We start from the raw sequence: 69,519 nt of genomic DNA, 5'->3' as shown, positions 1-69,519 counted from the left end.
GCAAGTCAAAAACTTTTAGGACAAAATTAAAATAAAATAAAACTTAAGGATATTTTTAAAATTTTTATCAAACTTTATCCAAAAATATTTTATATATTTTTGTATATTATCTAATGCAAACATAAATACATATACTAGTCTTTTTAATAAAATACAAGTCCCATTCAATGAAGGGTCCTCAAGAAATTCACATATTCTTGTTTGGTATAAAATCAGCCCTACATTTCAAAGGAAATATTTATCTAGTTAGGGGAGATAAAACTACATTTCAAACTCAAAATATATTTTAACTAGAGGCATTATGGAAAGAAGAAATTGCAGATATCAATAGGAAAAGAATAATTTTGATGCTTACTAATATACTATAGACATTATTACCCAAATCAGTTCAGTTTTTTAATCCAATGTGAACTTTTTAATACTCTGTCTTTACATGAATAAGTGGATCAGAAACACTACATTCATAATCAACATCTGTCTTTTTTTATAAGATCTCCAAGTAACAATGTATAGGCCACAAATGATAAAAATTCCTCCCAATATACTGTTGTTAATTAAAAAAATAGTAAGAAGGAGAAGAAAAAAAATATAATTCTAAAATGACACTTTTAGATGCCAAAGAACAAAAATGCATCAATAACTTGAAGCAATAGCAGCAATACATACCTTCTCAAGTAAAGAGGACTACAAGAGAAATTAGAGAAATTAGAGATAGAAAGGTAGAACATGCAGGTTGAAGAGAGCTAAAGAGGGCAATCATAATTGGCCCCAAAATCTTGTTGCACCATGTTATTAGTCCATAAGTAAGAGCAGATGCAACAATTCCCTAGGACAAAAAAAAACAAAAAACAAGATGAGAAAATATTTATCACAATTTCTTGTTGAAAACATATTAAGCATTTACTACTTACTTCTCTGCCATTAATGCATTCCTTTATTTTTATTATTATTATTATTATTATTATTATTATTATTATTATTATATGATCAATTTTTTATTTATTTGTTCAAAAAAGGGTCAATAATTCATACATAATAATTTTATTATTGAAAATACTTAAAAAGAGTACTAGAAAAAAAAGTCTCATAAATATTTATAACATATAAAATAACATATTTTAGTACTCTTTAAGTACTTTCAATAATAAGATTATTATGTATTTGGATAAAATAAATAAAAAATTTATAATAATAATAATAATAATAATAATATTATTGAGAATACTTAAAAAATCGTAAAAAAATATGTTGAGTGAATAAGTCTATAATAAAGTAGATATAATATATTTTTATTTCTTTTTCTTATAAAAATATTTCTGTAAATTATTAATGTGTTTTTATTAAAATTATAAAATTTAATAAAAATTAAAAAATTATTTATTAAATATAATTATTATTAATTGTGCTTATTGATATCGGGTCAACCATCTCCTTTCTTTCATAGTCCTTCTACGTGAATCGGAAATTCTTGTTACTTGCTTCCATGATGCCTTTTCATTTTCATCCAGACTGCGACGATAGAGTTTTACGGCAGATGAATAAGAAAGTACCATTTCTTCTGCTATTGACGAGGTAATATAAATTAATTTCGTTAAATTCCTGTTTTTCTTTATAAGGTATCAAAGGTTAGTGAAGTTCTTTAAGCATTTATTACTTACTCCTCTCTGCCATTAATGCATCCCCTTATAATTATTATTATTATTATTATTATTATTATTATTATTATACGATAATTTTTTATTTATTTTGTTTAAAAGAATAAACAATTCATACATAATAATCTTAATATTAAAAATACTTTAAAAAGTACTAAAACAAGTCTCATAAATATTTATAACATATAAAATAATATATTTTAGTATTTTTTAAGTACTCTCAATAATAAAATTATTATATATAAATTGTTAATTTTTTTAGACAAAATAAATAAAAAATTTATCATATATAATAATAATAATAAAAATAAAATTATTAAAAATAGTTAAAAAATAATAAAAAAATATGTTGAATGAATAAGTTTATAATAAAATGGATATAATATATTTATTTTTTTCTCTTATAAAAATATTTCTACAAATTATTAATGTGTTTTTACTAAAATTACAAAATTTAATAAAAAGTTATATATTAATAAATATATAAATTTATTTAATTTTTATATATTTATATTTATTATAATATTTTTAAATTAAAAATTTATTTATTAAATATAATTATTATTAGTTGTAGTTATTGACATCGGATTAAGATTGGGGTCAACCATCTCCTTCCTTTCATAGTCCTCCTACGTGAATGTGAATCGGAGGTTCTTTCTACTTGCCTCCATGATCTCCTTCCTTTCATAGTCCTCTTACGTGAATGTGAATCGGAAGTTCTTGCTACTTGCCTCCATGATACCTCTTCGGAGGAACTTGCTGTAGAGTTGAGACTATTTGGTAAGTGAAATTGCACATACTCTCCTTATTATTATTATTATTATTATTATTATTATTATTATTATTATTATTATTATTATTTATTTTGTTCAAAAAAATTAACAATTCATATTTAATAATTTTATTATTGTAAATACTTCAAAAAATACTAAAAAAAATCTCATAAGTATTTATAACATATAAAATAACATATTTTAGTACTCTTTAAGTATTCTTAATAATAAAATTATTATGTATGAATTGTTAATTTTTTTGGACAAAGTAAATAAAAAAATTTATTATATATAATAAGAATAATAATAATAATAATAATAAAATTATTAAAAATACTTAAAAAGAGTAGTTAAAGAATATGTTGAGTGAATAATTCTATAATAGAGTAGATATTATTTTTATTTCTCTGTTATAAAAATATTTCTATAAGTTATTAATGTGTTTTTATTAAAATTACAGAATTTAATAAAAATGTATATATTAATAAATATATAAATTTATTTAATTTATATTTATTATAATATTTTTAAAATTAAAAAATTATTTATTAAATATAATTATTATAAATTGTGCTTATTGAAGGGTCATGATATGAGAATGCTTCTCAACTGATTTGGGTTGTTATATGAAATAATAATAATACTAGTCCTCTGTAAATCCATGTTTGTAAGCGTGCCATTTAACCCCATGAATGATTTTTGAGGATGTACCAACTTATAAGCTGACCCCTAGAAATTGGTCCCTCCTGCAAACTTATACCTCTCTTGAAGTTAGATAACATCTGCCATATTGCAAGAGATGCTAATAAGTTTATGGAGTGTCATGGAATTTTAATTGAAGGAAATATTAGTATATGAGTATGTTCTTTTGTAAACAGCCGGTGCCATGTATAATTTTTATTTAATCATAAAATGAGGTAATTGTCATTTATATATTATTGTCCTATTATCAATTAATATTTATTGTTAAACAACCGAATTTGTGGATATTAAGGGTTGAAAGAACCTATTCAGACAGCACACATTGACAAAAGTTCAACCCTATGCATATTACTTTGCTGAAGATTGAAACCCAAAATAGTTTAGCTTAGTGTGTGTCAATGTCACAAAAAAAAAATAGCATTTGGTGTGTTCCTATACATATGCGCCACTTTCCAAATTCAAACGAAGTCATGATTTAAATGACTCAATCGGTTACAAAAGTTTCGGTCACTTTTTTAAATCCATTTAGAAATAATTTTATATTTTTCAGTTAGTAATAAAGTTTATTTCAAATTATAACCCTTAAAAAAATTATGCTGAAATAAGGTGAAAAATCAAATAATTATATGGTTGACTATAAAGTTATAAAATGCTACTATATTAATGTTAAATGATATATCTTCATCACTAATAAAGTAGTTAAGGTAAAAAAAATGTTACTTTATACAATATAAATGTATGTCTAACACTAAATTTTCATTTACAATTGTAAAAGTCAACCAAAAAAAAAATATATCAATGGCAGTTACATCACATAATGCTTTTGAATATAATATCTAACTCTTTACACTAAATAATAAATACTAGTCAAAGTATTTATCAATTTATAGTATTTTTGAAGAGTATCCCTTGGTGTTGTACTGTTGTTTGCTCCATTCTCTCTATGGGCCGTAGGTCCTCTCACATTTATAAATGAATAAATAAATTAATTATTATCTCTTAATTCTTGTTTCTTGATTTATAGAATACTTTAGATAACTAAAAAACTTAATTAATTAATTAATTATTTTTTAATACCAAAAAAGTTTATCCCTTAATTTGTTTGGTGTCTTGAAAAAGTTAATTTTTGAACGATGAAAAATTATCATCATTAATTATATTATTAATAAAAAATTAAAATCCTACTAAAACATGAAAGCCATTTATAGAAAGAAACCATGAATCTTGAGGAGTACAGTTATTATTACATACATAAAAGTACCTTTTGAGAGTACTAATAACGGTGGAAATAATTAAATTATTTTTATCTATTATATAATAGAATTTGAATATGTACTAATGTTAGCAAAAGTATTTTTTTTACATTGACTATTTAAATAATTATTAAAAAAATAATATAATTAAATAATTATATAAAATATTTTATATTATTAGAGTATTAAAATTAAACTATTATTATAACTATGTATATAAATTAAATATGTGTATTATGTATTGTTATAAAAACAAATCAGCAACACAAGTTAATTTCATTTTTTTAGTACTTATTACTTAATCCAATTTACATGGACCTACATCTAATTCAAATCTTAGTAGTTAATTGGTCATTTTATCTACTTTTTCTAATATATTAAAGCTGGATTCAGCTTAAAATGATCAGTTATTGTTACGTATTTAAATATTTTTATTATCTAAGTCTAATTAAATTTTTTTAAATTCAAAAAAATTACTTATATATAGAGTTAAAAGTGAGTCAAACCAGTTTCTAAGTCAGCTCGAGCTCGATTCGTTAATAGTTCGATAAACTGAGCTCGTGAGGCGTGAACTGATGAATTCGAACTTGAGCTTAAAATTAAACTCAAATTAAATGAGTCGAGTTTAAACTTAGATAAGCTAAGCTCGTTAGCTCATGAGCCGGCTCGATTTATTAAATTATGAAAAAGTCTAGGGGTCAGCAACTTTTTCAAATTCTGGCCAACATGTAACCAGCAAAGAAAAGTGAGCCATTAGATAAAATCTTACACCAATCTCACACTATTAAAATCATCATTGATGACTATTTGATGACTACAAATCATAAAAGTTGCTGACCCTTTAGCACTCATCTTAAATTATTAATACACATATCCTATATGCATTTAATTTATTTATTATAGGTTGAATAGATGATGAAGTAGAACATGATAAATCTAATTAAATTGTCCAGAATAAAAGAGAATAAGGAAGACACGGTTATATATATTAATATTTTTAATTATTTAAAATTTCATAGTTATTTTTTATATATAATTTTGATGTAAGATATAAATAAAAAATTTATAATTGATAGATAGATAATATATAAAATTGATATTTTTAAATATTTTTTAATATATATAAATTATAATTTATTGATATAGAATTATAGATTATATTCCTATTATTTGAGCCAGCTCGTGAGCTCGAGTCAATTCGTGAGCTTTCGATGAGCCACGCTTGAGCTTAAAAAATAGACTTGATTGTTAATGAGTCGAGCTGTGAGCCAAACTCAATTTTCGTGAGCCAAACTTAAGCTTGGTCTAACTCGAGCTCAGTTCGACTCACTTCCAACCCTACAGTTACACATATGAATATTAGTTACATACTTTATTTTTATGTAAAAAACAATACCAAAATTTCTTAATCCTAATATAAAAAATTATTAATTTTAATATCAAAATTTTTTCAAAATTTTAAATTTGATACCGTACTTTTTATTTTTTTGTTTCTTCTTATTTTTTTTCTTTTTTCTTAGTACATAATTTGTGTTTTTATTATAAAAACCACAAACTAAAAAAGAAAATAAAAAATTGTATAATTCTTTTTTTTTCTTTTTCTTATTCTTTGTGTGATATTTTTGTTTTTTTTTTTGTTTTTATTTTTCTTAGAAGATAAAACAAAAAGAATTATTAGAATGTGAAATAAAAAGAATTATAGTACGAAAAAGAAGATGGAAGGGGAAGAGAAAAAATTATTTAAAAAAATTAAAATAAAAAATAACACCAAAATTTTTAAACCGTAATATATGAATTTCTTAACTTTGACGATGAAATTTTTTAACTATGACACATAAAATAGAATGCTAAATTTTTTTTATTTCTTATTCTTTTTTTTCTTCGTGTAGTATTTTTGTGTTTCTATTTATAAATTTATGTGTTTTTCATTTAATTTTGTTTGTGTTTATAGTAAAAAAGAATAAACTAAAAAATAAAAAGTGCATAATTTATTCTTTTTATTTATTTTTTTGTTTGATTTTTTTATTTTATTTTTTATTATTTTTAGAGGATGAAATAATAAGAATGATAAGTGTGAAATAAGAAAAACTATAAAAATAGAAAGAAGAAGGATAATAAGGAGGAGGAGGAATATTAGTAATATTAGTAGTTTGAGAAAAACATAACATAAAAAATAACAATAAAATTTCTTAACTACTGATGTAACATGTTTTGTTTGTGTTAGAAACCAACAACTATTAAATTTAAATATAACAAATTTAATTTAGCCTAGTAGTTAATTCATTAATATGCTTATATAAGTGTTAGAAAGTTTGAATCTTATGTTGTACATGCAACAACAAATTAACCAGCAATAAATCCTTTTAATCTGCGACGAATTAGTTCTTATACGATGGATACCGTGGAAAAAAATTAAATATAAATATATAATGTATTAGATAATTATTTCTATGAATTTTGAATATTTGAATCCATGACACTACTTATTGAATTTTGTATGACATCCACTTCTCTTGTGTATTTACTAGAGCTTGAGCCTTGCAATATGCAAATAATTAGTTGAATCATACAAGGCTTTAAGTTAATGGTGAAAATTCAGGTACAATTAATTTTATGTGAAGTTAATAGATGAGAGTCATTAAATACCTGATAGATTTTACTAAATTATCATCTAACAACTCTCAACTATCAATTTTACATGAAATTAACTACATCTGAATTTTCACCTTAGTTAATATCACTTTGCTTAAAATATTATGAGCAATTCTTAAGAGAAAATATATTTAAGAAGAAAATATATACGTACATGATACGTGTAAAGTGTAAGAGTAAGACATTGTGTTAACTTCTACGTTCAAATTATTCTATGCAAGTTCTGGAAGAATGAGGTGAAGTTTCTTGGCCACGTGGTGAGCAAGCAGGGAATAACAGTAGATCCTGCCAGTGATGAATTAGGAGTGACCAACTTCTGTGACAGAGATTAGGAGTTTCTTAGATTTGGCGGGTTATTATTGGAGATTCATTAAGGGATTTTCACAGCTCGCCTTACCTTTGACCAAGCTAACTAGGAAAGATGTGCCTTTTATCTGGACTCCTGCGTGTGAAGAAAGTTTCCTAGTATTATTGAACAGAGGTTGACCACTGCACCTGTGCTAATACTGCCTGAGCTGAGCGAACCATTTGAGGTGTACTGCGATGCATTCTTGAAGGGTTTGGGGTGCGTGCTGATGCAGCACCGTAGGGTTGTGGCATATGCCTCACGGCAGTTAAGGCCGCATGAGATAAATTATCCAACTCACGACTTAGAACTTGCTGCCGTTGTGTTTGCTCTGAAGATCTGGAGACATTATCTCTATGTCGTTAAGTTTCAAGTTTTCTCAAACCACAAGAGCTTGAAACACCTCTTTGAGCAGAAAGAGTTGAATATGCGTTAGAGGAGGTGGATGGAACTTCTGAAAGACTATTACTTCAAATTGAATTATCATCCTGAAAAAGCAAATGTTGTGGCAGACGCTTTAAGCTGAAAATCTTTATGTGCTGCCTGGATGATGCTGCGAAAGGAAGAGCTGCTAAAAGCATTCCAAGGTTCAAAACTGGGAGTTAGAGAAGAGTCTAGGACTCTGTGTTTAAGTCAGCTGCAAGTTTTAAGTGATTTCAAGGCTGAGCTCCTAAAGGATCATTAGAATGATGAAGCATTACGGAAAGTATTGCCAAAAATTGAGCAAGGAAAGCAATGGAGATTGTCAGAGGATAAGAATAGTTTATGGAGGTTCAATGATCGTATTATTGTGCCAGATGTCGGAGATTTGTAACAAAGTATCTTGAAGGAGGCTCATAAGAGCGGATTTCCAATCCATTCGGGAAGCACCAAGATGTATCAAAATTTGAAAGCGATGTTCTGGTGGCCTTGAATGAAAAATGATGTGGTGTTGCATGTTTCCAAGTGCCTGACTTGCCAGAAGGTTAAAATTGAGCATCAAAGACCATCAGGAACACTTCAGCCTTTGGAGATTCCACAATGAAAATGGGAGAGTATTAAAATGGACTTCGTATTGGGTTTACCTAGAACTCGGACTGGTTATGATGTCATTTGGGTGATTGTGGATTGGTTGATCAAGTAAGCTCACTTCCTCCTCATCCGAATAAGTTGCACGATGGAGGAGTTAGCTCGGATATGCATTAAAGAGATTGTAAGGTTGCACGGCGTACCATATACCATTATATCCGACAGGGATTCTCGGTTCACATCAAGGTTATGGGGAGCCTTTTAGCGAGCATTTGGGACACAGTTGAGGTTAAGTACTGGATACCACCCCCAAACAGATAATCAGTCAGAGAGAACTATCCAGACCTTGGAAGATATGATAAGAGCTTGTGTTTTGGATTAGCCGGCGAGTTGGGATCAATATATGCCACTAGCAGAGTTTGCTTATAATAATAGCTACCATGCGAGTATCAGAATATCTCCGTATGAAGCTCTGTAAGGTAGGAAATGTCACTCTTTGCTATGTTGGTATGAAACTGGAGAAAGAAGCTTGTTAGGGCTTGAAATGATAGTTGAGACCACTGAGCAGATAAAGAAGATCCGAACCCGAATGCTTGTAGCTCAAAGCCTTCAGAAGAGCTATGCTGATCAAAGGCGGAAGCCTTTGGAGTTTGAGGAAGGAGAACATGTGCTTCTAAAAGTTACTCCAACCACCGAAGTGGGAAGAGCCATTAAGACGAAGAAACTGAATCCCCGTTACATTGGACCGTTTGAGATCCTGAAAAGAATTGGACCAGTGGCTTATAGGATCACTTTACCGCCAAATCTTTTGAACTTGCACGACGTGTTTTACGTGTCACAGCTTCGAAAATACACTCCTGATACAAGTCACGTTCTGGAGCCAGAATCAGTTCAAGTAAGGGAAGATCTGACACTACCGGTAACTCTGGTTAGGATTGATGACACCAGCATCAAACGTTTACGCGGGAAGGAGGTCTCTTTAGTGAAAGTAGCTTGGAATTGGGCTGGTATTGAAGAGCATACTTGGGAGCTCGAGTCAGATATGCGGAAGGACTACCCATACATCTTTTCAGGTAACTAAATATGAATTTTGAGGGCAAAATTCTTTGTTAGGTGGGTAGGATGTAAACTCCGCTAAATTAGTAAATAATTAGTCAATAAATTAAATTTTAATAAAGGAAATGAAAAATGTTAATATTATATTAAATTAGGATATAGCTCATTAAAACAAGAATTTTGACACTAATTTCAAAGAATTTGGCCCGATATTAGGCCAAACGGACCGAACCGATCGAACCGGGCACAAACCGGACCCATGGCCCCAACCAACCCATCAATTAAATGAGCTCAAACTCATCTTCTTCCCCATTCAGCAAAAAGGGGCACTGAAACAGCCAAGGGGAAGAGGAGAATCCCAAACCCTTTATCCTCGTTCAAACCTCCATATCTCCTCACTCCGAGCTCCGATCGCTGTACCGTTTGTGACTACGCGTTCACCGCGCCGAGCTCTACGAATCTGCTGGAACAATTTCATAGGTAGGCCATAATCTCACCTCAGTTTCTCTACCCCCTTTTGATTTTCGAAAACTGTGAGCCTCTATGTTGAAATTTTGTTGATTTTGGTATTTTAGGTTGGATGTAGATTGCGGAGCTTATTGGGCTTGGGTTGTTTTGTCCATAGGTGCGGTAAGGATCACTAACCCTAGTCAATTTCTTGATTTAGTATGTTAGATATTGAATTTGGGTGTATATGTGTTATATATATATATATATATATATATATATATATATATATATATATATATATATATATATATATATATATATATTAGGTTTGTGTATATGTAATTGGAGCTTGAATTGTGGATATTGGAATCTTGGTGGAGTTTGGGAGGACTTGTCTTGAAGATTTTGAACCTTGAGGGTTGCTTTGGGTGCCTTGGTGGTGTCTCGGGGTATACGCAGAAATCGTCCAATGTATGGTTTATGTTTCGCGTATTTAATATATAATGTCGTGTGAAAACTTAGGCTAGAGAACCATATAATAGGTTGAAATGATTGTGTAGGTTGGATGCTTAGCATTAATGATGTTGATTGATGATATTAGTTATGTATGTGTTGGTAATCATAATCCTTTGGTGTGTGGATTTTGTTGGAAAAATTGATGATATTGATTGTACATGCGTGTATGGTAAAATGTTAATGATTATGTTGATGGAGGTAAGAAAACTTAGGGTGTGGATTGGTAAGAAAGTTGAAGTTTGATGGGTCGTGATTTGGTAAGTGGATAGTATAGTTGTTTGGAGATGTCTATGATATGTATTGTGTTGAATATATGTATAGGAAGTGGATATTGAACTTGATTTTGATGAAAGTGAGGTTTGTGACCTTTTGAGAAACTTGGTTTTTGGTTGATCTTCGGCGAGTCATAATTTGGCTTCCGGACCCCCAAATGATTTCAAACTTATTTTATACGGAAATTGGGTTCGTGAAGTTTACACCGTTCGAACAACGGAAGAAAAATTATTTAAAACAGAAGAGTTATGCATGTCAGAAGTTTGGGATTGAAAATTGAAAATTCTGCAGCTTTTTCAACTTAGCAGAATTTTTGGAAAAACATACGCTTACGCATACGCGTGACCGAGGATTTGCATACGCTTTAGTCGCTCGCGACGCAACCAAACCTTGTGGGCTGGGATCCACGCGTACGCGTGACCCACCCGTACGCGTGGCCCCTGTTCTAGCAAAAATAAATTTCGTGTTTTTAAATCAAATTTTAAATTTCTAAACCTCTATTTTCATCCTTTTAGCATCAAACCGTAGTATGAGCTCTAGTAATAAGATGGAGATAAGAATATGAGATATCTTGGGGGTGAAGTAAAGTAGGAAAAGTGGTGAAGTAAATATGGAAATGGATATAATTGAAGTATATATGATATTATTGCATGTATGATATGATTTTAAAAAGATTACCATGATTATGAATATTGTTTGGCTTATATACTCAATTGATTTGAGATACGAGTTTTTCTGAAAAAAGTACCGTGACTTGCCACCACGTGTACCAGGTTGAGACTTGATACTCTGTTGACCCTACGACGTAAGTGTGACTGGGCACTTATAAATCCCTAGGAATGTTGACCCCTATTAAGCAATTTTATATATTTGAGAAAAGCTATGCATAGACTATTGGGGATGCGCGTTGGGGGACAGTCAAAGGGTTTCGAACTTGTCGAGTTGGCTTGATAACCGACAGATGAGTCTCATCAGCCATAGGACAGGCATACATCATGTGCATTTTGTTTGTTTCTTTGCTATACTTATTTGGGAATGCCTAATTGAATATATTGTGTTAATTATGATAACTGCTACTTGCAATACTTGTCTCCTACATGTACTTACAATTGTCTGTTTGTCTGTCTTTTCAAACTCTCTAGAGATGGAGGAACGGAGGAATGGTGGACAGGTTGAGTGTTAAGATAAAGTTTAAGTTGGGTTTAGAATTCCTTAGATACCTACCCTCTTTTATGATTTCTGTTTAGTAATTTAAACTTTATAATTTGAGTGTCGGCATTCTAAGATTGCCTCTGGCATTTCCATGACTTTATATATTATGTGCGTGATACCTTTACCATGTTGAGAACCTCTGGTTCTCACCCCATAATGTGTTGTTATTTTCAGATGCAGGTCGAGAGACTTCTCGGTAGGCATCTGGACTTCTGAAGCGGAGCGGTTTCTGAGTTCCTTTTGCCGTATAGTTTTTGTATATATACTTAGCTTTCTCTCCGAATAACTTGTTTATTTTGTTCCTCTTAAAGATTTAAAGAGAGTTAGGGTTTCATTTATATATTTTGGGTTTGTGGGATATGTATGTATGTAAATATTCTCTGGCCGGCCATGGCTTTGCAGGCTGAGTCAGGAGCTAGTTATTTTGTATCCTTGACTCTCTATTCTCACTTTCTATTTACTTGTACTTATGAACCTTAGTTTTCTTCGCACATAAGTAATCTCGTTTTTTGAGCGTTGCGCTTTTTATTTTGCGAATTTTGTTTCACTTGTTCTTCAAGCCTCCTAATTTATTATATTCTTTCTACTATTATACGCATATATTTTATTTTACTCGAAGCAAGGCTCTGATACCACTTTGTCACGGATAGCAACTGAAGCTTTAGGGTTCATTTTGCTTAGTGCACTTGAATTAGCTTAGTGTGAAAGGCGAAGGTTGAGTTACGGAGCCCTTTTTCTTTGAGGCGCTAGAGAAGTTCTATTTTATAGCTAGACAAGACAACAGGGGAAAAGGAAGGTAGGTAAGATTCTCACCATACCATATCTGTTTTACAGCTTAAAAATAAAGTTTTGTGTGGTAGAATATTACAAAAATGTGTACTAATACATGCCAACAAAATATTATCCATATCAGCTTATAATTTTGAAAGGGGATTTTTTTCTCCTTTTTAATTCTAAGGGTATTTTTCTATTTTATAAGTAGTAAAAATAATTTAAGAATGATTCATTATATAACATGTTTTGCTTTCGTTAGTGACCAACAACTTAATTTAACCAATTTGATATAGTCTAATAGTTAGTTTATTATATTAAAAATTTTTAAATTCTTTAATTTTAAGATCATCTATATTAAATTATTAAAAAAAGAGTTAAAAATATAAAAGTGTATCTAAATTTGTGATCATCATCTTAATTTATTGTTTGTGATTCTAATGTGTGATTCTTTAATATTTCTCAACCAAAATTTATCAAATCCTTATTTTAGAATGAATAGTAATTTTTTGATATAACTCATAATCCTAATATTCGATTCTTTAATTTTCTTCAACCAAATTCTGTTAAATCCTTATTTTAGACCAAATATTATTTTTTTGATAAAACAAGGATTGCATAGTAATTTTGGTGTATTGGAAAACTAAAATCCTAGAGCAATATTTATATTAGGCTATTGGTTTCCATTAAGACAATTGGAACTCATCTCAATTCCTATTTATGGCCCACCTATTATAAAAAGTAACTCCACATCAACTTTTGCATTATAAATAGTAAATAGAAATTCAAAGCGTTCTTCTCTTCTCTATTAGGAGAAACTAACTTTAATCCTGGTGTGGTCCCACTTAACTAATTAATTAAAGTTATTAAAATTAATATAGTTACTATTTTTTCAATAATATTATTTAAATTTAAAAATTTAAAAATAATTTAGTATTAAAAGACATTAATATTCAAGAAAAAAATTTATAACAACTAATTTTACAACAGTTACTTTCATAAACAATAATGACATAATAATATTGACTAATTTTAAAAGTTATATCACAAACGAATAAAACATACTACACCACAACGGCTAGTTTTATAATGTGGTTAGTATTTTAAATTTTATAAATAAAAATAAGCAACTCAACAAAAAAATATTTTGTAATGTAAAAATATTAATTTATTTTTATGTAAATAAAAAGAATTAATTATAATTTAATATAATAATATATATAATATTTAATAATAATTTAATATAATTATTTATATTAATTATGATTTAAATAATTAATATAAATTATTAATTAATAAAAATATAATTATTTAATGTATTTAATTATGATTAGTTATTTAAATAATAATTAATTATAAATATGATTTAATTATTCAATTAATTATAATTTAATATAATTATTTATTTTGAAGATAACTTGCCATATGGATATACAAGGTTCTTCTAAAGAAGAACTCTCTCTTCTCAAAATGGTGTGGGGACTTTACTCTCCTCTTCAATGCATGAATCCCGCTTTCCTTCTGACTAAGGCTGAAAGTGAGTTGAGTTGAGGCGAATTAGACAAACTCAAGTTTGGCTCACAAAAGTTGAGCTTGGTTCACGACTCGACTCATTAACAATCAAGCTTATTTCTTAAGTTCAAGTTCGGTTCATCGAAAGCTCACGAGTTGGCTTAAATAATAGAAACATAATCTATAATTCTATATCAATAAATTATAACTTATATATTTTAAAAAATATTAGAAAATCAATTTTATATATTGTTTATAAATCAATAAATTATAAATTTTTTATTTATGTTCTACATCAAAATTATATATAAAAAATAAATATAAAATTTTAAATAATTAAGATCATTAATATATATAAATATATATCACTATTTCATATATATATATATATAATCGAGCCAACTAACGAACTAATGAGCTGGACTTATCCAAACTCAAGCTCGACTTATTTAATTTATGAGCTTAATTCCAGGCTCAAATTTGGCTCACCAGCTCACGAATTTAACTTATCAAGCTATTAACGAGTCGAGCTCGAGCTGACTTGACTCACTTCCAGTCTAGCCTCTGACACTATAATAAATTGGCTTCAAATTTTCTCCTTGGAGATGTTCTCAATCCTAAAGGCCCAAGTAAAATAGAATATTTAGTTTTATTTTCATTTAAATTCAATCAAAAATATTAATGATTTATTCTATTTAGGATTTATAACAATAAATGAGATCATCTATATAAATTATATAATATAAAATAATTAATGTAATTATAAACATACCGATATGATAAAAATATGAATAAATTAAAATACGACATATGGATTATTTTTTTCTATGTCAGTAATTAATTATTTTTTCAATATATATCAAATCAATATTTTTATTAAAATACCTTATATTTTTAAAAAAATTATTAAATTTTATAAAAAGATTTAAATATTTTTTTTATGTTGAACAAAAGTCACCCTTTTGAATTAATCAAAATTTAAATTTTAACTAATTTTAATCTATAATTTCAAATTTCAAATAATTTAAAAAATAAAATAAAAAGGCATTTAATTATTTATCCACACTAAAAAATTACTTTAATCTTATTGATACTTCTCCATAAATCCATAGATTGATAGGTAAGTTTATTACTTTTTGGGTGAGAAATGTATGGATGCTTTTGTAAGCAAAATTTTGGTATTTTGATAAGTGAAATTTAATGATAAAAAAATAATTTTTTGCTAAAGTGTATTTTTATAAAAAGTAATTTATTTTTTTTAAAATAGATAAATTTTATATTAGTTAACACAAAAAATTTAAAATTGAATAAAAAAGAGTTTTTTTTTTAAAGTTATAAAAGAGAAGAATGTACATCTGTAGAAAAGTATATGGAACCAAAAGGGGACCAACAAGAAAAAAAAAAAAAACAAAACCATATTAATCTTAATTAATTCAATTTTAGGAAATTTTCAATATTTATTATTAATTGCCATGCTAAATGAAATCACCCCTTGACTAATATGTTTCAAAAATCCAAAAACCACTCCTCGAATCACGGAGCGCAAAATCAAGCCCGATTCAAACTTCTTCTTCCCTTTGGTCAAGCCTGACTCAAACTTCTTCTTCCATTTGGTGGCGCAATGCATGGTTCTCTCTAGATATCATTGTCGGCGCCGACCTCTTCCATCGGACCATCCAAGCGCTGCTCCATTTTCAAGTGAAGTATACGCTCCCGATTATTCATCCTATCGCGGCGGCTACGGGTGTATGGTTCGGTATTGGTTACATCAGCGACACCAACCTCATCCAGTCAAACAATCAAAGACAAGGCTACGTTGCAATACTTCCGGAAGAGAGCATCTTCCATAGCGTTTTCACTCCCTGAAAGAGGATCGATTAGTACATTGATCAATCTAACACAAGGCAATAAACAATTCAGTGTGGGTGAATTAGACATTCAAGAGTAAAAAGGGTGGAAGGTATGTTGCATAAGCTTCTCCTTGGTTGTTAAAATTTTTGTAATAATAGGTTGAACACATGATAAATTTAATTAAATTGTCCAAAATAAAAGAGAATAAGAAAGACACGTTTATATATATTAATATTCTTAATTATTTAAAATTTTATAGTTATTTTTTATATATAATTTTTATGTAAGACATAAATAAAAAATTTATAATTGATAGATATATAATATATAAAATTGATCTTTTTAAATATTTTTTAATATATATAAATTATAATTTATTGATATAGAATTATAGATTATATTCCTATTATTTGAGCCAGTTCGTGAGCTCAAGTCAACTCGTGAGCTTTCGATGAGCCACGCTTGAGTTTAAAAAATAGACTCGATTGTTAATGAGTCGAGCTGTGAGTCAAACTCAATTTTCATGAGATAAACTTGAGCTTGGTCTAACTCAGACTCAATTCGACTCAATTCCAACCCAGTTACACATATGCATATTAGTTACACACTTTCTTTTACATAAAAAATAATACCAAAATTTCTTAATTTTAATATAAAAATTATTAATTTTGATATGGAAAATTTTTCAAAATTTTTAATTTGATTCCGTTCTTTTTATTTTTTTTTTGTTTCTTCTTATTTTTTTTCTTTTTTCTTAGTACATAATTTGTGTTTTTATTATAAAAAACGACAAACTAAAAAAGAAAATAAAAAAATTGTATAATTTTTTTTTTCTTTTTTCTTATTCTTTGTGTGATATTTTTTGTCTTTTTTTTTATTTTTATTCTTTTTAGAAGATAAAACAAAAAGAATTATTAGAATGTGAAACAAAAAGAATTATAGTACGAAGGAGGAGATGGAAGAAGAAAAGGAGAAATTATTGAAAAAAAAACTTAAAATAAAAAATAGCACTGAAATTTTTAAATCGCAATATATGAATTTCTTAACTTTGACAATAAAATTTTTTTAACTATGATACATAAAATAGAATGATGATTTTTTTTTATTTCTTATTATTCTTCTTCTTTCTTCGTGTAGCATTTTTGTGTTTCTATTTATAAATTTATGTGTTTTTCATTCAATTTTGTTTGTGTTTATTGTAAAAAAGAATAAACTAAAAAATAAAAAAGTGCATAATTTATTCTTTTTATTTACTTTTTTGTTTGATTTTTTCTCTTTATTTTATTTTTATTATTTTTAGAGGATGAAATAATAAGAATAATGAGTATAAAATAAGAAAAATTACAAAAATAGAAAGAAGAAGGATAATAAGGAGGAGGAGGAATAGTAGTAATATTAGTTTAGGAAAAACATAACATAAAAAACAGCAATAAAATTTTTTAACTACCAATGTAACATGTTTTGTTTGTGTTAGAAATTAACAATTATTAAATTTATACATAACAAACTTAATTTGGTCTAGTGGTTAGTTCATTATATGTTTATATAAGTGTTAGAAAGTTTGAATTTTTTGTTGTACATCCAACAACAAATTAACTAACAATAAATCCTTTCAATCCGCGACGAATTAGTTCTTGCAATGGATACCGTGAAAAAAATTAAATATAAATATATAATGTGTTAGATGATCGTTTCTATGAATTTGAATATTTGAATCCACGACTACTTATTAAATTTTGTATGATATACACTTGTCTCGTGTATTTACTAGAGCTTGAGCCTTACAATATGCAAATAATTAGTTGAATCATACAAGCCTTTAAGTTAAGAGGAAGTATAGGGAGCTAATGGAGTATTTGTACAATGTGTACAATGAGAGTTTAAGAATATTCGATTCAGTAGGATATCAAATGTTTATTATACCTGGTAACCGGATGGTTATTCTGGATAGTATGAGTGTATTGTGTTTGAGAAATTAGTAATATTGGATTTGGATCCTCTAAAGTTTGAATTATTGCTTTAGAGGGTAAAGTGTGATCTTCTACCCTTGAATGGTTTCTCTTTCATATTTACTCTTGGCCCCACCTATAAAATAAATGGTGAGAGATCACACTTTACTCTCTAAAGTGAAATTCAAACTTTAGAGGATCTAAATCCAGTAATATTTTATTCTGGAGGTTTATTTTTAACTCATATTGGATCAAATAAATAGCACATTGTACACATTGTACAAATACTTCATTGGCCTCTAGCGGGATTCTAAGTTAATGGTGAAAATTCAGGTACAATTAATTTTATGTGAAATTAATAGATGAGAGTCATTAAATACGTGATAGATTTGATTAAATTATCATCTAACAACTCTCAACTATCAATTTTACATGAAGTTAACTAAATCTAAATTTTCGCCATAATTAATATCACTTTGCTTAAAATATTATGAGCAATTCTTAAGAGAAAATATATTTAAGAAAAAAAATATATGTACATGATACGTGTAAAGTGTAAGAGTAAGACATTGTATTAACTTCTAGGTTCAAATTATTCTATGAAAGGAGAATTTTGATTACACCAAGTTTCTTTTTCATTTAATAAGAAAAAATTAAATGAGTTGATATAATATCATATATACTTTATTTATAAAATTAAAAAAATAAAGTTGAAAGCACACAAGTATTGAACTTTTTCTTTTTAATATTGTATTAGTATGGGTAAAATCCTTTATGATGAACCAAACTGTGTTAAATACTATGGCCATCTACAAAATGTCACTGACGTTTTGTATTTCTTCAATTAAAATAATATTTTTTTAACAAAACGTCAACGACGTTTTGTGTTTTAGTCAAGGTTTTAAAAACCGGACCGGTCATCAAACCGTTTTAATGACTGGTTCACTGGTTTACTAGTCCAACCGGTCTAACCGGTGGTTCAACCGGAAAATCATTTTAGAATATAATAATAAATAAATTATAAACAATACATAAAATATCTGTTCCTATATTTTGCATTGTTCTGTTCTTGTATGATATGTGCCTTTTTCTTGGCTTGTGGATCATTGCCACTGTGTGTGAGATGATTGTTGTCATCAGAATTGTTACAAGAACCATGATTGAAAATACTTCATCGCCCAATACCTACATACATACATAATGAATTGAATCAATAATATGCATGATGGGTATACGTGAATTAATTTATAAAAAGTTAAAACATGCATCATATAAATATACCTTTTGTTCCCAGCCAATGTTGAGCACTATAATTTCAATGAAGCCTTTTGTATTCATAAGCAGACCAAGAATTACACCTTCCATGACAGGTATTTGTTAGAAGAACATTGTCACTGACTATCGTTAGCAGCATTATTCGAAATAGGAGGATTGACGGGCAAATTATTATTCACAGATGCACAGATGCATTATTATCAGCAATTGCTTCTTGATTAATATTATTATCCATAACTAAAATTAATAAGCAGATACTAAATTAAAAACAGCAGCACAATGAAAAATCAATTTCTTCATCAACAAAACCATATCTAAAATTTACCTACAGCATTCAGCATCAAACAAACCAAAAGTCCAAAACAGAGTAATAAAAAAAGCTTCACCCAAAACATTTCAGCAAAACCAGCATTCAGCATTTTAAAAACCCACAAAATCAGCGACTACAAAACACTAAAATCTGCCTACAGCATTAAGCATTTAGCACATTATGAAACATTCCAAAAGAATGCTATTACAGTAATTGCAGTTATGCATTTTCTCATAATCATTTCCACAAATTCGTATTGTATCCACATGCAAAAAATTAACATGGAAACATAAACCACTTACCTCTATCATCAGAATTTAAATCCCCAGTAGCATTTCCATTGTTCGCATACTCTTCTTGTGCCACTGTTTATAGGGACAGAAAAATGGCAAAATTAAATAAATAATGAATAAATAGCAAAATCGCATCAAACTGAAAAATAAATGAATAAACACCTGAACAAAAAAATCTGAACAAAAAAATTTGGAGCCATCAGCAACTAGTAAACCAGAGTAACAAACTAACAGAGCCATCAGTAAACTAACAGAGCAATCGAGCCATTGAGAAATTAGAAAACAGTCACACTAAAATAGAGTAACAAACTAATAGAGGGAACGAGTCATCAGTAAAGAAGAAGAAGACCAAAGAACAAGACCAAAAACTGAAAACAGTCACACTAAAAATGGAACAAAAATTGAACAAGAAGACAGAAGAAGACCAAAGAACAACAATTTCAGAACTTCAAAGTTCAAACCAAGAAGAAGATCGAACAATCAGTTAAGATGAAGACGATAAGCCACTAATCTGGGTTCCATGCCGGGAAGCATGCGAAGATGAAGACAACATGCTGCGCTACTAGATTCCGGACACGGGGGAGAGGAAGAAGCAGCGGCGCTGACGACCTGGGGACGGTGGCGGCGCTGTGGACCTGGGAACGGCGGCGGCGATGAAGGGCTAGGGTTTCCCTTGGCTTGAGAGTTCTCCAGGATTAGGACGATTCACGAATGATTGGGGAAGAAGGGGGTTGGCTCACGAAGACTTGGGCCTGCTTCAGTTTTTTTTTTTTCAAATAACAAATGGCATCGTTTTATTCGAACCAGCCGGTTATCGATCCGGTCTAACCGACCGATTTTCGGCCAGTTCCAAATTATAAGAAAGTCCAGAGAGCCCGCTATTAAAGAATTTACACTTTCGAATTTCGTATTTTTTCGAGTATGTAAATAAATCGCAAATATGGTCCAAGTAATAAAGGCCCAAGTTTCCTTGGGATCCCAATTCCAATATAATCCCCATGCACAGTTTACAAACGATTTTTTTTCTAGCGGTTATTGACAGCAGACCGAACCGTTTTTAGTGTCGTCCCCGGTTGAACCAGTTTGACCGGCCGGTCTGATCCGATTTTCAGAACCTTGATTTTAATAATTAAAATAATATTTTTTATTACAAAACATCAGTAACGTTTTGTTCTTTCATAATTAAAATTTTTTTTATTACAAAACATCATTGACGTTTTGTGCTATCACCACAACCATGTAGAACACTAAAATGATCAAATATTTTAGTATTTCAGATTCAAATTATTCATATATAAAAATTTTAGCCCACAAGTATTAAGCATTCTTCCCTTCTAGTTTTCTCTCTAACTCAAGAATAACGTTGGTTTCTCTTGAGAAAGGTGAGAGAGAATAGAAAGATAAAAGTAGTTAAGTTATAGATGAATGTCATGTCAAGAAGTATCATTTTCTAAGACCATCTCCAGTAGGAAACTCATCCCAGTTTCTGTTTATGGCTCACCTGTCATAAAAAGTAACTCCACATCAGCTTTTGCGTCATAAACAGTAAATAGGAACTCAAAGAATCTCTCTCTTCTACATTAGAAGGAACAAACTTTAGTCCCTGTTGTGGTCCCACTTAATTAATTAATTAAAATACTTGTAATTAATGTAATTAATTTTTTTAATAATGTAATTTAAATATTTAAATTTAAAAATAATTCACTATTAAAAGATATTAATATTAAATAAATTCATATATAACAATAATACACAATAGATAATTCGGGGTTACATTAATTTGTAAAATTACTTAATACAAAGAAAACATAATTAAACTCTATAGTTGACGACAAGCATTGTGAAATTACCATAAGCGTTCAATCAAGTCCTCCTTCAATTGTCTATGCTGCTGCCTATTAATAAATTAATTATAATTTAATTATTTAATTAATTATTAGTTAATTAATTAATATAAATTATTAATTAAATAAAAATATTAATATTTAATTTAATTAGTCATTATAATTATTATTAAATTAATTATTATTTAATTATATAATATAATTATTTAATTAATTAATATTTTATATATTTATTTATTTATTATTTAGTTGCTACTTGGCAACTGTATATTGGTTAATGGGAGTCCCCATTCAGAGGGACTCCCTCTTCTCTCTCTCTTCTTGATAAAGGTGAAGGAACTCACTTTAATTCCCTCCAACGGTCCAATTTCTTTTTTCTCTGACTAAACAGGAATTGGGCTTCTCCATTGGGGATGCTCTAAGACCATCTCCAGTAGGGAACTCATCTCAATTTCTGTTTATGGCCCACTTGTCATAAAAAGTAACTCCACATCAACTTTTGTGTCATAAACAGTAAATAGGAACTCAAAACATCTCTCGCTTCTCCATTAAGAGGAACTAACTTTAGTCCATATTGTGGTCCCACTTAATTAATTAATTAAAATATTTGAAATTAATGTAATTAATTTTTTTAACAATGTAATTTAAATATTTAAATTTAAAAACAATTCATTATTAAAAGATATTAATATTAACTAAATTCATATATAACAATAATACACAATATATAATTCGAGATTACACTAATTTGTAAAATTACTTAATATTAATTATGATGTAAATAATTAATATAAATTATTAATTAAATAAAAATTTAATTATTTAATCTAATTAATTATTATAATGACTAATAATTTAATTATAATTTAATTACTTAATTAATTATTAGTTAAATAATTAATATAAATTATTAATTAAATAAAAATATCAATATTTAATATAATTAATTATTATAATTATTATTGAATTAATTATTTAACAATTAATATTTTTTACAATTATTTATTTTTTATTTAACTTGCCATTTGGCAAATTTAGGTTCGCTAATGGGAGTCCTCATTCAGAGGGACTCCCTCGTCTTGAAATGTGTGAAGGAACTCAACTGAGTTCCACTCCAAGGCTATAAGAGCATCTCCAATGGAAAGCCCCGTTACTATGTAGTCAGAGAAAAAGAGGAATTGGAGCATTGGAGTGAAGAGAGAGTGAGTTCCCTCACTGTTTTCAAGAAAAGGGAGTCCCTCTGAATGGGGACTCCCATTGCTCAATCAACACTTGTCAAATGGCAAGTTAGGTAAAAAAATAAATAGTTATATAAAATATTAATTAATTAAATAGTTATGTTAATTAATTAATAATAATTAATTCAATAATAATTATAATAATTAAATGGCTTATCACAACCTCAGTTAGGAGAGGTAGATTTTACACTATACCATCAATTTTTTCAAAAAAATGCCCAACTTCGAAATAGGCAGCAGCATAGATAATTGAAGGAGGACTTGATTGAACACATATGACAATTTCACAATGCTTGTCGTCAACTATAGAGTTTAATTATGTTTTTTTTTGTATTAAGTAATTTTACAAATTAGTGTAACCCCGAATTATCTATTGTGTATTTTTGTTATATATGAATTTATTTAATATTAATATCTTTTAATAGTGAATTATTTTTAAATTTAAATATTTGAATTACATTATTAACAAAAATTAATTATATTAATTACAAGTATTTTAATTAATTAATTAAGTGGGACCACAACAGGGACTAAAGTTAGTTCCTCCTAATGGAGAAGAGAGAGATGCTTTGAGTTCCTATTTACTGTTTATGACGCAAAAGCTGATGTGGAGTTACTTTTTATGACAGGTGGACCATAAACAGGAACTGAGATGAGTTCCCTACTGGAGATGGTCTAACTCTCTTTTTTTTTGACAAAACAGTAGCAGGGCTCCAAAATTTGGCCCATTGGAGATGCTTTAGACCATCTCCAGTAGGGAATTCATTACAGTTTCTGTTTGTAGCCCACCTGTCATAAAAAGTAACTCCACATCAGCTTTTGTGTCATAAACAGTAAATAGGAACTCAAAACATCTCTCTCTTCTCCATTAGGAGGAACTAACTTTAGTTTCTGTTCTGGTCCACTTAATTAATTAATTAAAATACTTGAAATTAATGTAATTAATTTTGTTCAACAATGTAATTTAAATATTTAAATTTTAAAATAATTTACTATTAAAAAAAGTGTGATAATTAGTATATATAGAGTAATAAAATATTAATTTATTAATAATAATAGTAACATAGTAACGGCTAGTTTTCAACGGCTAATTTTGTAACGACTAACTTTATAATTGCTAATTTTAATAATGTGGTTAGCATTTTAAATTTTAAAAATAAAAATAACCAATCCAATAAAAAATTATTTTGTAAAGTGTAAAAATTAAATTTATTTTTGATGTAAATAAATTTAATTAATATAAATTATTAATTAAATAAAAATTTAATTATTTAATCTAATTAATTATTACTTAAATATTTAATATAAATTATTAATTAAATAAAAATTTAATTATTTAATATAATTAATTATTATAATTATTATTTAATTAATTATTATTTAATTATTTAATTAATTAACATTTTTATAATTATTTATTTTTTAAATAACTTGCCAAATGGTAAGTTATTATTGGATATGTTGAGTCCCCATTGAGAGCAACTTCAATGGGCATAGTTTTGAGGCCCTGTTACTGACAAAAGCAAGTAGGAACCGTTGGAGGGAGAGAAAAACTGAGTTCCTTCACGGGATTCAATGTGAAGGGTCCCTCTGAACAGGGACTCAACTAAACCAATAATAACTTGCCACTTGGCAAGTTATTATAAAAATAAATAATTATATAAAATTTAAAATAATTAAATAATTATATTAAATAATTAAATAATAATTAAATTATTAATAATTATAATAAATAATTATATTAAATAATTAAATTATAATTAATTTATTAATAATTTTAATAATTAATTAGATTAAATAATTAAATTTTTATTTAATTAATAATTTATATTAATTATTTATATTATAATTAATATTAAATATTATTTATATTATTATATTAAATTATAATTAATTAAATTTACTTACATTAAAAAATAAATTTAATTTTTACATCTTATAAAATAATTTTTGGTTGGGTTGGTTATTTTTATTTTTTAAATTTAAAATACTAACGACATTATTAAAATTAGTAGTTGTAAAACTAGCCGTTGCAAAATTAGTAGTTGAAAACTAACCATTATTATGTTACCGTTATTATTAATAAATTAATATTTTAATACTTTATATATATCATTTACATACACTTCTATTTTCACACTTTCCTCTACTTTTCTTCATCTTCTTCCAAGTTTACTTCTATCCCAAATTTTATATTGTGTATTGTTGTTATATATGAATTTATTTAATATTAATATTTTTTAATAGTGAATTATTTTTAAAATTTAAATATTTAAATTACATTATTTAAAAAAATTATTATATTAATTATAAGTATTTTAATTAATTAATTAAGTGGGACCACAATAGGGACTAAAGTTAGTTCCTCCTAATGGAGAAGAGATAAATGCTTTGAGTTCCTATTTACTGTTTATGACGCAAAAGCTGATGTGGAGTAACTTTTTATGACAGGTGGGCCATAAACAGGAACTGGAACGAGTTCCCTATTGGAGATGGTCTGAGAGGAACTCCTCCTTCTTGATCCAAGAGAAGGAACTCAAACTTACCTCACTCCAACGGTTGGCACCCACCTTTCCTGACATCTACACTAACAAGAACTCTAAAAAAGCAACCATTGGAGAGCAACTCCAATGGTAAGTGCCTTGCTAACTTTTTCTGACACAAATAAATTTCTCACAGTTGGAGCAAAATGGAATGGGTCCTTGCACAAGGACCGATGAAACAAAGTTCTTCTGAATAGGGACTGGAAGTAACCAATAATAATACTATTTGACAAGTTATTATTTAAATAAATAATTATACAAAGTTTAATTAATTATATTAAATAATTATATTAAATAATTATATTTTTATTTAATTAATAATTTATATTAATTATTTAAATAATAATTAAATTGTAATTAATTTATTAATAATTATAATAATTAATTAGATTAAATAATTAATTTCTATTTAATCAATGATTTATAATAATTATTTATGTCATAATTAATATTAAATATTATTTATATACTAGTTAGATACACTTTTATTCTCACACTTTCTACTATTCTTCTTCATTTTCTTCTAAGTTTTTTGTTCGTCAATTATAGAGCTTAATTATTTTTTTATATTAAGTAATTTTACAAATTAGTATAACCCCGAATTATATATCGTGTATTATTGTTATATATGAATTTATTTAATATTAATATCTTTTAATATTAAATTTTTTTAAATTTAAATATTTAAATTATATTATTGAAAAAAATTAATTTCAAATATTTTAATAAATTAATTAAGTGAGACCACAACATGGACTAAAGTTAGTTCTTCCTAATGGAGAAGAGAGATGCTTTGAGTTCTTATTTACTGTTTATGACGCAAAAGTTGATGTGAAGTTATTTTTATGACAGATGGACCATAAATAGGGACTAGGATAAATTTCCTACCGGAGATGGTCTAAGATTTAGTAAGTTTTCAAAAGCAATAAAGTACATTCATCAGAAGATAATAAAAGCTTTATAGTTGGATCCTTTTTTCACTTTAAATTTCAGGCTTACACCTTCACCTGATACTCATACTTACATTTTCACCTTCAAAAATGATTTAAAAGTACATAGATATCAACTTAACAAGTGTCTAGTTGTAGCTGTTGTAAAATAATGAGAAATTCTTAAAACCTTATAATATTTTCAACAGCTTCGAACTGTGGACAAGAATGTATGTTTTATTGGAACAAAAAACGAGGTGGTGGTCATGCAAACTCATGTGGCAATTTAAAATTAAGATTTGTTTTCATTATAATAGATGTGGAGATTTTGTCATGATCTCTTACTAATGTTGATTATAAAAGGAGTATCCTTGTTATGATGGATTTAGGAATCAAAGTCCCTCAAAAGTAGAAAAAAGAGAATTTTGTTAAGAAAGCAAAGGGTCCACCCACAAGACTTGGTTGAGGGTATGCAATTCATGTGCTCTGCCATTAATGAATTGAGCAACAGTTTGATACGGAACTGAGAGAAAACGAATCGGCTTATATATTACAGAAAACTGAGAAAAATGAAAATGAAAAACAACCAATGGACAAATAAACCCACGTCGGGAACAATTAAAGAAAATGAAACAAAAACTTGAAAAAGAAGAAGAATAACAAACTTATTTATATGCTTTGACTCAATGGTAGAGCTTTCAGCATTTTTACCTGATGAGCCACATTATCCAGAAACCTTGCATATGATATAACTGCCAAAACCAACATCTTTGTATAGCAGCAATTCCACAATTGGTTGGCCTCTTGAATTGTTTATCTTTTTAATAATAATAACAATAACTAATTCTTATGATCGCTCATTTGTTCTCCAATTAAATCCAAACCTACAAGGAGGAATGACACTCCTTGGAACAATAAGTAGTAGAAGTGCATCCCTTGTGCTGATAACAAGCTCCTAAATGCAGCAGTGAGCAATAAGAATGCAACTCTTTCTTGTATACCTTGTTCATTTTCTTTACAGGTTTTATAGCAACACTTTCTTGACATTCCTTTATTTTGTTAAGATCAGAAAGTCCACTATCAGAAGCTCCTCTGTGCAGTTGTTGGAGACTAATGGCCTTGGATTCCCTCTTTTCAGCCGCTAACAAGTCCGGCTCGGACAACAGGCCAACTGGAACAAACCGGATACCATGGCGTTGAATTTTGTTACAACAGTTACAATCTCTTCTAGGATTTAAACCTGTTTTCATTCTAAATGTCTCGTAGAAACTGCAGAGCACAGCGATGAACTAAAACTCTTAACAAAAAATTGTCATATGAACAGGATTTTGTTTACACGGCTTAGGAAGGCCAAAATTGGCATATAAGATTATTATTGATTAAATCTTTCTTATATTCTAATTAATGATAACGAAAAGGTTTATTTGATAAACTAATATCTATAATTGACATATTCCAATGTTAAATATGGTGTTACCTAACACTTACACCTGAACCTTTGCAGATGTTACACTCGCAGTTTTGTCAAATCGAAAACATAAATTATATAGCATTTTATGATGAATACATATTCTAACTAAAGCAAAAGAAGATCGTTATTCATAAGGAACCAAATTAAAAAACATTAAACATAAAGCCAGAGTCCATAAAATACAAAAAACAAGCCACTACATTAATCATAATAAAGTTATGGATTCAAGAGATAGTGTAGGAAACCATGTTTAAGAGATTATAGGCTTGGCTTCACTTTAGCAGTTCTTGGAGCTTCATGATTTCCATCATTTCCTGCATCAATGCATGATTTGATGATCCAATTGAAATCAAACAAATTAACACAATGCAAGAATTATCGTCAATTTGAAACGTTGCAATGTAACTAAAAGATGCATGATGATTTCTAATGATCTTGATTCTTGAATAATGCAAAGAAAGGAAGAAAAATAAATTGCAATTTAAGTTTTATTAGATGATTGAGATGCATTTTTCCTATAATGCATTTTTCAAATGATGCTTGTGTATCTTTAGATAGCTCTACTTCATAATCAATAGCAACATAGCATAGCTTCTGTTACCATGCAACCAACAAAGTATCAGACAATATCACTGAGATTATTTCAATGTAGAAATAGTCCCTCTCACCACACTGCAGAGAAAAATCATAAGGGGAAAAGAACAATGAAAGTCACAAAAGAAATTAGCAATGGTATTAGTAGTTTAGCACCTCTTTTAGCGTTCGAACAGTGTACATTGATTCAAAACTCATGTTATTCTGTTGCATTTGTTCTCTAAGGAATCCAGTGAGCTTTAGGGCTCCCAACCCTACAACCTCCACACCCACTTTTTGCATCACTTTGCCATTTAAAACTGTAAAACAAACATTTCAGATGGCGACAACACGACGGCCGCCGAGCTCAAGGAAGAAGCGGTGCCCCTAGGACTGGTGACTGCGAACAGATCGAAGACTTGGAGAACTCCCCTGACTGTGACGCATGAAGATTCGAGGAGACAAGCCCCTGACTGCGACAACAGCGGCAAACACGGCTCCTCCCTGCGGCGGTGGTGGCAGCTACGGTTTTTCCCTGGTTGAGGCTGGCCGTGTTCTGCTCTATGGAATAAGGAAGGAGATGGAGAAGCGCGTTTTGTTTCTCCCTTAAGTGCGAAACTGCGCCGTTTAATTCAAATTGGCTGGTTCCAGATCCGGTTCCGGTTCGACCGGCCAGTTTTTGGCCGGTCTAATGATTTAAATCCGATTTTATAATTTTTGGTATTAAACATCAGACCAAACCGTTTATATTTCTGGTTTGTAATTGAATCGGTTGAACCGACTAATCCGATCCAATTTTTAAAAGATTGGTTAGATAACATGTCTTTGTATAAGAGTCGTTGATGAAAACAAATGGACAATTCTGAACAGTTATCATCCCCAAATTTCCAATTTTCAAGATCCAGATCCAGATCCAAAACACGTAGCCACACATTCAACAATAGTCATTTTTTCATCATTTGTAAGCACTTATTTACAAATATCTTTATCATTATTTTTTAACCTTAAACATCTTATTATCGTTACTACTTAATTTTTTTTGTGATATATTTTTTGTGAGATATATTTTTAAAATATGTGAAAAGCTATTTTGAAGAGTCACATCTTTTCATAGAGTTGTGACTTATTCAAAGATTGTAACTATTTGAAAAGTCATAAATGTTGAGTACGTAGCTGCATGTTGCATGTACTCCATATCTATAAATCTCTATTCTTTCTTTTATGCATAAGAAAGTGTTGAAATGGATTAGTTCAGCAATATTGGTTTATGTCTCTGGTTTACGATTGAACCGGTCAAACCAGCTAGTCCGGTCTGATTTTTAAAATATTGGTTAGATAACATGTCTTTGTATAAGAGCCGTTGATGAAAATAAATGGACAACTCTGAACAGTTATCATCCCCAAATTCCCAATTTCCAAAAGATCCAGATCCAAAATACGTAGCCACACATTCAACAATAGTCATTTTTTTCATTATTTGTAAGCTCTTATTTACAAATATCTTTATCATTGTTTTTTAGCCTTAAACATCTTATTATCGTTGCTACTTAATTTTTTCTTTTTTGTGATATATCTTTTGTGAGATATATTTTTAAAATATGTGAAAAGCTATTTTAAAGAGTCACATCTTTTCATAGAATTGTGATTTATTCAAAGGTTGTAACTATTTGAAAAGTCATAAATGTTGAGTACGTAGTTGCATGTTGCATGTACTCCGTATCTATAAATCTCTATTCTTTCTTTTGCGCATAAAAAAGTGTTGAGATGGATTAGTTCAGCAATAATGAAATGAGGAAAATTTATAGATACGGAGTACATGCAACATGCAGCTAAGTACTCAACATTTATGACTTTTCAAATAGTTACAGACTTTTCAAATAGTTACAACCTTTGAATAAGTCACAACTCTATGAAAAGATGAGACTCTTCAAAATAGCTTTTCACATATTTTGAAAATATATCTCACATCTTTTAAGTAAATGATGTTTGCAATTTGATCAATCATTATGCAGTCACATCCTTTCCATATTCGTTTTTAGTGCTCTTGATTTGGATTTTCTTCGCTATTTACGTTTTCCTTCAAATCATTATCACATCATTTACAATTGCAACAGCTGTATTTTCTTCGCTATTTACGTTTTCTTTCAAATCATTATTACATTATTTACAATTGCAACAGCTCAATCTTGAATTCTAATTCGTTTTTTTTCTATTGTGTAGTTTTAGTTTGAAAAATTCGATTTTACGTTCTATGCTAAGATTTCACATTAGTTCTATCTAATAATTTTGAATTTTCTAATGTTTTTGGTTTATATCATGATTTTAAAATTTGAACCGAATTGATCGGTCAAACCGGTTCAACTAAAAACCGACAATGAAAGCAATCCAATCTTCCACCTATAACTATTCGAGGAAAAATCGTTAAAAAACCATTAAACCAACTCGACCAACTGAGCCGGACCGATAACTGGGCAGTTCGAATAACACGACGCCATTTTTTAATTTGTAAACACAAAAAAAAAAAAAAGACACGGATCCAGTGATCCACTCGTGACCCAAACCTCCCCCGCTCTTCCTCCCAATAATTCATTCATTTGTCACTACTCACTCTCCCTGTACTGGAGAACTCTGAAGCAAAGGAAAACCCTAGCCTTTCATCGCCGCCGCCGTCCCTAGCTCCTCAGCGCCGCCGCTGCTTCCTCTTCCCCGTGTCGTTTTCATCTTCGCTGGCTTCTCGGCACGGAACCCAGGTTAGTGGCCCTGCTTTCAATTCTTTGCCTCCGCTTCTTCCTTTTAATTTCTGAATGTTCGGTCTTCTTCGTTTGAAGTTCTGAAATTGTTGTTCATTTTTTGTTCCATTTTTCTTGTAATGTTTTGTAAATTGTAATTGTCTGCTGCTGATGGATCTGTCTTGTATTTGCTGGTTGCTGATGGCTGTAATTTTTTTTTAAATTTACTGATGTCTCGATGGCTCTGTTAGTCTGTTGCTTTCAATTCTTTGCTCTGTTACTGATGGCTCTGATGGCTCGATGGCTCTGTTAGTTGCTGATGGCTCTTAATTTTTTTGTTCAAATTTACTGATGGCTTTGTTTGTAGTTGCTGGTTTTGCTGGGTGAAGGTTAGTGTTTTGGAATGTTTTATAATGTGCTAATGTTTGTAATTGCTGGCTTTGTTTGTAATTGCTGGGTGAATGTTTAGTGTTTTGTGATTATTGGTTAATGTTTTGGTTTAGTGTTCTCACTTTCCAGATTTCCCTTCTCCCTGTATTTCTGCATGTTGCTGAATTGGTAATCAATAAATTTGCCTTTTTGCTGTAAATCGGGACTTTACTAGGATTTGTTAAATTTGTTGCTGTAACTTGAACTTGTTGCTGAATTTGTTGCTTCCCAGTCACAGAATCAGAACAGAATGCTCAGTCAGTGCTTGATTAATTGGCTTTGCTCACTGATTGTATTTGATGATAAATTTTAAATTAATAACTTTTAAATTTTAAATTTGCACTGCCCATGTTACTGATTCACTGTTCTTTTGGTGCTTTTTGTTGTTAATCATTGTGATGAGCTTTGTTAAAATTTGCACTGCCTATATTACTGAGTGTTCCTTCAGTGCTTTTTGTTGTTGTTAATCATTGTGGTGAACTTTGTTAAAATTTGCACTACCTATGTTTAACATTTAAACTGTCAGCTTCTCAGCCCTGTTTGATTCTTCATATCCGGCAATTGAATCGAATCAACCAGGCCTTCCTTTTCTTTTTCTTTTAGTTGATTCTTAATTTTTCTAATATATGTAGCTTTCTGAATCAAGTGGATCAGATTATGTAGTTTTCTTGATTTGGGATATTTTTGGAGACGCATTAGAAGAGCTATAATAATATTCACATGTTCTGTATGCTTGTGATTGTTTCGGTGTTTACATTTTCTTTCCAAGTCACTTGCTGTGGTTGTTCTTTGAGTTAAGGCTTTGTATGTGTGTGTGAGAATATGTGATAATGTTCAATGCTGTTGCATCTAATAGGAGTTCTTGGAGTACCCTCATCTTTGGTCCTTTATAATTTATTTATTATTTTATTCTAAAACGGTTTTTTCGGTTGAACCACTGGTTGGATCAATGAACCAATAAACCAATGACTAAAGCAGTTTGATGGCCGATCCGGTTTTCAGAACCTTGGTTTATATGCATAAAGTTGGATCTAGATTTAGAACAAAAATATTTTTTATGTGTGAATTTTTTGTTGAATGTTCGCTGATTTTGAAGAGGGTTAACTTTGCTTGTTAAGTGAGGATTCTTCGACTAATTCTCGTTTTGTTCCAGGTATGACGCACGGCGATGATGACGTTCTTGGTCTGGGAAACAAGACTTCCGGCACCAAGAGGAAGTCGCCGAGTGACTCGGAGTAAGAAAAGAAAAGGGAAACAAGACTTCCTCCGTCCTCCCTTTCCTTTTTTTTCCTCCGAGTCACTCGGCGACTTCCTCTTGGTGCCAGAAGTCTTGTTTCCCAAACCAAGAACGTCATCATCGCTGTGCGTCATACCTGGAACAAAACGAGACGAAAATTAGTTGAAGAATCCTCGATTAACAAGCAAAATCCTCTTCAAAATCAGCGAACATTTAACCCAAAATTCACAACGGCAGATTCCAAGTGGAATCCCCAGAAAATAAGAGAGCAAGAATTGAAGAGAATCAAGATGAAGATGAGCTGAATCAGGATTTTTATACGGCAGATGAATAAGAAAGTACCATTTCTTCTGTTATTGAAGAGGTAATATAAATTAATTTCGTTGAATTCTTGTTTTTTTTTATAAGGTATCAAAGGTCAGTGAGGTTCTTGAGAGGTGGAGAATAGAAGAACGTTGGAGTTGTAGGAAGAACTCTAGGCTTGTGAATGTTAGACTTAGAACAAGTGATCATTGAATGTGTATTAGTAGTGGTGGGATCAGTAGTTGATGATGGATGTGGAAAGGGGATTTCAATTCCTGAAATAGGCATAGTATTAGTAGGTAAAGGAGGTAAATTTGATGCATCATGAGAGGGGATAGTTGGATGTAATGAATCTTTGGCGCTGGAATTAGCATGTCTGATGCAGAGCCTGAATTTTCTAGTGCAGAAATAGCAGAATCAGAAATAACAGGATTAGTGAATAGAGGAAATGGATAAGACAAGGCAGAATCAGTATTAGAAGATGAAGGAAAAACAGATCCTGAAGCATTAGATACAGAAGGGAACATTGAGGAATATGGAAATAACTTTTCATCAAGATAACATTGTGAGCTATAACAACTTTACCACTTTTAGTAAGACATTTATAACCTTTGGGTCCTGGAGCATAACCCAGGAACAAACATAATTCAGACCTGAAATCTAGTTTAGATTTGTGAAAGGGTCTCAAATGTGGAAAACAAGCACAACCAAATATCTTTAACATGAATAGTCTGGTTTAACATGATTAAGCATTTCAAAAGGGGATTTCATATTTAAAACTTTAGTAGGAAGTCTGTTAATTAGAAAAGCTGCTGTCAAAAAGGGGATTTCTTTTAACAAATTAATTTTGTTGAATTTCCTTAATTTTCAATGCTCCACCTACTCCTCAGGACTTCACGCTAATGAGCGAAACTAGAAGGCTCATCGGTGCGGTGGAGTTTGTTATCAGCCCCTACCCTCGCTTTCGGCTTGAAATCGGGGTCAACAATCCCCTTCCTTTCATAGTCCTCCTACGTGAATCGGAGGTTCTTGTTACTTGCCTCCAAGAAACCTCCGGAGGAAATTGCTGTTATAGTAGCTCAACACATGGGTTGAGGTTATTTGGTAAGTGAAATTGCATATACTTTGATGATCACTCAGTTTGTTGGGCACTTTTTTGCTTCTATCTAGTGAGATTGTAGTGTAACCATTTATTGCCTTCCAAATCTCAAATTGTTTTACCCTTTTTGTTTCTTCACAATTATATTGTCTGTTGATATTATTAAGCTGATTTTGTTTTGTTTGGGCTGTATTTTGATCAAAGTGTTATGTTGTTTCTTTCTTTTTCTTCAATTTTCAGATACCACAGAGCATTGCTCAGCTTTGTAGCTGCAACTATCTGTCATTTTGAACCTAGCTGTTTTGGTTTATGTTCAAACACTTTTCTTTTATTTGGATGATTGATCTTGTAATAATTTGAGTTTATACTTGAATCTGTTTTAGCGGTCATGATATGAGAATGTTTCTCAACTGATTTGGGTTGTTATATGGAATAATAATAATACTAATCCTCTGTAAATCCATGTTTGTAAGCGTGCCATTTAACCCCATGAATTTTAATCGAAGGAAATATTAATATATGAGTATGTTCTTTTATAAACAGCCGGTGCCATGTATAATTTTTGTTTATTCATAAGTGAGGTGATTGTAATTTATATATTATTGTCCTATTATCAATTAATATTTATTGTTAAATAACCGAATTTGTGGATATCAAGGGTTGAAAGAACCTATTCAGACAGCACACAATGACAAAAGTTCTACCCTATGCATATTACTTTGCTGAAAATTGGAACCCAAAATAGTTTAGCTTAGTGTGTGTCAATATCACAAAAAAATAAAAAATTAGCATTTGATGTGTTCCAATACATATGTGCCACTTTCCAAACTCGAACGAAGTCATGATTTAAATTACTCAATTGGTTATAAAAGTTTCGGTCACTTCTTTAAATCCATTTAGAAATAATTTTATATTTTCCAGTTAGTAATAAAGTTTATTTTGAACTATATTATTTAAAATAATCCTTAAAAAAAAGTATCCTGAAATAAGGTGAAAAATCAAATAATTATGTGGTTGACTATAAAGTTATAAAATGTTACTATATTAATATTGAATGATATATCTTTATCACTAATAAGGTGGTTAAGGTAAAAAAAAGATGTGACTTTATACAATATAAATGTCTAACACTAAATTTTTATGGGAAAGTATGAGGAGTCAATAGAATATTTGTACAATGTGTACAATGGAGGTTTAAAGAGTATTAGAGATATAACCATTAGTGTTACCTTTTTCCATCAGTTGAAGCTTTTTAAGTTTTTGGGAAGATGTTTATTATTCCTAGTACTTAGATGATTATTCTAGATAATATGGGGGATGTTTATTTTGTAACTTAATAGCCCATTATACACATTATATAAATAGACTCGATTTTCATTTACAATTTTAAAATTCAACCGAAAAGAAGCATATCAATGGCAGTTACATAACATAATGCTTTTGAATATAATACCTAACTCTTTGCACTAAATAGTTACAATAGCCCATTGTACATATTATATAAATAGTCCATTGTCTCTCTAGTAAGACTCAATTTTCATTTACAATTTTAAAATTCAACCGAAAAGAAGCATATCAATGGCAGTTACATAACATAATGCTTTTGAATATAATACCTAAGTCTTTACACTAAACAAGTGTAATAACTCGGGTCATGCATGTGATAAGATTGAAATTATAATTTTAAATTATAATAATTTAATTAATAAATAAGTAATATAATGTGTATTGTTCATTCTTTTTTAAATATAATATTAAGTGTATTAACTCAAATGTAACTATTAAGTGTATAAGAATTATATTTGAATTATGAATTCTTTAAATAAAATTATCCCATTTAAAATATTTAAATTATGATTTCAATCGTTAATTACAATTATGATTTTAAAAAAAATTGATATGATATTACATTTTTATCTCCACTTCACTATTAATATACTGATATTGTAAGTCTACATTATAATATTTTTTTGAATCTCGACTGAAAAAGAAAATAGTTACGTGTTTCTATCATTCAATTTATTTAATACACCATGTGCTAACACTAACGATATTTTTTAAAAAACATATATTGATAAAAATAGATATAATATGATTACAAATATAACATAAATAAATAAAATATATAAATAAATGCTAAACCAATATGCTTATCAATGTCTTTGTTAAATTTTGTAAATTAGAGAATAATTATGTATTCGGTTGTTTAGTGATCACATAGATGATCAATTAATTAGATTGTAAATTGATATCACAATGTGCATCTTATTTTTTTCTCATTTCTAAATGAAAGCGAGAATTAAGAGAAATAAGTAGTAATATATAAAGAAAAAAAAAAGATTTTGCATTGCAACACATAATTATTACCAAAAAAAATATTCACATTAAAATATTAAAATTTTACATACGTACTGTAAATCATGAAGATCAATTACAATGTACTAGTCACTTCTTCTTATTTTTTTACCATGATATAAGTTTTTTTTTCCGCTCAAGAGTCCAATAACATCTAATTGAACAAAAAAAATTAAATTAAAAATATCAAATTAAGAACAAATGAGTGAAAAATATAAGAAATTAAATTCCGCTTGATTCTTCAATCTCAAAATTTGAGAAAACATATACCTTCCTTTATACCAATTCATTCTCAAACATTTTTTATCAAATAGTTCTTGATTGAACAATAAATTTTATCGTACTACAAAATAAATTAAATATAAAAGCTATTAGCTTCTACAAAGCTATTAAAAAGAATTGTCTTTGACTTGTGGAATGGCGTACTTATAAAATTAACTTAAAATACGAATTACAAATATTTTTAAGAATTTAATTTTGATGCACTGACAATGTAAAGTAGTTTTACACATCCATCCAATTATATAATGACACATCAGTAAAAATAACGACTTTTTACATTGAATGCGTGAATAGTCATCCAAAAGAATGGAACGTTTTACACTGTCAGTATATCAAAATTAAACTCTATTTATAAATTGAAATTAGCATTACTTGAAAAAATTTAGTAAAAGAATCAACTAATTTAGTAAAAAAACTATTTCTATGTAAGCCATCTTGTTCTTGTCAAACTTGGATGGGACTTTCTATAGTCTTATAATTCTGGTCTTTATTTTTCATACTTTTTCTTAGTATAATTTACTATAGGTGATACTATTGATAGGATAGTAGACAGTAGCCATTAGATATGAAAAAGGAAAAAAAATAGAATAAAGACTATGTCAAAATTATAAATTTTTTAAATGATAAATATGTGAGAGAAAATTCACTATTACTTATTATATATATTAATAATATGTCAATATTTTAAAAAATATACTAATAATACTAATAGTTTAAAGATAATTGTATTACAGTTATAATAAATTTAGTTATTACTTTAAATAAATAAATAAATAATATATTTAAAAACTAAAGAAAAAAGGATTAACGATAATTATGTTTGAAATATTTTCATGTTTTTTCTTATTTCTTTTTGCTTGCCATTTTTACACGTAATATTAGATCAAGAAAATTCTAAATTTAAAATATAATAATTATGAATATGTCATGTGACAGAAAAATAATGAATTAAAAGGGGATATATATATATAAAGAGAGAGAACAGATACAAAAAGATGTATTATCATAATAAAATATCACAGTATGAATAATTATATTTGTTAAGTAAATTTATTTATACATTATATCTATTATATTATTTTATGTAAAATTAAAATCTATTCTCCTAACTTAATATCATATAAATATTTGCTCTCGACATTACTCAAAATTAAATTGGAATTATATCTCTAAAATCTTAACACTGTAAACAGGGTATAATTAATATCTAAAATTTTAATAATTAAATACCTAAAATAAGTTAATAAATAACAATAATTAATACTTAAAATATCATATATATATATATATATATTTGTTTTCGATATTGTCCAAAATTAAATTGAGGTCATGTTCAAAGTTTTAATATCGCAATTGGAGTATAGTTAATACCTAAAATTTTAATAATTAAATACCAAAAATAAGTTAATTAAATAACAATAAATAATACTTAAAATATTGAAAATAAATTTTTAATAAATGTGAAAAATAAAAATAAAAAGAATTAATAAATAATAATAGTGTTTAAATAAAAGAATTGATAAAGAATAATAATTGTAGGTTAAAATAGTATATTTATCTTGGAGAATATACTTGTACCATGCACGTGATAATAAATTGTTCAATAACTTATACCATGCACGTGATAAGGTTGAAATTATAATTTTAAATTATTTTATTAAAATTAATTTAAATTATAATAATTTGATTAATAAAAAAGTAATATATTATACGTTCGTTTTTTCTTAATCTGGTGTTAAGTGTAACAACTCTAATATAATCATTAATCGTTTTTGTTAATCTTCTTTTTTTTTCTGAATTTATGATTAAAATAATAATTATAAATATTAATAATTAAATAAATTATTATATTATAATTATTTACGTTTTATTCCCAAAATAAAAAACGTACTATTTCTTGTTTATTTAAGGATTTTTTTATTTATGCTACCGATATATATTAATCATTTAGTCAATAATTTTTTTTATTGGTAGGATATATTTATTTATTTTGTTTAAATAATTTTAAATTTTTTATTATTTAAATATACATATATATTAAGTCACATATGCTAATTATTTTTTGATTTTCTGATTATGAATATTTTATTTTGAGCCTACAATCATTCAATGATTTTGTTATTTCATTAATACCATCATACGCATAATAATCTTCATAAGTAATAATTTTTTATTTATTTATATGTATATATTAATTGTTTAGTTAATAATTTTTTTATTCTCAGAATATATTTATTTTATTAAATAATTCTAAATATTTTCTTATTTAGTTTATACATATATATTAATTGTATGTAGATATATTTAAATCGCATATATTAGTTATTTTTTATCATAATTTTTTTTTGAGCCTACAATCAGTCGATAATTTTTTATTTTTTATTATTAATGTCATTGTATGTGTAATCTTCATAAATTATAGTAATTTCTTTATAGTAATTTTTTTATTTATGTATATGTATATATTAATTTTGTTAAATAATTCTGAATATTTCTTTATTTATGTATACATATATATTAATTGTACATAAAAATATTTAAGTCACATATATTAATTTTTTTGTTATGATTATTTCTTTATATATATGATTATTTTTTATTCTACAATCGTGCAATAATTTTTTATTTTTTCTATCCATGCATATTTCTCAATCCCCTTTCATACGCATGATGATTAACTATTTTTATTTTAAATGGTGATGTTTTAATTTTTCTTTTCTTTTGCGTATTTTTATACATTGACAAGAAAGGCAAAATTACGTATTGCGACTCTTTTTCTTTTTTCACGCTTTAATCTTAATTAATCAATCTTGTGTCCACACAATATAATTAAATATTTAATCATTTTAGTATATTGATGAAGTGCATTTTTCTTAATAATTGCATTACTAATCTGAAATATAAAAAATAAAAAAAGGTGATATATATATATAAAAAAATAAACTTAAAAATCGAAAAAAGAAAGAAATTTCGTATTAAAAAAATTAAAAAATAACATATCCAAAAAGAATAGTCATAATATATAAATTGAGACAACAATTTAAATTTCTCTAAAACTAATTTAATCAAATACTAATATTAGAACTAAATTATTTAAATAATATTTAAGCTATTCTAGTCCCTAGATATATAGGTATAGATTAGAGCCATTTTAGTAACGACAACCAACCGAAATAACATCATAAGATCGAACATTTAGAATCCGTACAAATTCAAACAATCTTCTTGTTAAAATTGTCAAACTAAATTGACCTTTATTTTTCTCAATGACATTGCATTGATGCACCAAAAGGCCGGTAGTTTCTGAAAAAATCACAATATGTTATAAAATTATTTTAATACAAAAGTTTAAGAGAAGAAAATTTAAATATAGTACCAATATTTGAAATTGCATCTTCAAATTTGAACAAATTTTCCAAAATTAAACCTAAATTGAGAAAATTCAATAATAGATGCTCCCTTCGAATATTTTCTGACAAACGTAGAAAGCGTGGAAGGAATGAGACTTGAACTTGACCTACAAAGCTCCTTGGAAACAATTGCTCAATCAAAGAATAATAACAAATTAGAAAAAAAAGAATGCTTTGCATGTTAAATTTAGACTCACAAATGGCAAAAGAAACACTATATATAACCTAGGTTAGTAGTACAAAAATAATTATAGAAATTAATTATTGATATCAATATCAATTTACTACTATTAACGTTAATATCATATTTATGACAATTAGTAGTACAAAAATAACTATAGAAATTAATTATTGATATCAATATCAATTTACCACTATCAACGTTAGTATCATATTTATGACAATTAGAATTATAGAATTATGTTTATTTTTTTTTTAATTATTGATATCTTAATCTTTTTAAAAATATATTTTGCTTTTTAAAAATATAGCGTGTGCATGTGCTGTTTAGACCTTTTCTATTATTATTATTATTATTATTATTGTTATTATTATGATTAATTAATTAAATAATTAATTAATTAATATCAATATCAATTTATCACCATTAATGTATGTATCAATTTGTTACTAATTATGCTTGATTAAAAATAATAATTGAAAAATAATAATTAAAAATATTAATGATCGACAATTAGTATTATACAATTAATATAATAATTAGTATCAACTTGTATGAAGGTGTATATCAACTTGCATAATGATGGAGAATTAGAATTATATAAATAAATTAATATAATAATTAGAATGATTAAAAATATTTAATGATTGATGATTAGTATAATAATATATTAAATATTAATTTTTATATAATTATAAAAAAGATATTTTCTTAAAATAGATTGAGAAGATAATAAATATAAATATATTGAAAGTAGCGCTTTTATTTTGGAAAGAAAAAAGTTCATAAGAAATTGACATCTCACTTCCAATATTTCTAAAAATATACTAATATACCAATAATACTAATAGTTGAAAAATAATTGTGAAGACTTATTAATAATTAATATCTAAAATAAGTAAATTAAATAACAATAATTAAAAAAAATCTTTAACAAATGTGAGAAATAAAAATAAAAGAAATTGATAAATAATAAATGTAAATATATTAAAAGATAATATTTTTATTTTGGAGAAAAAAACTCATCAGGAAATGATACTTCATTTTCATTAATTAGAAAAAAAATTTAATTTTAATAGATTAAATAGATTATTATTATTATTATTATTATTATTATTATTATTATTATTATTATTATTAAAAAGCTAAGACTTATAAGTACAGAAAAATAACCTGTGCGCCAATGAATAATAGCTCAAATGGCATAGTCTCCCTATACTCAATTAAGAAGTTGCGGATTCGAGTCTTCTATCTTTGGTAAAAAAAAAAAAAAAAAATAACCTGTGCATTGAAAAGAATTTTATTATGATTAGAATAACTCATGCCATTAGCATATTATTATCTTATCATATCATATTGATTTGATATACTTATAATAAAGGCCTTTTTTAAATTAGTATAATTATGTATCATTCATTAAATACTAATTATAATATAATTATATTAATTAAAGATATTTTTTTAAAATAAATTTAGAAGAACAAATAGTGCAATCATTTTGAAGGAAAAATGGATTAATAAAAAAGTGACATCTGACCATCATAAGTTAAAAGAAAACCCAATTTTAGTATATTAAGTAGATAGTAAATACTAGTTAAAGTATTTATCAATTTATAGTATTTTTGAAGAGTATCCCTTAGCGATGTTTGCTCCCTTCTCTTTATGGGCAGTAGGTCTTCTCATATTTATAAATGAATAAATAAATTAATTATTATCTCTTAATTCTTGATTTATTGATCGAATTGAAAAATATTATGAATAACTAAAAAAAAAAAATAATTAATTATTTTTTAATACCAAAAAAATTTATCCCTTAATTGTTTAGTGTCTTGAAAAAGTTAATTTTTGAATGATGAAAAATCATCATCATTAATTATATTATTAATCAAAAATTAAAATCCCACTAAAACATAAAAGCCATTTATAGAAAGAAACGATGAATCTTGAAGAGTACAATTAATCAATTATTATTACATACATAAAAGTACCTTTTAAGAGAGATAGTACTAATAACGGTGGAAATAATTAAATTATTTTTATCTATTATATAATAGAATTTGAATATTTACGTAATGTTAGCAAAAGTATTTTTTTACGTTGACTATTTAAATAATTATTAAAAAATAATATAATTAAATAATTATATAAAATATTTTATATTATCAGAGTATTAAAATTAAAGTATTATTATAACTATGTGTATAAATTAAATATGTATATTATGTATTGTTATAAAAACAAATCAGCAACATAAGTTAATTTCATTTTCTTAGTACTTATTACTTAATCTAATTTACATGGGCCAACATCTAATTCAAATCTTAGTAATTAATTGGTCATTTTATCTATTTCTTCTAATATATTAAAGCTGGATTTAGCTTAAAATGATGAGTTCTTGTTACGTATTTAAATATTTTCATCAACCAAGTCTAATTAAATTTTTTAAATTCAAAAAAATTACTTATATATAAGGTTAAAAGTAAGTCAAGCCAGTTCATAAATCAACTCGAGCTCGATTCGTTAATAGCTCGATAAGCTGAGCTCGTGAGCTGATGAATCGAGCTTGAGCTTAAAATTAAACTCAAATTAAATGAGTCGAGTTTGAACTTGGATAAACTCAGCCCATTAGCTCGTGAGCCGGCTCGATTTATTAAATTATTAATACACATGTCCTAGATACATTTAATTTATTTATTATAGGTTGAATAGATGATGAAGTAGAACATGAGAGAAAGGGTCCACCCACAAGACTTGGTTGAGGGTATGCAATTCATGTGCTCTGCCATTAATGAATTGAGCAACAGTTTGATACGGAACTGAGAGAAAGCGAACCGGCTTATATATTACAGAAAATTGAGAAAAATGAAAATGAAAAACAACCTCGGGAACAATTAAAGAAAATGAAACAAAAACTTGAAAAAGAAGAAGAATAACAAACTTATTTATATGCTTTGACTCAATGGTAGAGCTTTCAGCATTTTTACCTGATGAGCCACATTATCCAGAAACCTTGCATATGATATAACTGCCAAAACCAACATCTTTGTATAGCAGCAATTCCACAATTGGTTGGCCTCTTGAATTGTTTATCTTTCTAATAATAGTAACAATAACAAATTCTTATGATCCTCTAGCTCATTTGTCCTCCAATTAAATCCAAACCTACAAGGAGAAATGACACTCCTTGGAACAATAAGTAGTAGAAGTGCATCCCTTGTGCTGATAACAAGCTCCTAAATGCAGCAGTGAGCAATAAGAATGCAAGTGCAAGCTCTTTCTTGTATATCTTGTTCATTTTCTTTACAGGTTTTATAGCAACACTTTCTTGGCATTTCTGTATTTTGTTAAGATCAGAAAGTCCACTATCAGAAGATCCTCTGTGCAGTTGTTGGATACAAAACATAAATTATATAGCATTTTATGATGAATACATATTCTAACTAAAACAAAAGAAAATCGGTATTCATAAGGAACCTAATTAAAAAACATTAAACATGAAGCCAGAGTCTATAAAATACAAAAAAAACAAGGCACTACATTAATCTTAAGAGATTATAGGCTTGGCTTAATTAAGCGCATCTCAGATGAGCAACTTGGAAGACCAAAGTGCGACGGTGAAACTAAGCTTTCATGATAGAGTTGAAAGACCCTTGTACATGCGTGCTGAGTTAAAGGAAGAAGTCTGGGCATGCCATCACTGGAGCTGTTAATATTAGGAAGATCTATGCTGCCATCTTTTAAGTTACATAAAACAAACTTGCCACTCGGAGAAATTGCAAGGAGAACATGTTTCAACATGTATATAGGCTGTAATGCAACGCATGAGGGACTATGAACGAGTAGCGGGTGGTGGGGGATTGTGGTCAATTTAGTCCAAGACTGAGGAACTCCATAGTCCTTCATGACCTTCATTGTGGTGGTGGGAGAAAAATATGTTACTCCCTCCATTTATAACTGATTTTAACATTTTCTTTTTGCTACATTTATAAATCAATATATTTGGATTCAATTGCAGATACTGAAAATTATAGTGACTCATAGCATAAAGAACGGCAAGTATTTTAACTGTCAAAGTCCAGTCTGTTATTCCATTTTTCATGAAAATTGTACTCAAATGATAAATGAAGTCAAATATTGGATTTTATCCTAAAAATGAAACAAGGATCCTTATCATATGAAACATAAATTTCTGACTTAAAATGATGTAAAAATTGGTCTCTCTAGAGTTGGTCCTAAAACAACATAGGATAGCATGGGACAAAGCCTTTCACATTATGTAAACTCCGGAAAATGACCTATCCACACGAGGTTCCGAAAAAGCTCACTCAAATGGTATAAAGTAGGCGGCCTAACCTGATGCAAGCATAAGCAGCTAGCATAAACATTTTTAAATTCACAGGAACCAAACATGGAACAGAACACTTTTGATGCACACTAATATACAATATTATACAATTCAGTTCAGTTCAGTTCCTTAACCCAATGACTTGAGGGATGCACTAATCTTGAGCCTTCTGACACACAGTCTTTTCTTGAAGAAGTGGATCAGACACACAAGATTCAAAAGCAATAACTCCAGCATTTGCCTGGTTTTCTTTGTAAGATCCCCAAGTAACAATATATAGGCCAGCAATGATAAAAGTTCCTCCAAGTATACTGTTGTCATTCAGAAAAAAAAAAAAGAATAAAAGAAATAAACAATAATTCCAAATTCCAAATGCCACTTTTAGATGCCACAGAACTAAAATGAATCAGTAACTTGAACCAATATGAGCAATACATACCTTCCCAAGTAAAGAGGAGTACCAAGAAAAATTAGAGACAGGGAAGTAGAACATGCAGGTTGAAGGGAGCTAAAAAGGGCAATCATAATTGGCCCCAAAATCTTGTTGCACCATGTTATCAGTCCATAAGCAAGGGCGGATGCAACAATTCCCTAAAAAAAAGATTAGAACATATTTGTCAAAACTACTTGTTGAAAACGTAAAAAGCATATATTACTTACTCCTCTCTGTCATTAACCCCATTTTAACTTTGTCTATTGTTGCAATCATGATCAATATGTTTGAACAAAATTTTTTATTTAAATACATTGAAACAACTTGAATAGTTCTGGAAATGGTAACAACAAATAAGTGTTGAGAGTTGCTAAAAATGTTAGAGACTCACAGCGTAAAGAACAGCAAGTATTTCCGACGGCATCAAAATCCAGTCTGTTATCTCATTAGACATAAATATTGATATTATCACCATCAATCCAGCTCCAAAAAAGTATGAATACGCCGTGAGAGATATATTTGTGGGGTACTTTTTCAGTAATTGTGCCTGAAAATATAGTTCATAGTAAGATATTAAAAATATCAACAACTTTGCATATAACCTGTCATCAAATAATGAATATAAGTTTATAAATTTTATAAGTCCTCAAAAGGGAAGCATATATTTTATTAATTAGAATCATAGTCCAAGGAAAAACTCTTGAGAGAACTAGTATAGTTGACACAAATTAAGGATAGATACCTGAATGGCCAGATAAGCAGCCATGGACAAGCAGTGTCCTATTATGCATATAACCCCAAGACTGAATTGATCTAATCCTATAAACTTCAACCCATCAATTAACATTCCAGATGCATCTTGTGATACATGTTGCAGTCCTGTTTCTGAATTTCCTATAACAACTGGACCATGATATACAACCATCAATATGGCACCAGAAACACAGACAACAGTTCCAACAACCTTTGCCACACCTTCATACCTTAACAAGTTCACTTTTTCTATGCTGCATGAATAAGTTGAAAAATTATATGGAAAATTGCAAAAACAAACAGAAATATATAGGAATGAGTGAGAGAGAAACTGACCCCATGATTAGAGAAAAGAGAAATGTAAAGACTGGAACTGTTGGCTCTAAGGCAGAAGCATATGATGGATTAGTATAGCTTAGACCAATAACAAACAAAAGGTGGTTGCCAACTACCCTGATCAAGATTCAAGAGGCAACCAAGGATTATGCTATATTATATATACTTCTTAGTTATATAAATTGAAATAATTAAGTGTAGAAGGTCACCCAAATAATCCAACAAAGAAGAATGAGATTAATAGACCCTTAGTAATTGGTGGTCTTCTCTGCCTATAAGTGAAAAATAGATCACAAGAGGAAACAATAAAATGAATATAATTCAGAATTTGAGTTTCTAAAGTTTGAATGTGTTAGAGGATTATAGAAGATATGATATGGTGCATACTTTTCATGGAAATAGGCAAGAGGAGCAAGGATAGAAAGGGCAATGAGATCTCTGTAGGCACAGTAAACTATTTGGTTGACACCATCATTGAGTACCACTTTGGTTATTACATGGTAACCACCATGGATCATGGGCACTATTAACATCCCTAACTGTGCCTTCCATGTCTCACCTCCACCACCACCCCCCACCACTGATGACCCTAATCCATTCTCTGCCATCAACTCTACCTGCCCAAGTGGTTAATTCTTGAAAGAGTAAAGAAAGTTTTCAGCTTTTAGCTCAGTGCTAATACTACTACAATTATTAGATTTTTGGTCTTTGATCAAACTGTTGTTCTTCTTGGTAATTATTGGTGGTTGACTCTGAAGCATCCAAGAGTGAATCATAATTGATAAGATAACATAGTTAATTGAAGAACTTGTGGACATGGCTTCTCTCTTGGTTGTGTCACTTGTCCTTTTCTTATTTTATTATTTCCATGCAGTGTTGTAAGAAGGTGTTTATTTTTTCGGTTGAGACATAACTTTATATAACATCACTTTTTATTTTTCTGATAGGTGTTGCCTCTTAAATATTCAATTTCAGTAACATAGTTGGCCCACAATTGGCATAAATAAAAAATTGAAATTGCAGAATTAAGCTCCTTAGCAGTAATGGGCTTTTTAACACACTGTCTTTTCATGAATAAGCGGCTCAAGAACACAAGATTCACATGGAATGGAATAATTTGAGCATGAGTAGCTAATATAAACATTTAAAATTGACAGAAACCAAATATGGAAGAGAACAGTTTTGATGCACACCAATATTCAATATTACACAATTCAGTTCAGTTCCTTAACCCAATGACTAAGGGTAGGCATTAATTTAGAGCTTTCTGATACACTGTCTTTTCTTGAATAAGTGGATCAGACACACATGATTCATCAGCAATAACTCCAGCATTTTCCTGCTTTTCTTTGTAAGATCCCCAGGTAACAATATATAGGCCAGCAATGATAAAAGTTCCTCCCAGTATACTATTGTCATTCAGAAAGGAAAAAAGAATAATAAGAAATAAAAAATAATTCCAAATTCCAAAATGGCACTTTTAGATGCCAAAGAACAAAAATGCATCAGTAACTTGAAGCAATAACAGCAATACCTACCTTCCCAAGTAAAGAGGATTACCAAGGAAAATTAGAGATAGGAAGGTAGAACATGCAGGTTGCAGGACCGTGTCAAAATCCAGTTTGATATCCCACCAGTCATGAACATTGATACTATCACCATCAATACAGTTCTAAAGAAGTACGAATATGCTGTGACAGATGTCTCTAGGTAATTTTTCAGTACTTGTGAATGAAAATATAATTCATATAACATTATATTTATTAGAATCATAGTATAAGAAAAAATTTCTAGAAAGAACCTCAACATTCCAAATAAATTGGAAATCGGAAAGTGAACGTTGTTATGAGCAGGACATAACATACTTGCTTGATATAAAAGAAACTGCTACACTACCCATTACCCAATGTCCTCAGATTTTCATCTGAATCATAAGAGATTTGTGTAAAAGTGATAGTTCATAATAAGTGAGAATTATTAGAAAGTTTTTGAGGCTTTGTAAATGGATAATAGAAGCAATAAAGCCTTGTTTAACAATTGTTTTAAGAGTTTAATTTTGATGTACTGACAGTATAAACCATTTTACACAGTCATTTAATCATGTCTATACTGTGAAAAGTAGTTATTTCTGCTAACATGACGATACATAATTGAATGCACATGAAACTATTTTAGATTGTCGGCACATCAAAATTAAATTCTTGTTTTAAAAGAAAAAAAAATATAAATACACCGAAAGATACAAGAAAGAGTGATACGAATCACGTGGGACAAACTGAGAACTGTCATATGCCAATTGGTCCAATTACAAGAGATCATATGTTCAGGAGATGCATCAAGAATTAAGCAAGACAATGATTAGCGATTATCAAAAGTCAAATGTCTTACTATTTTACAAGATGCATTGAAGACCCTCGTTAATCAAGATGAATTAAAAGAGACATCACCTTTTTAGAATTTATTTTATTTTCGTTGTTTGTTTGTTTTAGGCCCAAATATGATTTGGCCTATTTTTTTTTCTATTCTAGTGAACTTATGAGTTAGGGTTTTAAATTTAAGAGGTACAAAAATCCTCTAAGACTTGATAGCCACTTTTTTCTTAATTTCGATGAATGAAATTTTTTTTGAGTTTCTTTGAGAAACTTGGATGTTATCAGGTAAGATAAAGTGATTCCCTTAGCTGTTGCATCAGGAAATCAAATTGAGGTAGAGGAGTCTCTTTCTTTGATCTTCCAGGGTTACGTTCCGTATCATTTGGTATCAGATTTTAGGTTCTAGATTAATTTTCATTAGTCTATGTTTCTCCTTCTTGTGTTCTATATACATTAAAAAAAATCCAGTCATATATGACCGTTTATCCTTACGTCTTATTATTTTCTTGTTGATTGGCTTTTTAATTCCTTTCCGTATGATTATTGTCTGTTTTTGCTGTTTTTGTGTTTCTCATTATTCTTTTCGTCCTTCCTTTCCTATTAGTTTATTATCTTTCTTCTTATTATTAGAAAAAAAAAGAGTACGCACTTTTTAAAGTTTCTTCTTATTATTAGTAAATTTTCTTTTGCCAACACATCTTGAGTACAAAAAAAAGAGAGTACGTACTTTAAAGTTTACACCGTAGCACTTTAGCAAAAAAAAAGAAAAAAATCATTACATACGTTGTTATTATTATTATTATTATTCTTATTATTTTTATTTTTTTTTATTATCCTTATCTTTTGTCTTTTGTGTCTTTGTCCCTTTTTATTATCCTTTCCATCTTTTCTTTTATCGTTGCGTCGGATTTTCTCTATCTTTTATTTTTGTTTTATTTCTAGAGTGCAACAGTCAAAGAGATTCAAGAGTGGTAAAAGGTAAGAGTGTTAAGTTCAATAGAGGGTAAAAGCTAATTTTGAGAATAAACACGAGTGTCCATCTTTGAGTGAAACACGTGAGCGAGTGATTGTGAGGTCCTTTCTATAACATTTTGTTACATGTTCATTGTTATGGCAGCTCATTCCGAAGATACTGTAGTTGACATGGAGTTGATGCAAAGGACTATTCACCACTTAACCAATCGCTTGACTAAATTGGAAGCATAGAGGCAAGAGGTGACACAGACACTATCCAAGAATACTAAACAAGGACCTTTCCGGAATCGGCGTCCTAATCATGTACCTTCTGATGATGACTCTGATGGGGTTATAACACCTCGACACAAAAGTCAAGATAGCAATATCAACGCCATCAAGATGCAAATACCACCATTCAAAGGGAGAAATGATCCTGAAGTTGATTTGGAGTGGGAATGTAAGGTGAAAAGAATTTTTTCTTGTCATAATTACTCTGAAGTAAAGAAGGTTCGTTTGGCAGCAGTTGCATTCTCTGACTATGCCTTGCTTTGGTGGGATGAACTAGTGAAGACAAGACGGAGGAATGATGATCACCCTATAGAGTCTTGGGATCTTATGAAGCGCCTCATGAAGAAACGATTTGTGCCTTCGTACTACTACAGGGAAGTGCATCAGAAGTTACATCGACTGACTCAAGGCTCCAAGTCTGTTGAAGACTACCATAAGGAAATGGAGACGCTTATGATTACTGCCAACATAGAAGATGACACTGAGGTTACTATGGCACGATTTGTAGGTGGTTTGAATAGAGCGATTGCTGATGTGGTGGAGTTACACCATTATGTGGAGATGGAGGATTTGGTCAGTATGACCATGAAGGTGGAGAAGCAACAACAAAGAAGAACACCAAGAGGATTGTCTCATGCTAATCCCAAGTGGCACTCTCATGGTGCTGACACAACAAAGACTACGAGTATTGAATCCAATGCGTTGTTTGATGCTACGAAGAAGAAAGGTAATTCTAACTCTTCTTCTACTACTTCTAGGCATCGAGATATTAAATGTTTCAAGTGTCATGGTATGAGTCATTATGCTAATGAATGCCCAAACAGGAGATTAATGGTTATTAGAGGAGATGATATTGTGTCTAATTCTGATCATGGTGATGATTCTGATCATAATAGTATGCCACCTTTGGATGATTGTTCCGATGGTGATGTTGAGTATGCAGTCCATGGTGAATCTCTTATTGTTAGACGCGCTTTGAATTTGTAGGTGAAAGAAGAAAGTCTAGAGCAACGCCACAATCTTTTTCACACTAGATGCTTGGTGGGTGAAAAAGTGTGTAGTCTAATTATTGATGGCGGGAGTTGGACTAATGTGGCTAGTACACTTATGATGGAGAAATTAGGATTGACATGTTTTCGACATCCTAAACCATATACGTTGCAGTGGTTGAATGACAGTGGAGAGATCAAGGTTGAGAAACAGGTGACAGTTGCATTCTCTGTTGGCAAGTATGTTGATGAGGCATTGTGTGATGTGGTGCCAATGCAAGCTTGTCATTTATTATTGGGGCGACCTTAGTAGTTCGACCGTCGAGCATTTCATGATGGTTACATGAATCGATTCTCCTTTGATTTTAATGGTCGCAAGATCACTCTTGCTCCTTTATCACCTAAGGAGGTTTACCTTGACCAGTTGAAGCTTCAACAGGATACCAAGGGGAACATGGAATGTGAGATCACAGAAAAATCTGAGAGAAAAGAGGCTATGAGAGAAAAGAATATAGCAAAAGGCCCAAAGGTGAGTGAAAAGAACGAAAAGAGTCCATGTCATGAGAGTAGTACAAATACCAAAAAAATTGAGAAAGTTGAGAGCAAATTGTGTTTCTTTGCAAAAGAGAGAGATTTAAAGAGTGCTTTAATAGGCAAGAAAGCTTTGTTTATGGTTCGGTTTCGGGATACTTTATTTTCTGACACTGACCTTAACCCAAATTTGCCAAATAGCTTTGTCTCTTTGTTGCAGGAATTTGTCGATGTCTTCCCTACTGACGTACCACGTGGTTTGCCTCCATTACGTGGGATTAAGCATCCAATTGATTTTATTCCTGGTGCTAGCATTCCTAATAGACCAGCCTATAGGAGTAATCCTAAAGAGACAAAGGAGCTTCAAAGGCAAGTGGAGGAGTTATTAGCCAAAGGTCACATCCGGAAGAGTATGAGTCCATGTGCTGTACCAGTTTTGTTGGTTCCAAAGAAGGATGGTACTTGGCGAATGTGTGTGGATTGTCGTGCAGTCAATAAAATTACGGTAAAGTATCGTTATCCTATCCCTAGGTTAGATGACATGCTTGATGAGTTATATGGTGCATGTATATTCACTAAAATTGATTTGAAAAGTGGGTATAATCAAATTAGAATGAAACCAGGGGATGAATGGAAGACTGCATTTAAAACAAAACATGGGTTATATGAGTGGTTAGTAATGCTTTTGGGTTAACTAATGCCCCTAGTACTTTTATGCGTCTAATGAACCATGTTTTGCGAGACTTTTTGGGTAAATTTGTTGTTGTTTATTTTGATGATATTCTCATTTATAGCACTTGTTTGGATGACCACTTGTCACATGTTTCAGCTGTTTTGGAAGTGCTTTGAAAAGAAAAATTATATGCTAATCTTAAAAAGTGCGCTTTTTGTATTGATCGAGTTATATTTCTTGGTTTTGTTGTGAGTGCGAGTGGAATTGAAGTTGATGAGGAAAAGGTAAAGGCTATTCGTGAATGGCCAACGCCTAAGAATGCTTCTGAGGTACGAAGTTTTCATGGGTTAGCTGGGTTTTATAGAAGATTTGTAAAAAAAATTTCTACCATTGCTGCGCCTCTCACAGAGGTTATAAAAAAGGATGTTGGATTTAAATAGAAAAGGGAACAAAACATTGCATTTCATATCCTAAAAGACTGTTTGTGTTCTGCTCCTATTTTTGTTTTACCTAACTTTGATAAAACCTTTGAGATTGAATGTGATGCTTCTGAGATTGGTATATGTGCTGTTTTAATGCAGGAAAAACGAACCATTGCCTTCTTCAGTGAAAAGTTGAATTTAGCTCAGCGTAAATATTCAACATATGACAAAGAATTATATGCTTTGGTTCGGGCTTTAGAGGTTTGGCAACACTACCTCTTACCTAAGGAGTTTGTGATTCACACGGATCATGAATCTTTAAAGCACTTAAAAGGACAAGGTAAGCTTGATAAAAGACATGCTAAATGGGTGGAATTTATTAAAATATTTTCCTATGTGATTGCCTTTAAACAAGGTAAAGATAATGTCGTTGCTGATGCTTTATCTCGGAGGTATGCTTTGATTACTACCCTTACCTTTAAGTTATTGGGATTTGAGTTTTTAAAGGAGTTATATGTCACTGATTCTGACTTTTCTACTATTTATGCCTCTTGTGAACATAGTGCATTTAACAAATTTTATAGACATGAAGGTTTTCTGTTTCGTGGCAATAGAATTTGTGTGTCTGCTTGTTCTATGAGGGACTTACTTGTTCTTGAATCACATAATGGGGGTTTGATGGGTCATTTTGGTGTGCATAAGATATTGGATGTGTTATCTGAACATTTTTACTGGCCACGCATGCGTAGAGATGTTGAAAAATTTTGTGCTAAGTATGTTGCATGTAAACAGGCTAAATCTAAGTCTTTACCACATAGTTTGTATGCTCCTTTACCTGTTCCTATGCATCCGTGGGTTGATATTTCTATGGATTTTGTTCTTGGTTTGCCTTGAACAAAAAAAGGTCGAGATAGCATTTTTGTTGTGGTAGACAGATTTAGTAAAATGGCTGATTTTATTGCATGCCATAAAACTGATGATGCAACAAATATTGCTGATCTGTTCTTTAGAGAGGTTGTGCGTTTGCATGGTGTTCCCCAAACTATTGTTTCTGATCGTGACGTAAAATTTTTGAGTCATTTTTGGAAAGTTTTATGGGGTAGATTAGGCACAAAATTATTATACTCTACTACTTGTCATCCTCAAACTGATGGTCAAACTGAAGTAGTAAATAGAACATTAGAGACCTTATTACGTGCTGTTGTTGGTAAGAATTTGAAAACTTGGGAAGATTGTTTACCTTTTATTGAGTTTGCTTATAATAGAACTATTCATTCTTCTACTGAATTTTCTCCTTTTGAACTTGTTTATGGTTTTAATTCTTTAACTGTTTTAGACTTATTACCTTTGCCTTTGAGTGATATTGTTAGCTTGGATGCAGAAGGTAAAGCTGAAAATGTTAAAGCTATGCACTTGAAAGCATGTGAATTGCTTGAAAAGAAAAATAAGTTGACAGCTCAACGGGTGAATAAAGATCGAAGACAACCTGTCTTTGAACCTGGTGACTGGGTATGGGTTCATTTGAGAAAGGAGAGGTTTCCTACTCAAAGAAAATCCAAGTTAGACCTTAGGGGTGATGGTCCATTTCAAGTGCTCGAAAGGATCAATAACAATGCTTATAAGATTGACCTTCCAGGTGAGTATAATGTATCAGCTACTTTTAATGTCTCTGACCTATCTCCTTTTGATTGTGATGCAGATTCGAGGACGAATCTTTTTCAGGAGGGAAGGAATGATACGAGTCATGCGGGACAAACTGAGAACTGTCATATGCCAATTGGTCCAATTACAAGAGCAATAACTAAGAGAATAAAAGAAGGTTTTGTAAACATGGCTAAAGCATGTGTTCAGGAGATGCATCAAGAATTAGGCAAGACAATGATTAGCGATTATCAAAAGTCAAATGTCTTACTATTTTACAAGATGCATTGAAGACCCTCATTAATCAAGATGAATTAAAAGAGACATCACCTTCTTAAAATTTATTTTATATTTATTTTATTTTTGTTGTTTGTTTGTTTTAGGCTCAGATATGATTTGGTCCATTTCTTTTTCTATTCTAGTGAACTTATGAGTTAGGGTTTTAAATTTAAGAGGTATAAAAACCCTCTAACACTTGGTAGCCACTTTTTTCTTAATTTTGATGAATGAAATTTTCTTTGAGTTTCTTTGAGAAACTTGGGTGTTATCAAGTGAGGTAGAGTGATTCCCTTAGCTGTTGCATCAGGAAATCAAATTGAGGTAGATGAGTCTCTTTCTTTGATCTTCCATCTTATCTTGGGTTACGTTCCGTATCAAAGAGACAAGTAACAATTTTGATATTTGTCAATAAAAAACTATAATAAGAACGGAGATGCAGGTAGGGTTATAACCCACGGGTTAAGAACGGGTAGGATTAGAGTTTGGATATTCTTAACTCGCGAGTAGGGTACGGTTAGAATTGGTTCTAAACCTTACCCTACCCTACCCATTGCCACTCCTAATATTGTAGTTGAATTGAAGAACTTGTAGGCTTGGCTTCTCTATAGATTGTGTCATTTGATAGTTTCTGATTTTATTTCTAACATGGTTTAAAGAAGCGGACCAGGTAATGCTTTTTCATGTTTCATTGGTGTTTTTTGAAGGTTCTTGGGGGGTTGAATCTATGACTTTTTTTTAAACTTGATTAATCTTGCCTCAATCCATAAAATGTAATTTAGCTTCTATTCTGTCTGCGAGATAAATTATGTAAGAGACAATTTTATTTTGTCTTATAAATCGTGAAAAATAAAATCAATACAGGAGAGAAGAAGATGGCATAACCAATTTCCTAGGATTCAACCTAATCCTATCTGAGACAAATCAAGCTTCTACCTAAACTTGACTTAGCTATGTAACTTCTTATACTCCTAACACACTAAGTGCTTACCCAACTTAATAAGGGATATAACTTAGACATCAGAAACAAAACAGAAATACAATCAAAAGATATTTGAAATAAATATTGACTTTTCTCTCCAAATTCCTCTCTTTACTTCTTTTTTTCAATGATTTTTTTAATGCTTCTTTTTTATGCCTTTTACTACTGAACAGAGATAATGAAAGACATAACATACAAATAGAATACTCAACGATAAATCATAAAGGAGATGATGATTTACAGTTCAAACTTTATATTTTGAACCCAACTTTTGAACTCTCAAATGTTATTCTTTATCTTGACGAAGTTCTCTTTTTAGTGGAGGTGCAATACTTCTAAGGCTTCAAACTATATTTGTAAGGTTTCACTATTCTCTCTTTCGATTCTCTCTCCTTGAACGAAAATGAAGATTATTTTTCTTTTTGTATGAACTCTATTTTCTTAGTTAGGGATTATTTACAAAGTCAACTTTTTGAATCTTGAGCTAGCTAAAATTTTCCTTTCTTTTTCTTCCATTAGTCTAGAAAATCAGGAATTACAAATCAGTGTTAAACACGACAGCAGAGGGGAGAACAGTAGCGATTAGCTTTCTCAGAGAGCTTGACAAAATTCAAACCCTTAGTCTTGTGCTTTGTCCCCAAGTTTCATTATTAACTATTGATTTACAGCAAAGCAAGCTAGCCACAAATTTCTTTAACTTACTCGAAATAATGATGCAGAAGGAAGGAGAAAACAGCATGTAATTGACTTGCATGTAAATAAAAACAAATTATATTTAACTTTTCTGATTATGTTTAACTTGATTTTTTTTTATCTTGATTTGACATGACTTTCTTGATTTTGCTTTTCCTCTCTTCCTTTTTGGTATTAGAATGAAAAAGTGAAACTCCCTTTTTTCTCTGTGCTTTACTCGAAGTGAACTTAGAGAAGCTTACGGTTGCTTTCCCTTGGGCTTGATTGGCATTGGGCTGGGTTGTGGTTTCAATTTCCATTCAGCAGCCTTGAGATCACTTTGCTTTTGCATTTGGACTGCACACTTTACATGCACCTGCATCACTAAGCCATTTCATCAAATCCCAATTGATCATTCTCTCAAAAGTCTTGTTGACTATTCAATCTTGCTAACAAAAAAAGGTTCAAGTATAAGTAGCTGAAATTAGACTTCTCAAGTTCTTATAAATTGAGTATACTTGATAAAATTTGGCTGGATTTTCCTTCAACTGGTGCGAGTGATTTTTGTCCTCTATGAGAGGAGCTTATGTGAGAGGGGGGACGTCCAGATCCCATGATCCTAGAGAAAGGAGAAGGGAAGGAGAATCATCGTTGAGAAACTTAAAAAGGTGAGGAAGACGGGAGAAGCGGAGGAATACTCTGGAGAGATGGCTCTGACACCTAGAGTGGAGGAATGGATGATGGAAACAGAGGTCGAGCATCAGAAACATGGAAGACAAGAGGCCCAAGTAGAAGAAAATAGCAACAAGGAACAAGAAAGCAGGGTCGGAGGAGTCCCCCACTCTTTTGCAGAAATTGTTAGAATGGGGAAGAACGCTGCCAATGAGGTGGGTGATCAAAATATAGAGAAAATGGCTACTGATGAAACTGTTGAAGAACCAGAGGATAGTGATGAGGATGAATCAGATATTATTGTCAAAAAAATGCCAAACGGCCTCTACAATCTAGTGATAGGGGAAGAAGTGAAAAGAGAACTCAGGAAGGAATGGTGGGACACACTCATTGTTAAATTGTTGGGGAGAAAAATTTCATTGTTGGCTATGAAGAGGAGATTAGAGGTGATGTGGGGGAAGAGGGGAAGCATTGACGTCATTGACCTCGGAAATGAGTTTTTCTTTGTCAAGTTCTATAATTCTGAAGATCTGGATTTTGCTTTAATGGAGGGGCCATGGAAAATTCTGGATCACTACCTCTCAGTAAGGTTGTGGAAACCAAATTTTAATCCAATGAATACTTCCATAGATAATATAGCAGCTTGGATTAGACTTCCAGGTTTGGCCATAGAGTACTACTGTAGACCTATTTTGGAAAAAATAGGAAACATTGTGGGAAGAACCATCAAGGTGGACACAAATACAGCAGAAATCACAAGGGGAAAATTTGCACGGTTATGTGTGGAGGTTGACCTACAACAGCCTCTAATCTCTCAATACCAGATTAACGGACAAACTCATGTAGTGGAAAATGAGGGCATTCATTTGGTATGCTTTAGGTGTGGAAGAGTGGGACATGACAAAGCCAACTGCAAGGAAGGAAAACAAGATCCCTCACCAGAGCAACAAATCCAGAAGGAAGGTCAAGCGACAAATACAGAGGTTGAAGAAGAGGATAGAAATGGAAATAAGAATATTGACAAGGGCAAAAAAGTGATAGAGGAACCTGCTGATGCCTTTGGCCCCTGGATGATAGTACAGAGGTCTACGCGTGGCAAAAAGACCACAAAACCAGGAGAAGGTACAAGTAGTGGAGGAGGTGGAAAAGAAAAGGAGAAGGAAAGAAAGATAGAGAGTGAGGGGCGACAGTCACGTTTTGCTGTACTAGCAGAGGAAGAACCTGAAAGGAATGAAGAAAGCAATCCTAAAGCGACGGCAGGAATCAGTAATGAACCACAATCAGAAAAAGACAAAGGTATGTCCTCAACTCCCTCTCATAAGAAGAATAATCTAGACCTTCCTAAGCCAGTTAACCCTACCCATATGTCCACAACCAGACCAAAAAGCCCAAACACACATGCCCACAAACAAGCCCAAATAGCTAATACTCCAGGAAAAAACACTGTCCAACACCAACAGATTAATAGTAATAACCCTGTTTCCCAACCAGAACACCAATTAGACAAAAACCCCCATGCCATGACCCAAACCTGCAACACACCAAACTCTTCCTCTGTCCAGCCCAATGACTTTATTTTGAACAACCTTGATCATCCTCCCCATTTTCAAGAAAATTGGATTGTATCCATTCAACTAAGCCAAGTACTCTCCTTAGCTATCCCTCAGACAGCTTTGGAGGATCCAGCCCAGAGTAAACCACCTGATCCACCTTTTAACTCACTACAAACTAGTGAATTGGTGGAAGCTATGTTAGTATATGAGAATGAAGAAGCTAATAAGGCAATTCAGCAAGGAGTTAATCCACTTCAGGTGGAAGATATGCAGTGCAATTAATGGTCCAGGACCACTTTTGTTTTCCCTTTGTGGTTAAAGTTTTTCCAACTGTCCTTAGTAGGAGTTCCTCCTTTAGCTTACTTTTACCATGATTATTGTTGCTTGGAACATTAGAGGTGTTGCAAATAAGGCTACAATTCGCACACTCAAAGAAATAAAGTCTCAACACAGACCTGATATTACTCTAATCTATGAGCCAAAATGTAGTGGAAATAAAGCTACAGAAGTGATAAAAGCTCTCGGTTTTAACTTTTCCTTTTTGGAAGAAGCGGATGGTTATGTAGGTGGAATCTGGGTGTTATGGGACAATCCAGCACTGACCATTAATATATTGGAGACACACCACCAATATGTTGCCATGGAGGTAAAGGACCCAAGCCACTCTCCTTGGAAGCTTACAACAGTCTATGCAAGTCCCCAAGAAGGAATTAGAAAAAACTTATGGGAAAACTTAAAAAGATTGGCTGATGCTACTACGGATGCTTGGATGGTCATAGGAGACTTTAATGAGATTGCAGAGGAATGAGAGAAGAAAGGTGGGGCGAGAGCCGACCAACATGCGTGCCGAAGATTTAAAAATTGGATACAAAGTTGTAACCTCTTAGACCTGGGATTTGTCGGATCAAAGTATACTTGGAAAGGTGGTCAAAGAGACGGCATGGAGAGAGTCTTCAAGCGCTTGGACAGGGGTCTAGCTAATGCTGAATGGCGAAGAAGATACATGAATGCTAGGGTGGACATCCTTCCGAGAGTCAATTCAGATCATCACCCTCTCCTTGTTAATCTTACCCCGGGTATGAGACTGTTGGGAGAAAGACCTTTTCGTTTTGAGGTCATGTGGAAAACACACCCATCTTTTAACGAGTTCATTGAGAAGACTTGGACAAATGACACCCCCCTCCCGAGAGCCCTGGAATCCCTCACTGAAGCTTTAAAGAGTTGGAATTTAGAAGTCTTTGGGAATGTTTTTAGGAAGAAAAGAACCATTTTGAACAGATTGGCGGGTATTCAAAAAGCCCCCACCTATGGAAGAAATCCTCACTTAGAAAAGCTGGAAAGAGATTTGTCAAGAGAACTCGATCAAATTTTAAACCAGGAGGAATTACTTTGGTTGCAAAAATCTCGGCAGCAATGGATTGTTGATGGAGACCGCAATATGAAGTTTTATCACACAAAAACAGCTATAAGGAGACGGAAGAACAGGATCTTAAAACTTAGAAGAGGGGATGGATCTTGGTGTGAGGAACAACAAGAACTCAAAGACATGGCAGTGAGCTTTTACTCTAGTCTTTATAAGGAAGAGTCCACAGACTACCTAAGTCTTGATCTGCCTATCTCTTACCCAGTCATGAAAGATGAACATAAAGCGGCCTTACTGAAGCAGCCAAATAATGAAGAAATCCACAAGGCTATTTTTCACATTGGGTCCCTAAAAGCTCCGGGAGAGGATGGATTCCCAGCCTACTTCTATAAGGAGAATTGGAGTATGGTGAAAGACTCTGTCTGTAGTTTTATTAAAAGAATTTGGGAAAATCCAGAAGAGATAAGAGAAATAAACCAAACCCTCATTACCCTCATACCCAAAATTGACCAACCTGAATTTATATCACAATTTCGACCCATTGCTCTTTGTAATGTGGTATATAAATGCATCTCTAAATTGTTGGTGGAGAGAATTAAGCCTACCTTACATGACCGTATTTCCCCTAATCAATCCAGTTTTGTCCCAGGAAGAGTCATTCATGATAATGTCATTATTGCAAAGGAAATGATTCATGATATGAAGCGTATGAAGGGTAAGAAAAAGTTCATGGCGATAAAAATCGATTTTGCTAAAGCTTATGATTGCTTGAGATGGAGCTTTGTGGATGAATGCATAGCTGAATTTGGAATTGGAGGTGTGGCCAGACGACTCATAAAAGAGTGTATCAATTCGGTGACTTATAAAATTCTGTGGAATGGAGGAAAAACTGATATAATCACTCCTACTCGGGGACTCAGGCAAGGCGACCCCCTCTCGCCATACTTGTTTGTAATAGCTATGGATAAACTATCACACTTTATAGAGGACCTGGTAGATAAAGGCGATTGGAAACCTATGAGGGCAGGGAGAGAAGGACCATTTATCTCCCACCTTCTATTTGCGGATGATTTAATCCTTTTTTCACAAGCTTCTGTTGACCAAATTGAAGGCATCTTGAGGGCTCTTAACAGATTTGGACAAGTTTCTGGCTTAAAAATTAATGCAGAAAAAACCGCTATTGTTTTTTCTAAGAATGTTGAAGAGAGGCTTAGGAACCAGATCAGCAATATCAGTGGATTCCAAGAACAGTCCAATCTTGGCAAATACTTAGGAGCTATGATTAGTGATAACAGGAAGAAGAAGGACAACTTTAAAACTACTCTTGATAGAGTAAAGAACAAGCTAGGAGGATGGAAGATGAATTGTTTATCGATGGCAGGGAGGATAACTCTGGCCAAGGCAGTCATCAGTCCCATTCTCAATTATGATATGATGCATACCCAAGTCCCGAAAGGTATTTGCAAAGAGGTTGAAAGGATACAGCGAAGTTTTATCTGGGGGGATGGTAGAGAGAGCAGGAAGGTTCACGCTATAAGCTGGGAGACGATATGCAAGCCAATTAAAGAGGGTGGTCTCGGTTTTCGGAAGCTAAGTAAAATGAATGAGGCTTTTTTACAAAAGATCATTTGGAGATTAGTTATGGAAAAAGAAAGCTTATGGGCGCAAGTAATGCTCAGTAAATATGGGAGAGGACAAGACCTGAGACAAAATATCCTCAGCAAGCAATCAGACTCTGATCTGTGGAGAAGTTTAGCAAAAGTTTGGGGCTTTTTTAAAGATAACATTGAGTTTTCCATTGGAAATCGTAGGAGAATTCGGCTGTGGATTGACCCCTGGCTTAAGAACGAAGGTAGTTTAATCCAAAAAGCTATCATACCAATAGAAGAGGAAAACATGGAAATCACTCTCACAGAAGCTACTGACCTAAATGGAGGATGGGATTTTAACTTACTCAGAAGATATCTTCCAGATAACATCATCTATAAAATTCAGGCCATACATCCCCCTTGGGATAACCTTAAAGAAGACAAAATTCTATGGAGTTTGACACCAACAGGAGAATTCAGCATAGCAAGTACATATAGAAAAATCAGCCAGCAGACAGATACACAGGACCGCATATGGGAAGTTTTATGGGGATGGAAAGGGCCCCAGAAAATAAAAATCTTTATGTGGCTAACCTTGCATAGGAAATTGATGACAGGTGCGAGAAGAAGGAAACTATTTAGTACAGGAGATGAATGTCATCGTTGCAACAGTCTGACGGAAGTTTAAAGCCATGTCCTGCGAGATTGTCCTGTTGCTTCAAGTATATGGACTCAATTAATTAATCCCTGTAAAATTCAAAACTTCTTTAGAGCTCCCTTCGATGCTTGGCTCCGGTGGAATTTAACAACAGAGCTAGGAAAGAATAACCAAACTCCATGGATAACAAAATTCTCAGTTACCTACTGGTGGCTATGGAGGTGGCGTAACTGTGAAATCTTCTCTCCTCCCTTCAGACGGCCGATAGACACTATAGCAACTATTTTCCAGACAACAAATTCCATAAATGAAGCTTTCAAAAAAGAGGAGCTATTCTGTCAAAAGAAAAGAAGAGTGGAGATTGAAGTAGCGTGGAAACCCCCTGTTGAAGGCTGGATAAAATTCAATTCTGATGGGGTGTCCAACGAAAAAGGTTCAGGATGTGGTGGACTGGCAAGGGACCATTGGGGGAGATGGGTTGCCGGCTTCATGGCTAATTTAGGGACTTGTTCTGCCTTTCAAGCTGAATTGTGGGGAGTATGCTATGCTTTGAAGACTGCCTGGGATTTGGAGTTCAAAAGAGTGGAACTTGAAGTAGACGCAAGGGCTGTATATGAAGCAATTACGAAAGGAAGGAGACTGAATCAACACCCAAACAACTTAATCAGGAGTATCAATATTTGGTTGAAAAAACAATGGAGTGTTGAAATCAGACATACCTACAGGGAGGGTAACCAGGCTGCAGACTGGCTGGCAAAAAAAAGTGTGAAGGAGAGAGGTACAGGGTATTGCTTCATTGACTCCCCTTTTGTGGATTTGAGATCCATCTTAGATGCTGACATGAAAGGGGCCTCCTTACCCCGTTGTGTTATTAATTTGTAACTGTTTGTTTTCTTTTTGGGGCCTTTAGCCCCTTTTGCCTACCAAAAAAAAAAATCAAATCCCAATTGAACTTGCCAATGAGCCATAGCTCACATGGCATTCTGCCCTCTCCCCATCTCAAAAAGGTATCGGGTTCAAGTCCTACCAGCTACAACCGAAAAAAAAAAAATGGTAAGTAATGGTAAGTATGTGAGGAATGTGTGGGTGTGTATTGTGTACCTAAAATTGAGGGTTGTGCAGTCCACCAACCAAAAAAAAAATCCCAATTGAACTTTTAACCCAAATAATACTATGTTTGTCGTCACCAAAATATTATTATTTGTTTACTAAACTCAACATTTTTAATTTATTACACGCCAACTTTCATTGGATGTCCATACAAGGTTGTGTCCTTATCAAAAATACCAATAGACAATTCTATCAATAACTTCCATCAATAACTACAAAAATAGAAAAATATAGAAAATGTGTATGTATAGCATTATAGATATAGTAGACATATATGTTTATTCTATTCAATTTCATTCTTAAGTAAAGAATAATATAGAGTAAGAGATATGATGTGAAACATATAAGCAGAAATGAAACTTTATAATTAAGTTCCTAAGCTAATAATTTAAGGGAAGCATTAGAGGACTATGAAATAATGAGCCTTTTAACACACAGTCTTTTCATGAATAAGTGGCTCAGAAACACAAGATTCACAAGGAAGATTTTCAGCAGCATCTGCCTGCTTTTCTTTGTAAGATCCCCAAGTAACAATATATAGGCCAACAATGATAAAAGTTCCTCCCAGGATGCTGTTGTCATGCACCAAAACATAAAATAAAATTAAAAAAAAGATTAGTGAGAAACTTTAAAGTAAAATATAATTTCAGAATGCATCAATAACTGGAAGCAATACATAGCAGCAATACCTTCCCAAGTAAACAGGACTTCCAAGGAAAATTAGGGACAGCAGGGTAGCGAATGCAGGTTGAAGGGAGTTATATAAGGAAACCATAGTTGGCCCCAAAATCTTGTTGGACCATGTTATGAGTCCATAACCAAGAGCAGATGCAATAATTCCCTAAAGGGTGAAAAAAAAAGAAATAATTTGTCATAAACTATATGTTGAAAAACCAGAATAATCTATTACTCCCTCCATTATAAGTCATTTTAACCTTTTTTGTTTCATTTGTAAATCAATATATTCGGATGCAATTTTAGAGACTAAAAATTTTTAGTGACTCACAGCATAAAGAACAGCAAGTATTTCTGACTGTGTCAAAGTCCAGTCAGTTATCCCGTCTGTCATGAAAATCGATACTATCACCATTAATACAGTTCCAAAGAAGTAGGAATATGCTGTGAGGGACAGGTTTGTGGGGTACTTTTTCAACAATTTTGCCTGAAAATATAAGTCATAGAAATAAATTAGAAGTGACAACTACTTTCCATGTAGCAGAACCTACCACCAAATATTGAAGTATGTAAGTTAATGAATTTGATAAGCCCTCAAACTAGAAGCAGATAATTTATAATTATATTTAGAATCATAGTCCAAAATATGAATCCTATTATCAATGACATAAAAAGACTTGTTTGAATTTGAATACTATACCTATCCAAAGTTCTCAGTGTTTTTCATCTGAATCATAAGAGATGTGATAAGAACTTGGAGTGCTGATACATGACAAAGCATTACAAAGTTGCATTCTCAATAACTTGGACATGTAAGAGTTTGGCTCATGGTGGTGGTGGCTAATACTGGCAATGTCAGATTACATTAATTTTTCGATGTATCAAAAACGTTAACACAACATTGATTGCCGATCACTGATTATTACCTTTTACCTTAATGCTATAAATATATTTAACACTACATAACAAAAGGATACAAACCTGAATTGATAGATAACCTGCCATGCACATGCAATTCCCTATTATGCAGATAACCCCAAGTTGGAATTGGTCGAATCCTACATCCTTCAACCCAGATGGATTCTGTGATACATGCTCCATTCCTGTTTCAGGATTTCCTATAACAACTGGACCGGGATACAACACCATTGATATGGCTCCAGAGACACAGATAATAGTTCCTCCAACCTTTGCCACACCTTCATATCTTAGCAAGTTCACTTTCTCTGTGCTGCATCAATAAGTTAAGGTATCTAAAATATAAAAATGATATGCCAACACACAGAAATAGGAATCCATAAGAGTGAAAGTGTGAAATTGACCCCATGATTGCAGAAAACATAAATGTTAAGACTGGAATGGCTGGCTGAGTGGCAGCTGCATATGTTGGATTGGTCAAGTTTAGACCAATAAGAAACAAAAGCTGGTTGCCAAATATCCTGATCAAGATTCAAGAAGCAAGAATTCTGTATGTATTAATATAACAAAAGTTATTAATTATATAAACTGAAATGAGTAAATGAAGAAGCTCACCCAAGTAATCCAAGCAAGAAGAATGACATGAGTAGGTGCTTAGTAACGGGCGGTCGCGCCTGCCTATAGACAACATGGTAAGGTGAGGATACCACATATTACAAATGAAGTGAAGATAAAGTTTGAGCTCTAAAGTTTGAAAATGTGTAGGACTGTTAAATTTGCAAAGAAAGCAAGTATTATACATTTCTAGTATAGTACACATTTTAGATTATTACTCTTGTTTCTCAGTTCCTGTTATCTCATTATTTCTTATTTTTCATCCCAAGACAGTTACCAATTACAACTATATCTACAACTAACACAGCTCCTGCTACTATTCACAATCAAAAGGCCTAATCTACCAAATGAAGTCAATGATAAGAGTAAAGAAAAATGCTGAAGCCACAAAGTTGCAACACTGGCCCAGTTACAAATTGTAACAATCAGCAGCAGCAGCAGAACCCTTTGTCCTTTATCCCTTAAATATTTCCTTCTATCCTCGAACTTTGTAGAAATATTTTCTGTTAAGAGGTTTGCAGAAATAGGATTTTGTATGGATTTTGTAGATTTTTTTAACAAGAAGATGTTGATATATAACAGCTTTTTGTAATCATTGAAAATCAGAATACACACTCTTCATTATTTCATTAGTCTTATCTTTTTCTTTAAACAGTCATATATAGTGTTAAGTCAACAATAAGAAGGAAAGCATATAGTTAGTTAGCTCTTTTTAATATAATTAATGGTTGAAACAAGTGGGATAAATAAGAGCATAGATAGTTACATACCTCTCTAGGAAATAAGCAAAAGGAGAAAGGACGAAAAAGCCAATGAGAACTCTGTAGACACAGAAGACTAGTTGGTTGACTCCATCATTGAGTGCAACTTTTGTGATGACAGGGTATGCTCCATAGATTAGGGGCACCATTGACATGGTCAACTGTGCCTTCCATGTCTCACCACCCCTCACAGATCCTGAAGCACCATTTTCCATATCACACCACTGTAATTTCCACACAATCAATCACACACAAAATGGGGAAAATGGTTGTCAAGAAGGAAGGGAAGTTTTTGTCTTTTAGGCATTTAGCTCAGTGGGTGCTACTAGATCTTGGTGTTTGATTAAGCTAGTATTGTCTTCTATCAGCAATTAAATATTATTTTTTAACTTGTCTCAATCAGCATAGTTGGCTAGCACAGGTTAGTTAGTGACTTAGTGATAACTCTAGTTAGTTTGTAAGTAACTCAGGTTAGTTTTGTGTTGATTTAATATGACATTTCACATAGATAAAATCAAATATACAGAAATTAATTTCAATACACAATGAAAATCAATGTGTTGCTATCCAATTCTATTACAATCATAGCATAATCAAATACACAAAAATTGCATAATTCAATTCCTTAAGCCAAAGACTTATGAGAAACATTGAAGGGTCCCGGAGTAACAGACTTCTAAAATGTTGGCTATTTCTGAATCAGTGGCTCTGAAACACAAAATTCATAGGGAATAACTCCATCATTCGCTTCTGTCTGTCTTTCTCTGTATGATCCCCAAGTAACAATGTATAGGCCAGCGATGATAAATGTTCCTCCCAAGATACTGTTGTCATGCACCAAAAAATAAGACTGATAAGAAACTTTCAAAATAATAAGATATAATTTGAGGATGCCACTTCTAGATGCCATAGCTCATAGAACAAAATGCATCAGTAAGTGGAAGGAAGCTATTAGGACTTAAGAGCAATACCTTCCCAGGTAGACAGCACTTCCAAGAAAAATTAGGGAAAGGATAGTAGCACATGCAGGTTGAAGGGAGATATATAGGGAAACCATGGTTGGTCCCAAGATCTTACTGCTCCATGTAATAAGTGCATAACCAAGGGCAGATGCAAGAACTCCCTGGAACAAAGAAAAAGGGGAAATATTAGCTTCATAAACATGGCTTACGGATGTAAATGGACCAGAAGATGATCAGCATTAAGCAATAACAAACAAGGGCTCATGAGGATGGAGATTGATTTAAAAGATTCAGACACTCACAGAATAAATAACAGCAAGAATTTCGGACCCCGTTAGAGCCCAGTCAGTAATCCCATTAGTCATAAACATTGATACTATCACCATTAATACAGTTCCAAAGAAGTAGGAATATGCTGTGAGAGATATATTTGTGGGGTACTTTCTCAATAGCGGTGCCTGAAAAGAGATCGAAACAAATTGGTTCAAACTGGAAGCAAGGAAATGAATATACTTCCTCCACTCAAATAAATGTCTCCTTTGACAAATTAGTACATCTAAAATCATGTATCAGATATAGTTATATCTAGATAAAACAATCTTTTGATGTATTGATTTGTCTCAGGTGACATTTAATTTGAAATGGATGGAGTGATTAAAAGTCATTTAATGGATACAAAAAAAGGATTAGATACCTGAATGGCTAGATAAGCACCCATGCACATGCAGTTACCTATTAAGCACATAACACCAAGACTGAATTGATCAAATCCTATATGTTGCAAACCATCAATTAACCATCCAGATGGCTCAGTTTGAGATGCACTTTTCATTACTATTTCTTCATTTCCTATCACAACTGGACCGCGATAGAACACCATCAACAAGGCACCAAAGACACAGATAATAGTCCCTCCAACCTTTGCCCACCCTTCATATCTTAGCAAGTTCACTTTTTCTACCCTGCATAAATAAGTTAAGGCATGCTTTACTGTGTTTCAAACATTATATTGTATGAAAACTCAGAGATTTAGAAATCAAAAAGAGTGAAAGTGTGAAGCTGACCCCATTATTGCAGAAAACAGAAATGTAAAGACAGGAATGGCTGGCTGTGTGGCAGCAGCATATGTTGCATTGGTATACTTTAAACCAATAAGAAACAGAAGCTGGTTGGCAAATATCCTGAACAATATTCAAGAAGCAAACATTATTTATGTATTAATAAAACAATATAGTTCTTACATTACTGAAAAATTAGGAAATAAGTGAGTATATGAAGAAGCTCACCCAAGTGATCCAAGCAAGAAGAATGACATTAATAGCTTCTTAGTAATGGGTGGTCGCATATGCCTATAGACAACATGGTAAGATAAGGATATCAAACATTATGATAAATTGAAAAAATACCATCATAATAAGGGGACAAAATAGTATAGACTATACTTAAAGTTTCACTTCTATACTCTTGATGTTAAGGACTGTAAACTTAAATGTGCAAAGAAATTACATTTCCAGAATTTCCAGAACCATTAGCAACATCAATCACACACAAACATAGTACATATATACAATCAGGTTCTTTATGATAATTATTATTAAATGCCTCAAATCAATTTCCAAAAAAAGTAAGCACATTTGATTTCAGTTAAATGGAAAGCATGTTCTATATATTAACAAACAAACAAACAAAAAAGATTTAAAAATAAAAAAGACGGAATCCGTACAACTATGATAGCGATGACTCCAATAATTGCACCTATCCATTTACAAGTAATGGAGAAAGTGAAGAGAAATACACATACTTTTCATGGAAATAAGCAACAGGAGCAAGAACAGAAAGGGCAATGAGATCCCTGAAGACACAGAAGACAAGCTGGTTGACACCATCATTGAGTGCCACTTTGGTGACAACATTGTAACCTCCATAGATTAGGGGTGCCATTAACATGGCCAACTGTGTCTTCCATATAATTGATCCTGAACCAGTTGCCATCTCACAAACACTTGAACTGCAAAATGGGGTTGCTAGAAATGAAAGAAAGTTTTCAACTTTAACTTCGGTGCTACTTGTCTTGGTTCTGGTATCTTTTGAATCTAATTTTGCATTCAAGCAATGATGATGTTGACTTCAATATTTTGAAGACAAGGCTGCTGTTCCCTTGTCCAGACACTTGCACAAGTTGCTATCATGACAATCACTAAATACACGTGTTTTTTTATTACAATAAAAAAACATGGATTTAGTTTTAGTTTACTGTCAAATTAAGATAGTTTTAGCGACAAACTCTCGAATAGATTTATGATTCGCGATAAATTAATCTTTGATTTGTCAAAGTAAAAGATATTATAAGAAAAAAAATTAGACATAAATTTAGTTAGTTATATAATGTCAACAAAAATAATTAGTTTATGTAAACGATTGTGTAAAATAATAATTATGGCAGGAAAAAATGATGAATGCATTTTTAAAAAATATTAATTTGACAAAAATAAT

The 69,519-nt window shown here is 30.9% G+C and overlaps 3 protein-coding genes, 5 long non-coding RNA genes and 1 pseudogene across 10 annotated transcripts; 3 read left to right on the top strand and 6 right to left on the bottom strand.

Annotated features, from left to right (window-relative positions):
* Window positions 1-18,704: 18,704 nt before the first annotated feature.
* Window positions 18,705-20,837, bottom strand: LOC112747605 (uncharacterized). Of its 3 annotated transcripts, none has more exons than XR_011873096.1 (4): window positions 20,365-20,837; window positions 19,867-19,929; window positions 19,261-19,337; window positions 18,705-19,164 (listed from the first exon to the last, which is right to left on the bottom strand). It is a non-coding gene; the product is annotated as an uncharacterized lncRNA (long non-coding RNA). The 3 variants fall into 3 exon arrangements; XR_003174935.2 differs by having other exon boundaries at window positions 20,020-20,638; XR_003174936.3 differs by having other exon boundaries at window positions 20,336-20,616.
* Window positions 20,838-27,930: 7,093 nt separating this feature from the next.
* Window positions 27,931-29,061, bottom strand: LOC112747604 (uncharacterized). Its single transcript, XR_003174934.2, has 2 exons — window positions 28,633-29,061; window positions 27,931-28,196 (listed from the first exon to the last, which is right to left on the bottom strand). It is a non-coding gene; the product is annotated as an uncharacterized lncRNA (long non-coding RNA).
* A 1,914-nt stretch (window positions 29,062-30,975) lies between these two features.
* Window positions 30,976-32,822, top strand: LOC140179578 (uncharacterized). The gene is made up of 2 exons (XR_011873099.1): window positions 30,976-31,205; window positions 32,592-32,822. It is a non-coding gene; the product is annotated as an uncharacterized lncRNA (long non-coding RNA).
* Window positions 32,823-32,842: 20 nt separating this feature from the next.
* LOC140179577 (uncharacterized) lies at window positions 32,843-34,792 on the top strand. The gene is made up of 3 exons (XR_011873098.1): window positions 32,843-33,214; window positions 34,044-34,257; window positions 34,493-34,792. It is a non-coding gene; the product is annotated as an uncharacterized lncRNA (long non-coding RNA).
* Window positions 34,793-44,539: 9,747 nt separating this feature from the next.
* On the bottom strand, window positions 44,540-47,276 carry LOC112747601 (WAT1-related protein At3g45870-like). Its single transcript, XM_025795697.3, has 7 exons — window positions 46,735-47,276; window positions 46,557-46,619; window positions 46,348-46,464; window positions 46,001-46,265; window positions 45,650-45,805; window positions 45,265-45,416; window positions 44,540-45,136 (listed from the first exon to the last, which is right to left on the bottom strand). Exons 1-7 carry the CDS (start codon window positions 46,953-46,955, stop codon window positions 44,980-44,982), a joined length of 1,131 nt encoding a protein of 376 aa, XP_025651482.1. The 5' UTR covers window positions 46,956-47,276; the 3' UTR covers window positions 44,540-44,979.
* A 105-nt stretch (window positions 47,277-47,381) lies between these two features.
* On the bottom strand, window positions 47,382-48,682 carry LOC140179576 (uncharacterized). The gene is made up of 2 exons (XR_011873097.1): window positions 47,886-48,682; window positions 47,382-47,756 (listed from the first exon to the last, which is right to left on the bottom strand). It is a non-coding gene; the product is annotated as an uncharacterized lncRNA (long non-coding RNA).
* Window positions 48,683-49,829: 1,147 nt separating this feature from the next.
* Window positions 49,830-54,511, top strand: LOC114925301 (uncharacterized; annotated as a pseudogene).
* Window positions 54,512-63,326: 8,815 nt separating this feature from the next.
* On the bottom strand, window positions 63,327-66,406 carry LOC112747602 (WAT1-related protein At3g45870-like). The gene is made up of 7 exons (XM_025795699.3): window positions 66,074-66,406; window positions 65,304-65,366; window positions 65,093-65,209; window positions 64,752-65,001; window positions 64,102-64,257; window positions 63,785-63,936; window positions 63,327-63,667 (listed from the first exon to the last, which is right to left on the bottom strand). Exons 1-7 carry the CDS (start codon window positions 66,277-66,279, stop codon window positions 63,523-63,525), a joined length of 1,089 nt encoding a protein of 362 aa, XP_025651484.1. The 5' UTR covers window positions 66,280-66,406; the 3' UTR covers window positions 63,327-63,522.
* Window positions 66,407-66,539: 133 nt separating this feature from the next.
* LOC112747603 (WAT1-related protein At4g19185-like) lies at window positions 66,540-69,195 on the bottom strand. The gene is made up of 7 exons (XM_025795701.3): window positions 68,828-69,195; window positions 68,313-68,375; window positions 68,091-68,207; window positions 67,721-67,988; window positions 67,329-67,484; window positions 67,036-67,187; window positions 66,540-66,888 (listed from the first exon to the last, which is right to left on the bottom strand). Exons 1-7 carry the CDS (start codon window positions 69,016-69,018, stop codon window positions 66,753-66,755), a joined length of 1,083 nt encoding a protein of 360 aa, XP_025651486.1. The 5' UTR covers window positions 69,019-69,195; the 3' UTR covers window positions 66,540-66,752.
* Between the last annotated feature and the right edge of the window lie 324 nt (window positions 69,196-69,519).

Source organism: Arachis hypogaea, chromosome 15, assembly GCF_003086295.3.
Source record: "Arachis hypogaea cultivar Tifrunner chromosome 15, arahy.Tifrunner.gnm2.J5K5, whole genome shotgun sequence".
In the NCBI taxonomy this organism is placed as follows: Eukaryota; Viridiplantae; Streptophyta; class Magnoliopsida; order Fabales; family Fabaceae; genus Arachis; species Arachis hypogaea.
The sequence above is the reverse complement of the archived record's forward strand: the minus strand, read 5'-3'. Positions and strand labels throughout refer to the sequence as shown.

Coding starts and splice junctions, on each gene's coding strand:
- LOC112747602 (XM_025795699.3), bottom strand. CDS start 66,279: ATGGAAAATGGTGCTTCAGGATCTGTGAGGGGTGGTGAGACATGGAAG. Junction 65,367..66,073: donor TTTGCTTATTTCCTAGAGAG/GTATGTAACTAT, acceptor TGTTGTCTATAG/GCAGGCGCGACCGCCCGTTA. Junction 63,937..64,101: donor TACTTGCTGTTCTTTATGCT/GTGAGTCACTAA, acceptor TTCACCCTTTAG/GGAATTATTGCATCTGCTCT.
- LOC112747603 (XM_025795701.3), bottom strand. CDS start 69,018: ATGGCAACTGGTTCAGGATCAATTATATGGAAGACACAGTTGGCCATG. Junction 68,208..68,312: donor TTCTTGCTTGGATCACTTGG/GTGAGCTTCTTC, acceptor AATATTGTTCAG/GATATTTGCCAACCAGCTTC. Junction 66,889..67,035: donor AGTGCTGTCTACCTGGGAAG/GTATTGCTCTTA, acceptor GCATGACAACAG/TATCTTGGGAGGAACATTTA.
- LOC112747601 (XM_025795697.3), bottom strand. CDS start 46,955: ATGGCAGAGAATGGATTAGGGTCATCAGTGGTGGGGGGTGGTGGTGGA. Junction 46,465..46,556: donor TTCTTTGTTGGATTATTTGG/GTGACCTTCTAC, acceptor AATCTTGATCAG/GGTAGTTGGCAACCACCTTT. Junction 46,266..46,347: donor CTCTTTTCTCTAATCATGGG/GTCAGTTTCTCT, acceptor TTATTCATGCAG/CATAGAAAAAGTGAACTTGT.